This window comes from Spinacia oleracea, chromosome 6 (assembly GCF_020520425.1).
Source record: "Spinacia oleracea cultivar Varoflay chromosome 6, BTI_SOV_V1, whole genome shotgun sequence".
Taxonomy (NCBI): domain Eukaryota; kingdom Viridiplantae; phylum Streptophyta; class Magnoliopsida; order Caryophyllales; family Amaranthaceae; genus Spinacia; species Spinacia oleracea.
Genome location: NC_079492.1, coordinates 132,456,805 through 132,527,948, shown reverse-complemented (window position 1 = coordinate 132,527,948; position 71,144 = coordinate 132,456,805). Strand labels below are relative to the sequence as shown.

Sequence of the window (71,144 nt, the reverse complement as noted above, 5' to 3'; positions counted from 1 at the left end):
AATGCTAATGGGAAATTAGGGAACTTTCTTGGAATTCCATTCATGATCTGCTGGCTTTTTGTTGCAGGATTGTGTTGGTCAGGCAGGTTGTGCTATAACAGTTGAACCTGAGCTATTTGGAGGAGATCCCTGTCCAAATATAATGAAAAAACTAGCAGTTGAGGCAATTTGCAGTTGATATGCCTAGCTGTTATACCTCTTGCAAGTTGAAGATGGATTCTCCAATTCTTTCGATATTTAAGTTCTGGTTTTGGCAAAGTTCCTGGAAATATCGTTCATCAATATCATTTCCATTTCGGCTTTTGACTTTAGTGAAGTTGTACAAACTCTGCAGCACACTTTAGTCCAAAGCTTGTACATAAACTTAGATGTTTCCTCGCATTGCTGTGCTCAAAAGGAGAGCCAAGGTTAAGAAGTTGAATCGACTCGATCCCATAAGTCAGAGGGAGGGGGTTCTAGGCTTCTAGCACATTGAGATGATAATAGGAGTCCATGTGCTATACATGTATGTATGGATTAGAATGTTTGTTTTACCCTATTGTTCCTTTCTCAAGCTGAAATTCCTAATTGAGGCAATTTTTCATTGCTTCCATTTTGTTGCAACAATATTAATGCCTAAATTATGTTAGCCTCTTTTTCTATCAAGTCTCCTTTATGATTGCTTAACTCATTTCTTCTTGTTCTTCCACGTACATTTCTGTTGAACGATGATGATAGGAACTAGGAAGGGTAAACGTATCAAAGAATTGGAAATTTTCTGAAGATTTTAGACTTCATCGTTAAATTTATAGAATTGAGAAGTGTTAAAAAAAATCGTTTAAAATAAAATACGTACGTGTCATGTGGCGGTCAACGCCGGAAAGTAGTCGTTGACTACCGGGAAATTACAGTTGGTCCTGATTCACAACAAAAAAAAATTCCAATTGGCCTTATTTCACAACTTTTTTTAAAAGGTCATTGCTCACAATTTTTGTGTTTTAAAAGGTTCTTTCTAACAAATAGGATAAGTAAATAGTGAAAATAAATAAATAGTGTCGAAAGTCAAAATGATAACAATGAATAAATGTACTCCGTAATAATTATTACTAGTTTAGGGCCCGTGCAACGCACGACTACTACTAAAACAATTTTATTTTATTAGTAACTAAAAGACTTGTGATATTAGGAAAACATGAAAGTAAAAAGGATATATGAAAAAGTATAAATTTAAAGTTGTGTAAAAAAATATTCAAATGAACTAAATTTGCATATTACTATACAAAGTTAAAAATTATAGTCGTTTACTTGTATGTAGAACGATCTAACAACGTTAATCAAACCCGAATGACTCAAGACTAATTTTCGAAAAGACCCGAGCATAACCGAGTTAGTCAAATACAACATATTTTGAATTGAGTAAAATCTTGATAAATAAACTTATATGTTAGTCTACTTACCATGTATTATTATTATTATTTTAATTAACATTCTTACTTACCAGTTACCATGTATTATATTATTAATACTCCGTAGTAGACTAACATTAGAAGTTCATTTATCAATACTTATCAGATTAAAAAGTTATAATAATACATAAATAAAAGACTAACATTAGAAGTTCATTTCTTATTATTAATGCTCCGTAGTAGACTAACATTAGAAGTTCATTTCTTATCAGATTAAAAAGTTATAATAATACATAAATAAAATTATATCATAAAGGAAAAAATAATACTGATTTAGCTTTCCTCCAATAATATATTATGCAGTACATATCCATGGCAATTAAAATATATTTTTATCTTAGTTTCCTAAAAAAAACGTAATGTAATTTATTTATTTTAAAGTAAAAAATAAATAAAAAAAATTTGGCGTGTAAAAATCGCACCAAGAAATGACACGTGTCATTCCTGATGTCTATTTTAGTATATAGTAATAGATAGATAGATGAGTCCGGAGTCCGGAGTACTATCATAAGTTTATAACAAAAAGCATAGGCTGGGTTTTTTTTATTGGGCCGGACTCTTTGTAAGTCGGTTAGGCCCAGTGTAACCTTGATCTGGACCCTATAACCTATTAAGCTGTTTTAGACTTATAGTATTGTAAATGGCACACTTTTTATTGGAAGGTACGAACGTGCTAATTTGTCTAATCTCCAGCCCAATTGATCAAACTTAATTTAGATTAAAGTTTGAAATCAATCGCTCCGTCCGTCGTTTTTACTCGTAATGTTTGGCACTTTCATGTATGTTAATGCACAATTAGCAAAAACTATAAAAAATTGATATTTTTAAAATACACATTGAAATGAATCTAACAAGATCCGATACAATTATGTTTGATCTTACATATAAACCACGAACAATAATCAAAGTAGATTATGTGAATAATGTATACAGTCCAACGTTGCGATTACTAAAAGACCAGAGAAAGTATTTTTTGTGTAGAACTAGAAATTCGGGTTTAAAAGAGTCTAATCGATTTAAGAGTAATGTCCGATTAATTATACACAAGAGATGTAGGGGTAAAAAAAACTAACTTTTACTCAGTAAAAGATTAATGTTCAATACAAAGTACTAAAAGCAAAAATCATGCTCCTTAAAATTATACACAAAAGATGTAGGACCAACGAAAAAAATATAGTAATAAGGTGGATTAAAAACGTTGGTAAAATAATGAGTAGTTATAGAGTTCTACATTGAACGAAAGCGAAGATCAAGATACGCAAGATCGACGGTCAAAACTAATATCTGGATTTTAAAGAAAAATCAATATCTGATTTGGTTTTGTAGGTTATTACTTCGACCTTGCACAACACATTTTAGGTTGCTTAGCTATTGAATAAAATACTCTCTCCCTTCTTGAATGTTATTGGAATCTAAGACAATCCAACAAAAATATAATTGTCACATGAATTTCAATAGAATAACCCATGTGTGTAGGACAGAGAAATAATGGAGGGGTTTAATGGGAATAAAAATTTACTTGAGAGTAAACAAGTGAGACTTTGGGATATTAATAAGGGTATAAAAGGGATAAAAGTTATACAAATAAGGAAAGATTCCAAATGAAACTAGTAAAAAAGAACAACTCAATTAAGAAAGGGGACTGACATTCAAGAATGATGGGAGTAAGTATTCAACAGGTTCCTCTCTACTATAACTGAATACTTTTCTGATTTTAAATTATCTCAAATTGAGCTTGAAATTCAAAGGGAAATTATTTACGTTTATGTATCCTAATAGATGTAACCGGTTCAAATATTGAAAAGGAATTCTCAGCTTCCGGAACCAAAGTTTTTCGTGGGTGTTACCTAAACGAATTTAATATTTTAATCCAGAACATTCTTATAGTGTTAGTTATATATGTGCTGCAAATCGATTGGACGAAGAAGTAAAAAAAGTGAAACACATTATATATTACTTTTTTTAAAAAATATATTGGTATTACAATTTATATTTTTCGTCATGTAAGGATTTGAAGCTATTATATTGTTTCACTATTTATATGTTTGGTTCATGTTGAGATTGTCGATGTCTAATTTTTCTGCCTATTATTTGTACTGATTAATGATAATAACACAATTTTAATTTTTATATATATACTCCAGCACACATGACGTGCATATACAAATAGTCTATATTAGGTAACTTCTATCTAGTACTCCGTATTGAAGTACTCATTTTGAGCCTTCTATTTTTGTTATCTTTGTACACAATTTATTTATTTATTTTTTTGACGGGAATTTTTAATAACTTTAAAATCAACTATAGTAAACACCAATATTAAATCATCCAGTCCCATTTGGAATATTTTCAATCCAAAAGAAGAGAGCCTTTTGTCGAAGTTTAATTATTTCTCCACTATACACATTCTAACATTTTTTTTTTTTTTGATGGGAGACACATTCTAACATTGTATTTTTTAGTTCTTGGTATTTTTGCCTGATATTCACAAAATAAATGAAGATAAGAGAAACAAAACTAACACCCAAAAGAAATCTGATAGATGGATAGCTTGTTACTTCTAGCTCGTCAATTTGGATCTTTTTCTTGCAGCAATACTTACGAAATTGACACAATTTTTAATAATTAATATTTCTCTCATTTCATAAATATCGCACCATCTTGTTATTTATACTATTCACACTAAATCTTTATAGGAAATAATTTTATTTTAATATTTTATTATTTATTAAAACAGTTAGTTAGTTAGACAGTTAGACATTCTGTTATGAATGTGTTGTCCTCAGCCTTGTATATAAGCTACTCTGCCTTCTCTCTTTCGTTTTGTGAGAGATTAATTCTATCAAAAATTCTTTCCTCTCTAAACTTGCTCAAATCAGTTTTAGGTTTCTTCATGGTATCAGAGCTACAATCTCTGATCTGAGATTGAGGTTATCTCATTTTGAGATCGATTTAATCATTTTTCTTGTGATCAATTTCTGAGTATTTTGGTGCGAAATTTCTTGCAAATTGCGATTGCGATTGCGAAATTTCTTGCGTAACTCAGGAATTTTTTATTTGATTAAGTTCATCTACTGATTGCAATGGCGGTTGAAGACACTGAGAGTGATAATTCGCAACACAACTTACACAATGGAGGTAATGGTGATAATTTTGATCCATTTTTCATTGCTAATTCGGATAATCCTACATCTTCATTAGTTGCTGTTGTGTTTACTGGTGTAAACTTTGTTAGATGGAGTAGAAATGTAAGGCGAGCTTTGATTGCTAAAAACAAAAAAGGTTTCATTAATGGAGAGATTACAAAACCAGCAGTTAATCATAAAGATTATCTAAAATGGAAACGAGCTGATTTTATGGTTATAAGCTGGATCTTGAGTTCAATGAATAATGATCTAGCTGATGATTTTGGTTACATTGATAATGCTGCTGAATTGTGGAAAGAATTGACTGAAAGATTTGGTCAGTCTAATGGTCCTTTGATTTATCAACTAAAGAAAGAAATTGAGAATCTCACTCAACAGAATATGACTATTGTCACATATTATGGGAAGCTGAAGAAACTATGGGATGAAATGCAGAATATGAGAGCATTTTCTACTTGCACATGTGGTGCAATGATTCACTGTAGTTGTCAATTCTTGAAAAAGATAGCTGAATTTGAAGAAGAGGATAAAATGATGAAGTTCTTGCTAGGATTAAATGGAGGTTTTGATGGCACTGTAACAAATGTGTTATCTATGGATCCTTTGCTTAGCATTAACAGAGTGTTTTCCATAACTCAACAAATAGAGAAGCAAAAAGAATTGAGCAGTGCTATTGCCGATTGTAATGCAATGACTAGCAGTGCTATGGCCACACAAGCTTACAAGGGTGGACAGATTCAGAAGCATGCTGTTGGTTCTGGTAGGAAAGATTGGAAAGAATTGAAAAAGGAAAAGCTGAATCGAATTTGCACTCATTGCAAAGGCAAAGGACATACAGCTGATCAGTGTTTTAAACTCATTGGTTATCCAGACTGGTATAACACTATTAAGGCTTCAAAGGGAAGTAGTTCTACTAGTGGTAGGCTTGCAGCAAATGTGACATATTCTGATGATATTGGAGATGAACCTTTGGGCAATACAAGTGCTGATGGAAGAATTTTGAATAATGACATGCTTAATGCTATCTGTCAGGAAGTTATGAAAGTCATGAATAGCAAACAATCTCAGAACACTGATGCAACTGGAGCTAGTTGTTCATATGTCAATTATGCAGGTATTCTCTCTCACTCATTCAATTGTGCTATTAATAAATTGCATGATGAATGCCTGTGGATTGTTGATTCTGGTGCATGTGATCACATGACTTATGATGAAACCATCTTAACCAACATAAGGACACTCTTCACCCCAATCAAAGTTGGACTACCTGATGGTTCTCAATTGACTGTTGATACTATTGGTGATACTGTCTTGAGCACTAAATTAGTCCTATATAATGTCCTATTGGTTAAAGGTTTTAAACATAATCTGTTGTCTATTGGTAGACTAATTGAACATTCTGGTATGAAAGTTATATTCACTAGCACTGGATATACTTTCCAGGACCCTGCTAGTGATGAATTGATAGGTGCTGGAAAAAGGACAAATGGTTTATATTACTTTGTCACATCTTCAAACAACAAGTTGTCAAGTGCTGCAGTCAACAAAGGTATCATTCATCAGCAACCAAGTTGTAATACTGTAGGAAGTGTTCCTGATGTAAATAAGATTGATGAGAATGAAGTTGTATTACCAAGCAAGACTGCTACTGGTGTCTCTCAGGCTAAAGAGTTGGATAGAAATAAATTACACATGCTTCATGCTAGATTAGGACATCCATCCCTGTCAAAGATGAAGTGTGTGAATTCTGAGTTTTGTAAAGGATTTTCTGAATATAATTGCATTGTGTGTTACAAAGCCAAGCAACATAAACTGCCTTTTACTATTAGTACTAGTCAAGCTAATGCATGTTTTGATCTGATTCATGTGGATTTATGGGGTCCATATAAAGTCAGAAACATAGATGGAGCTTCTTAATTTCTTACTATTCTTGATGATCACAGTAGGACAACATGGACTTATCTCCTTCACAATAAACTTCAAGTTGAGAAAGTTGTTTCTGGTTTTCTGTCCATGGTTGAAACTCAATTCAATACAAAGGTCAAAAGAATCAGGTCTGATAATGGAACTGAAATTGTGAAAGAATCCTGTAGGAATCTGTTTGCTAGCAAAGGGATATTCCATGAAAGAAGTATCCCCTATGTTCCTCAACAAAATGGGAGAGTTGAGAGAAAACATAGGAGTCTCCTGGAAATAGCTAGATCTACGAGGTTCCATGCAGGGCTTCCTAAGAAATTTTGGGGAGAGTGCATTCTTACTGCTACTCACCTAATCAACAAAATTCCTTCTAAGATTTTGGGATTGAAAACTCCTTTTGAAGTTCTGTTTGATAAACCACCCAAATATGACACTTTAAGGGTGTTTGGTTGCTTATGCTTTGCTTACAATAGTCACATTCAGAGGGATAAATTTGACTCAAGAGCCAAAAGATGTTTGTTCATAGGTTATCCCTCTGGTTTCAAAGGTTTCAAACTCTATGATCTTGACACTCATCATGTCTTTATTTCCAGAGATGTGGTATTCTTTGAAACTGTCTTTCCATATGACATGACACCTGATTCTATTCCAAATATTATTCCTTCTCTTTCTCTAGTTGATTTTGGTACTTCTAATTCATGTTCCAACTCACAAAATTATACCAGTGAATATGATAATTCTTTACAACCTCCACATTCCCCTATTTTTTCTCATTCTTCTCTTACCCCTTCTAATCACTCTATGCATTCTGATTCCCCTACTTCACATAATTCAAACTGTTCTCCAAATACTTCTTTGCCTTCTGGTGATACTCACCCACCTCCTAATTCACTAAACACTACCATACATTCTACTAGACAGTCTACAAGACTAATAAAGCCTTCTTCAGTTCTTACTGATTTTGTGGGAAGTTATGTTCCACACAGAACTCCTTTGATTCAGCCTAATGACAGTGAGTCTTTATCTTTTTCTGCTGATTGCATTCAATCTGAAAATAAAACTTCAGTTGCACCTGATTTTGATTGGCTGCTAGGTTTGGCCTTACAAGACTTTGATATTTGGGACTCTCTTGCTTTCTCTGTATGTTACACTTCATCTGATCCACAACATTACAATCAAGCCAAAGATGATGAGAATTGGATTTTGGCTATGGATAAGGAAATACAGGCTCTTGAGAGCAACAACACTTGGGATCTTACTTTGTTGCCCAAGGACAAGAAAGCTATTGGTTCAAAGTGAGTATATAGGACAAAGCTGAATCCAGATTACACAATAGATAAACACAAAGCAAGGCTGGTTACTATTGGATATCAACAAGTTGAGGGGAGGGATTTCACTCAAACATTTTCACCTGTTGCTAAACTAGCTACAATTAGAATTGTCATAGCACTTGCAGCTATGAAAGGCTGGATTCTTTGTCAACTTGATGTTAACAATGCCTTTCTTCATGGCTTTCTTGATAAGGAGGTATACATGAAACCCCCTGCTGGTTACACCAAAGCTAAGCCAGGTGAGGTATGTAGACTCAGGAAGTCCATTTATGGACTCAAACAGGCTTCTAGACAATGGAACAAAGAGTTGAGTAAGTTTTTGAAAACTCTCAACTTTCAGCAATCCACACAGGATTATTCTCTCTTCACTAGAACCCTTAATGGTGAATTTTTGATCCTGCTTGTCTATGTTGATGATATTCTTCTTACTGGCACTTCATCTACTCAGATTGAAGAAGTAAAAACTGCTCTTGATCAAGCTTTTACAATTAAGGATCTTGGTCATTTGGCTTATTTTTTGGAGATTGAAGTACACAGAAATGAAAAAGGTATCTTTCTTTCTCAAAAGAAATATATTCAGGATATTCTTACTGATACTGGAATGGAGAATTGTGAATCAGTATCTGCACCACTATCTTGTAGACTCAAATTATCCACTGATGTGGGTGATCTACTTGATAAATCTGATGTTTACAGAAGATTGGTTGGTAGATTGCTCTACTTGGGTATCACTAGACCTGATTTGTCTTATTCTGCTCAGCACCTAAGTCAGTTTGTTCACTCTCCTAGAGTTCCACATTTGCGTGCTGCATTACATGTTCTAAAGTATCTCAAAGGCACTTTAACTGAGGGCATTTGGTATTCTGCTAGTACTGATCTTACCTTGTCAGCCTATAGTGATGCTGACTGGAGCTCTTGTCAGTTCAGTAGTAGGTCCCTTAGTGCATATGCAGTCTTCCTTGGACCTAATCTGATCTCATGGAAGACTAAGAAGCAGATAAGTGTTAGTAAATCTTCTACTGAAGCAGAATACAGGAGCATGTCTGCTGCTGCAAGGGAGCTTGTTTGGATTCATGGTCTCCTTGAAGATCTTCAAGTGACTATACCTCTGCCTATCTCTTTGCACTGTGATAACACTTCTGCTGAACACTTGGCTCAAAATCCTATGTTCCATGATAAAACTAAGCATTTGAAACGAGATATGCACTATGTCAGAGAACAGGTTGAAGCTGGATTTATTCAAACTTCTCATGTATCAAGTTCTCATCAACTTGCTGATATTCTTACCAAGCCTTTAGCTTCTACTGCTCACAGGCATCAGTCTGCCAAGCTAGGACTTATTTCTAGGGTCCAGCTTGAAGGGGGAGTATAGGAAATAATTTTATTTTAATATTTTATTATTTGTTAAAACAGTTAGTTAGTTAGACAGTTAGACATTCTGTTATGAATGTGCTGTCCTCAGCTTTGTATATAAGCTACTCTGCCTTCTCTCTTTCGTTTTGTGAGAGATTAATTCTATCAAAATTCTTTCCTCTCTAAACTTGCTCAAATCAGTTTTAGGTTTCTTCAATCTTTGATCACCTATTGTGATTCATCTCTAAGAAAAATTATAATCATGTGGTATATTGCTGGATTTGTATCGTTATAGATTTTCTAAATATCAACTTTTTATAATTTTTTTTATTATATCCAGATATTAAAAGTCAAATTATATATTGAAAAACGTAAAGTCAACCATAGTGCAATATTTAAGGAACTGACAAAGTATATAAAATCAGTGTAACGCAACATGTTTCACGTAATGTCGCCCCCCATTCTTGTGATACAACCTCAAATTTCTTTCCTTTTACCATTCAACTATGAAATGCTTGTGGCATAGAGCGTATCAGTGTATCACAATCCAAAATGCAAGTACACTCGTAATATTTTGGGTGCGAAAGATAAAAGTTAGTGGGCCGGGGTAAATGTAGTTAGTATGACTGTATGAGTACTTCGTATGAGAGTAAAGTGGTAGTTCCAGTGGCGGAGCCAGGAATTTTTTTTTGGGGTGTCGGCAGTGACGTTCCCAGGATTTTTACAGTATTGTGTCGGGTGATCCTCCACAACACACAATATATTACTAAAAAAATGTATCGTCCTTAAATTAATCAATATTCATATTACAATCGGTTTATCTCTATAGTATACTGATCTCTTACGCATGGGGCGGGTGTTTTTAAGTATAACCGAAGAGATCGGTTCTCTATAATAACAGATCTCTTAGCTCTCAGCTATAAGTTTTTTTTGCCATTTTTTTTGGTGGGTCGGTGGACACCCCATGCACCTACCTAGCTCCGCCACTGGGTAGTTCTAGTGTCTCTGATATCGCCCGGATACCCATGTGCTGCATTATGAGATAGTATGTAGTTAAAAACCGAGACAAGCGAATTAAAAAAGAAAGACGGGGCAAATAAAATCGGAAAAAAGAGGGACATAGAGTGAGAGAGTATACGGTGCACACTTACCATTTTACAATGAAAACGTTTTACGCCTTATCAAACGGAGCCTTGATGAATCATGGTTGAAGTGTTTTTTAACTATGGTCTCATACTCTGATTACTGGGATACTCCTTAGTCCTTATATATTATATATCATGCGTGGGAGTGGGACCAAATGTGATGACCACAAGGCACAAGCTAGTGTTTGAGTAGTGTCAATTATTGGCACAACTCGCACAAGCAGCTCGCATTAAAGCAAATAAGTCCTATAAAATGGCCACTTCTTCTGCGCTCACAATTCAAACCTCAGCCGACACAAAAATAAAATCACTTGTTTAGATCCATTACATTGTTATTGGTTTTGTCTATCCTTTTAAACTTGAGAATGGGAACATTCCCATTCTTATGTTCACTTCTTCTCTGTTTCTTGGCAACAATTACATTAGCAACTAAAATAGACACAGGTTGGTTAAGCAGAAAGAGTTTCCCTAAGGGCTTTGTTTTCGGCACCGCCACTTCTGCTTACCAAGTTGAAGGTATGGCTCATAAGGACGGCCGTGGTCCTAGCATTTGGGACGAATTCATCAAAAAACCAGGTACATTCTTTGTCAATTAATTAGTTCGCCTTCTGAATTAATTGTTGAATACTTCAATGATGAGGTTAAGGATTAAATAGCATTCGTGTATGTGGAAATTAACAGGGATTGTGGCTAATAATGCAAATGGTGAGGTTTCAGTCGACCAATATCATCGTTACAAGGTCAGTTCACATTTTAAGATTACCCGTTTATATGCATTTTATGCGTTGTTACCTTGGCTACCTGTCCACTGTCCTTATTAATTAAGACTATAAAAAAGTTAAAGACTTGTAAATAATACTGCCAAAAAACATTTTTTTGAAAAATAATGCCCTGTTTTGATCAATCATATTCATATTCATATTCATGATCTTCGTCACGTGTTGGAGAAAAGGACTTTTTAAAGCATATACTTCTATGAGATATGCCCCAAAAACATGCTAAGTTATAGTAGTACTAACAGTAGCAATTAACTAATTAATTATACTAGGTACTTCGGATGCTTCTCGATTTTCTACCATTAATCCACTATACTTCCTATAATAGAATATAGAGTATTATACAAAAATCACTCTTTATATTTTCAGTTTTTCATTACAAATGGGGGTGGGGGGATTCGAACCTGAGACCTATTGTACACATGCCCTCAGCCTTAACCACTAGGCCAAGACATCATTGGTAAAAGAATCTTTCTTTCATTTTCAATCTGCCCACTTATCAAAGTATGTGAGTGTGGGTGTTCGGGTGGACCATTCTTTTGAGTTTTGATGGATTCACTTGGTTTTCTTTCCGTTTCTCTAAGATTACTCGGAACAATATATTTATCGATTATTTTACCAACATTAATCTCGATTTAATTTACCAAATGGCCTAAGTAATTCGGTTAAAATTCAGATTAAAAGAGAATTATAGCTGATTGAGTTTTTGATGAAAGTATATATATATGGTAGGAACTTGACTAATTAAAAACTTTTACAGGAAGATGTTGATATAATGGCAAACCTTAACATGGATGCATACCGTTTCTCAATCTCGTGGTCACGGATTTTCCCAAGTGAGCTACAATTCTATATGTTCAATTAATGTTGTTTATGTTCAACTAAAAAACTTACATTTCATGATTGTATTTGTAGAGGGTACTGGTGAAGTAAACTGGAAGGGTGTAGCCTACTATAACAGACTAATCGATTATTTGATCAAGCGAGGTAACGTACAAAAATGCCTAAAACTTAAAAGTCTGTACTATGTATAAATATTTACATTTGTCAAGATACTAAACTAGATTTGCATGATTATTTTTGTTGTAGGCATAACCCCATATGCAAATCTCTATCATTACGATCTCCCTCTTGCCCTCGAGAAGAGATACAAGGGTTTGCTTAGCAAGAGAGTTGTGTATGTAGCTACTGTCACGATTCATTTGAGCATAAATTTCTTAACATGTTTAATGTTCCAGTGTGAAAAATAAATTAATATTGTTGTGTTTTTATGTATTTATATGCAGGAAAGATTTTGCTGACTATGCAGAATTCTGTTTCAAGACATTTGGAGACAGAGTGAAGAATTGGATGACTTTCAACGAGCCTAGAGTTGTGGCGGCGCTTGGGTATGATAATGGTTTTTTTGCTCCTGGAAGATGCTCCAAAGAATATGGTAACTGTACTGAGGGGAATTCAGGGACAGAACCCTATATTGCGGCTCACAATTTGATTTTATCCCATGCTGCAGCAGTTCAAAGATACAGACAAAAATATCTTGTAAGTGTATTTTCGATCTCTTGTCGGCTAATAATGCCTGGTGTTTCTGCTACAAATAAAAGGAGATCATGATATAACATACCAATACCATGTATGATGATATAACATGCATAATGGTAGTACGTTCCAATTCTTTTTCGTGGTGCAGGCGAAACAAAAGGGAAGAATTGGTATACTGCTGGATTTTGTGTGGTATGAACCACTTACAAGAGGAAAACAAGACAATTATGCAGCTCAAAGAGCACGCGACTTTCATATAGGATGGTGAAAATCCTTTTCCCTAGCTATATTTCTACTTACCTTTTCTTTGTTTGGGATCATATGTCCCATTTTGTGTACCGTTCCTTGTTGTGTCCCCCTTATGATACTCTCAACTTTGCCATTACATAAACTACCAAGTATATGTTTTACATCCAATAATGCTGACAATACATTTTTGTAGGTTTATCCATCCAATAGTATATGGAGAGTATCCAAGAACAATGCAGAATATAGTGGGAGATAGGCTACCCAAATTCACACCAGAAGAGGTTAAGATGGTTAAGGGGTCGATGGACTTCGTGGGAATAAACCAATATACAGCTTATTACATGTATAATCAACAGAGCAAGCCAAAGACCCCGGGCTACCAGCAGGATTGGCATGCTGGATTTAATTGTATGATGTCCTCTTCCCATTTCTGAAACTCTTTTTTTTTTTTTTTTTTCGTTATTTTCTTTCATTAAGTGTTTCTTGTTGGTGCATGATTACTACAGTCAGTAAAAATGGTGTCCCAATCGGCCCTAAGGTAATTTTCTGCAACCCTGTATGTGTATCAGTGTATGTAATACATGATGCTAAGCGTGATGATATGTAACAGTTGTTTTTATCTTTCTAGGCAAACTCTTACTGGCTTTATGAGGTACCATGGGGTCTATACAAGGCGATAAACTACATTAAGGAGCGTTATGGCAATCCCACAGTCATTCTGTCTGAGAATGGTACCACTCTTAACAACTTTTTCGATACTATTTCATCATCTAAGTCTCACTATGATCCCCGCTAAGAGAGATTAAGAAAGATCAGAAGAAATCAATAATAGACTTATATTTTTGCATGAAATGTAGGTATGGATGACCCAGGTAATGTAACACTTCCACAGGGACTGCATGATACGAAAAGAATTCATTACTATAAAAGCTACTTGGGTGCCCTGAAAAAGAGCATCGATGAGGGAGCAAATGTTGTTGGCTACTTTGCGTGGTCATTGGTGGACAATTTCGAATGGAGATTGGGATATACTTCACGATTTGGTATAGTGTATGTTGATTACAAAGACCTTAAGAGGTATCCGAAGATGTCTGCTTATTGGTTCAAAAACATGCTTCGTAGAGCCTAGAATCCCTTGAGGGTCATATACTCATATATGACCACCTCTGTTTTATGCTTTGTAATGGATTCTATGATGTTAATGCAATCTGTAATGTTTCAAGTTCAATAAAGATGTTCTTTAGTCCATCTATTTGGGTCTTTTTCTCTTAAATCTTAACACTCGAGATGATCAAATTAAGCTCATTCGATATCTCAAAATTGTCTTTGTTTTTCCTTATTACATGTTCTCTCTGCATCACATACTCACAGCACATACTAGTTACCCTAGCTCTCTGCTGGTAAGCTGGACCATTAATTGCACAAAAGAAGGCACGCATGCTTCAGAAGAACGACCTTCTCTATACAGGTCCAAATTATCCACACATCAGTCAACATTCTTTAGTTGTAGATTCACATGTTCGTAAGAGTCACCGTTTCACTGTTTTCAGGACCAGAAATGCATGGTGAACAACGCATCAGCATTCAGCATTCAGCATTCAGCATTCAGCATTCGCATTCAGAATAAGGACATGGAATCAAACTAAACGCATGCTGCAAATAAAGTATCACTATAGTTAGCTAGTGCGGTCCCATAGACTCCAAACCAACATCCGAAAGCCCAGCACAGGCCACAGGTTATGGACACTGAGACCCAGCCAAAAACAGTGTGGCCCAAGCTCTTAAAAGTCCAGTTTGGAGAAAGGCCACGGATGAGGAAATTTCTGGTGAAATTATAATAGAGACTAGAGAGGGGAAATGATATAGCAAAAAATGTACTACTATACATTCAATCCAATCTAATTAATTACTACGTAAGTTACATTAAAAGAACTTTTATAAGCTCCTAACACATACTACTAACTCCATTTCAAAATGAGCTTTACTGATACTATTTGCACAAATGTTAAGACCAAATAGAGAAACCGTGTAAAAAGGTGGGTGAATCCATGATTTGTTGTTGTTTGACTCCATTCCTTAATCTCGTTAACCTTTGATTTCTTAGTTTAGTTTAATTAGTTTTCGTCGAGTCGACTAGTGCTTTTACCTATCCCGTTCCGACCTAGCTTATCGTTTGATTAGCATTATTAGTGCACCTTAGTCCTTGTGGATTTCGACCCTTACTTATCGCTTTAATTGTGTTTAATGATTAGTTTAGGTAATTGGTTTGATTAGGAGAGACTAATAACGACCTAGTTTTACCCTCAATCAAAATGGCGCCGTTGCCGGGGATTACGGTTTGCATTAGTTTGTGTTAGTTAGATGAGTATGTCTAGGTCATTGTTCATAGTCTTTTACTTTGTGTAGTTTTCTTCTTATTTTTGAAAAAATTTGCTAAAATATGGCAACTATCCCTATCTCTGAAAATGATGAATCGTGTACACTTGGTGATTTCACGTCTCTCCACCATGATCTTCTCCATAATGATTTCCTTAATGCTTTGCATTCCGAGTCGGTCATTTCATTGTCCGAGTTTCGTCCTTTTATAGCTCACTTGGATTGCCAAGAAGGCCTTAAACTGGATTCTTTTATTAAGGACTTTGAGGTTGCGTCCCGAACTTTAATTTTCAAAAGGAATGGGATAAGTCTCTAACTTTCTAAATGAATCCATTCGGGATGCTTGATGGAGAAGAATTGAATTTGAGGCTAAATTTCTACCTATGATGCATGACATTGAGGAATTGAGTATTGGGGATTATATTCCTACTCATTCCTCCTTGAGTGAATGCCTCGATGATGGTGATGAAAATCTCTTTGCTCCATTTTGTTCCCAAGTGCTCAAATCGATTCTAATTGTGGATGAATGTGAATTTGCCAACCAAAAACAATCTCTTCAAGGTATTAAGGAAATTGAGGATGTGGAAGTCCCCTCTTTGATTGGAGGATCCTTGGATGAGAGTTCTTGTACTCTTTGTGATGTGAGTGAATTGAAGTTGTTTGTGAAACTTTTGTTCTCACTCCCTTCCCTCATATCCCTTTTCAAATTAAGAAACTCAACATTTATCCTTCATTTCCCATCTCTTTTCCCTATTTACCCCAACTCCCACCGCTTGAGGATTCTTTTTCCTCTATTGATCCTAATGATTCTCCTACCCCAAAGGAGCAAGAAGAAGGGAGTATTTCTTATGTTATTCCTTTAGTTTGTAGTTTTGATTTTAATTCTTCTTATTTTCTCATTTTTTTCTTTTGATTTTTCTTCTTTTTGGCACCCCACCCCCCATAGGCATAGAGTTGCATTTAACTTTGCGCATGCTTCTCACTTGACTCTTGCCTACTTGATGTTCTTGGATATGTTTTCCAATGCATTTGACAAACTATTGTGATCATTTTCTGGGTACTTACTAAAGGTAAAGGTCGTCAAGCTAATGCCGTAAAAGAAGCGCTTCTCGGGAGGTAACCCGTGGTTTTGGCCAAATTGGCCTTTGTATACTAATTTTGTTTTCTCTTTGAGGTTGTTTGCCTCACGCCTCCTTGATTTGGAGGTCATTTCATCTACCATTGCCGTGCCCGATGGTCCTTATGGTGAGTTCGATTGTATTTTCGGTTCTTTGCGGGACTTGCTCCCACGATAGCAACAGCACGCAGGATGTGCTGTTGTGCGACGAGAGGGACGAAGGGAGTGCGCGAGAGGCGAGAGAAAAAGAGAGAGTGAGGGAGAGTGTGCGGGGCTGCGGGGCAGCTGTGTGCACGAAGAGAGCGAGAGGTGGGGTGCGGTACTCGAAGGCACGGGCACACAGCAACAACGATGAGCAAGGCTGCTCGTGTGTGGGTGAGGGGCGAGCAATAGGAGAGCCGGACGAAGGAGAGAGAACAAAGAGGAGAGAGAGGGTTGTGAAATTGTGAGGGGATCATTAATGAGAGGGGTCTTATTTATAGGTTTCTAGTTCCTAGTGGGCTCAGGTTAGGGTTTTGCATTGGGCTTTGCAATTGGGTTTAAGTTAGAATTAAATACTAAAAGCTTTGTTGGGTTCACCAACTGAATTGGATTGAGCTCGGAATTGAATTTAAATATTTTTGAAATACGACCCAATAAATTCCCGACTTAAATAATAAAATATTAAATTCATTTAATTTTATTTCGGAATTAAATAAAAATAATAAATATTTTATTTAATTAAAAACCACACTTAAATGCAATTTAAATTCTAAAATTCGTAAAAATACTTTATAAATACATTAAAATATATTTAAAAATTCAGAAAAATACGAGGTATTACATGATTTGTTTACGTACTATTTGTGTGACGCTACGGGTTCAGTTAAGAGTAAATTGTGGATTAATATTATTAATTCCACTTGAACTGAAGCGGCCTCTAGCCAGACATTCAGATCACTTGATCTCACTGAATTATTAACTTGTTAATAAATACTAAACCGCATTTATTAGATTTAGCATTAAATGCATTTAGTGCAAACTTGGACCAATGTCATTATTTCCTTCAATTATGACGCCATGGATTTGGACACTTGAATTTGGTATATGGACTAGAAAATTCGCCATTATGACGCCACGGATTTGGACACTTGAATTTGGTATATGGACTAGAAAATCCGGCATTATGACGCCATGGATTTGGACTTTTGAATTTGGTATTTGGAATTTGGACTAGAAAATCCGGCATTATGCTTGGAGTTTTGAATTTGGTATTTGGAAATTGGACTAGAAATTCCGGCATTATGACGCCATGGATTTGGACTTTGGTATTTTTGCGTGGGGCATGTTTTTGGGTTTTGGAATAAACGGAGTGGCACTCCTAATTACTATCCTAAATCGGCGATTTTGATGCATGAGGTTGAATGGTGCTCCTAGGAGGTTTAGTTTTCCTAGTTTGGAGGCTATGGTTTTTTTGGCAAAGCTAGAACTCGGGGTTAGCCATTCACGCGTGCAAAGACTCCCACACACAATGCATATAAACACGTTGTCATACTAGCATGAACATGATTGTGACATGCAAAGTTCTCAAACTAGAGTCGGCTATAAGTTTTTGTATGACGCAATTGGTCGGTTTAGGGTGTCAAAGGGTACTTGACTAAGAGGCAGACCTGGTAACAAGGCGCCTCCACCAAGGGAGACGTATGTTAGAGAACGGTCTTCATGCCAAATGCTGGGAGCATTATGACAAATGTCAAGTTTTGGTAGACTCGGAAATGATCAAACACTTTAGCAGGGAGCCGTATGGAGAGTGATCCAGTCTTTGCCCCCATGGTTAACCCGAATGTAGAACACATTCTTGTGGGGCAAGGGTAGAAAAATTGATTTTGATTCTTCGAAAAGCATGCATGCAATGCCTAAAAGACAATTGTATTGAACCAAAATTTGCGAATTTTACCGTTTCGGCACTCGTTCTCAAAGTTTGGGAATGGCTCTTTCAACGCTCAAAATTTGAACCAAACTCCCATTTTGAACATTGAAACGTGATTTGGGAAGGCTGCCACTGCCAGCTACTGCGCCAGACGCAAGGCAGCAGCGCCAGACGCTGCTGACTGCCCCAAGTGCTTCAGCCAGTCAGTGGCAGTTTGCTCGAAACATGTTTACTGCTCAAAACGTAAGTTTAGGACTCCTTAGTGGAGTCTCCAAGTTGTAGGGGTTTTTATTCTTCTAGTGGTATTTTCGTATTTCGTATAGTTTGTACATTGAATTTGGTATGTAAGTTATGAGAGCTTGATGAATCTTGTTTAAGATCTACCAAGGTCTCTAACTTGTCTAATTTGTCAAGTGTGTGATCAACTAGATTTGACTTGATCTTCTCAATCCCACCCCTAAAAGGGGAGCCAAATTCTAGGTTCACGCAAGTGATGTAATTGAATTTTGAACATAGAAAATAAAAGCTCAAAATATAGGAAAGTGCGTAAAATACCCCTACGGCTTTCGGAATTTTGAACATTGATGGAGTGGCCACCAAACAAGTTTAAGGTTCCGGTTTGGAAAGATCGTAGTATGACTCGGGATAAGGCATTTGGAATTTGAAACCGTTTAGAAACTCGGGTAAGGGAGCGAGGCACTTATTTGAGTGGAATTCGCAATTGGTTCATACAATTCAAGCATCATTTTCGGAGTATAATCCTAACATGACACTAAAATTAGGCGGGTGAGCATGCTTGATTAGAACATCGAATTTGCTAAGTTTGTATGGTGATCACTTTGATTTAAGTCAAATTTAAGGAACCTAGACCGAATTTTTCAAAAATTATCTTTGTTAAGCGTGATTAGAACTTGTATTTTGTTGATTTAGCATGTTACGTGATGAAAGCAATAAAAACAAGTAAAGCATCATCACAATAGAAATTTAAAGTGCGAAATTAGTAAATATACATCACCACCTAGAAAAGGGACTAGGTGAAAACCACATTGCCTAGAAGGACTAGGCAAGTAAAGTCGCATAAATAGTAAGTGCGAAATTGAAAGATGCAATAATTAAAGGCGCGGAATTGAAATAAGCAATAAAGCAATAAATAAGCAATAAAGCGTTGAACTTGTATAATAGAAATTGAATGACTTGAATATTGAAAATCCGATTGAGGAGCACTTGCTCAAAAGTGATTTAATTTGGCTCCCCATCAAATCTAATCGGGTAAAAATAATCTCACTTTAAAATGAGTTGCTCATTAAAAAGTTTTATCGATTTTGTATATTGCATATTGAAATAGAACTTGAATATTGAACTTAAACTTGAATATAGAACTTGAATATTGAAATTAGGAGGCTTGGTTCTTAAAGATTAGACCTTTCCATGTTAAAAGGCCTCACCTTTAATATGCTCCATGACTTGAAATTGATTCTAGTTTAAAGAGAAGTTGATCTCATTTAAACATCATTGAATATTGAATGTAGAACTTGTATATTGAACATAGAAATTTATATGTTCATATGTTCTGTTTGGAAAAGGGTTTGCACTTTTCCAAACAACCTTGAACTTGCATAAAGTTAAAGTTTGAAGATTTGAATGATGATTGTTGTAAGGAACACTTTCAAGAATGAAAACCTCAACTTACTATTCATATTTTTTTTGGAAACAAAGTATAAAGATTGAAACTTGAAACTTGTAAAGGGAGTTTAAAACATCATTTGAGGGGGGGGGGGGGGGGGGGGGGGGGAGGTTTCAAGTATGAAATCCCCTCAAAGATTACACCTTTTTAAACAATTCCTACTTCAAGTGAGTATGAACATCACAAGAACATCATAGGATTATTAAACTTGAAATAAGAAAGGTAGAAAATTAGATTTGAAGAGTCCTCGGAAATTTACCTAGATTCTGGTGTTGATTGATTTCCAAGCTTGGACTCCCATATTGCTTAGGACATTAGAACATTGAACTTGTATTTGAAGAGTGTTTGTATGAGAGTAAATTTTAGATATTTTAATTGAATATTGAAAGATTTGAAACTTGAATATTGAAGGATTTGAAGATTGAATTTTAGAGAGTTTCGAAATAGGCAGAGCTTCGTTGCTCGAAATTGAATGATTCTTGCTCCGTTTGTTCGTGAAAAATAGGGGTATTTATAGGAAAACCTGATGGGAATAGAGAAAGTCAGCGGCAGGCGCTGGCCTTGTCGCCAGGCGCCAGTTGCCAGGTGGCACATAACAACTGGTACAGACCAACGCGCTGCTTTTGTCCTTTTGTGCGTTTTGGCGGTTTGCAAAAGATGCTCTTTGTACCTTCTCGGTCCTTTTTCTTGGAGGCGAAGGCATGGATATTTTATTTTTTGAAAGAGATATTTTTGAGGAAGCTTCTTGAGATTGCTGATTTGTACGGGTTTCGCTCGGTTTTACGGGTCGGAGCCCGGAATGCTCGGTTTTGGGACAGGCGCCCGAATTTGACTTTCCTTATATGATTTTGAGTGGAAAAGTGCCATGGAGAATGATGGTGGCATCCATTTCTTGATATTGAACTTGGATTTTTAAATTGTATTTTGGAAATGTGTATGGGCTTGAATTGGAAGCCGAGGTTAGGATTTGGGCCAAAGGTTTGTATCTTTGAATTGGAAGTTCGGAATAGAAATTGAACTTGGGGATTGAATTTGTTTGGATTTGAGTTATGAATTGGAGTTGGATTTTCTGAATTAGAATGTGTTTGTATTGGAATTGTGTTTTCTTTGGGATTTGTACTTGAATTTTGAACGAAGTTTGGAATTGAATTGAATTATGTCATTTGAAATTGGTAGCTTGCACTTAGAAATTTACCACCCAAATATATTGGCGGTATCGTCATTAGACTCTAGGGGAGACACAAATTCGGTGTCTACAGACAGGATCCCTGATCTTGAGGCGAACTTGGGCTAGTCGAGTTTGTTTCACCGCTGGAGATATTAGAAGTGCTCTGAGTAGACTTATGATAATCTAGATTGAATTGACTTTGCTAGTCAGTCTTGTACATGAATCACCTTTTTGTTGGGGATGATGAGGCATTAGAACTGAGTGGGCTAGAATAGGATAGCTCCCAGATTGATTTTGAATTTTGATTTTGTATCCTTTGATCATTTAGTATTCTTCTCGACGACACGAGGAGGAAGATTGCTGAGGGCTCGACCCACAGAGCAGCTGAGGAGGATGCCTCCGACGGGGAGGTTGAGAAGCTAGAGGAAGTTTTTGCTGAGGGGCATGGTTCTCGCTCGAAGACCGAACCGCTTCAATTAAAATAATATAGAGTATTATATTTCTTTTAAATTTTTGATATGTTTAAAGTAAAAATCGAAACAAAACCACTACCTAAAACACAAACACGACACGTGTGCCCGAATCGCAAAAGTCGCGAGTAGAGCAATATTGAAGGCCGTCCCAGTTAGTGAGCAATATTGAGGGCCGTCCCAGTTAGTGAGCAATATTGAGGGCCGTCCCAGTTAGTGCCACATGAACCAAGCGGCTAAGCCCCCAAAACAATCCTAAAAACACGGGCTTCTTAACACAGTAGCACTCTAGCAGGGTGCACTTACTTCTGAACTCACCACCATAAGCAGAGTTGCATTCACAGACGAAGACGACGATATAGGGTGTGCTGAATTAGCGGGAAACCAAAAAGCACAGTAAACCTCGCAGGAGAGAGAAAGAGAGAGAAGATGACGGAGAAAGGTAAAGGAGGAAAGGGTGGGAAGGCAGGCGAGTTAACGGTGGACGAGAAGTACACTCAGTGGAAATCTCTGGTACCCATTCTTTACGATTGGCTTGCTAACCACAATCTTGTTTGGCCTGCTCTTTCTTGTCGGTATACGTCTTTCTATCTCCTTTTTCTGCATTTTCTTCTTCTTTGTTGAATTTCAGTGAAATGTGAGTTGGGGTTTTCTGGGTTTTATTGAATGCTTGGGGGTTTCTATTTTTGGATAGATTTGGAGTGAAATTTGGGTGTAATTTCAAGAAAATGTATGTAATGGTGATTTCTATGCGAATTTGGGGTTTTTCATCTTAAGAGTTTGGGTGTAATTTCAAGAAAATGCATGTTATTGATCATGGCGTGCGTTTAATTTTCCAGGTTACATGTGTTAGTTCATGGCAATTTATGCACTTGTTTTAAGATTTACCATCCATCCTTAATTGTAATGTATTATTTGGAAAAAGGGATTGATTGGATAGTTTGATGTGAGAGTGGCATACAGTGTGGTTGTTTTTGTCTCCCAAATGAACCTTGTGAATTGTGAGGATGGGTTATATTTTTGGCATGCACATTACCAAGATCTACATTGTTATATATCTTGGCATCCTCTGATATTACAATAAGCTCAAGCTAGTTGGAGGTAAGCAAAGTTTCATTGTCACTGTCTAGGGCATGACCGCATGCGTTATACTGGGTTGTTTTCATGGCGGCGGTTGTTTGATATGCAAAATCCCCCAGTGAGTGTTTGATGGGTGTAAAATGTTTTTCCCAATTTCCTTTGTTTGATTTGTAAGTTGTAACTAACTCTTTGGAGGTGAAAAACATTTTCCTTTTGAAAGGATGGGAAATCTGTTTTCTTCCCTCCTTACCTCCCTTTTCTTCTCCCACCATAAATTCTCACCCTTCCACTCCTATTTTCCTTTTCTCTATAACTTTTCTTGTTATGAAACAAACAAAGGAAAAGAAGTTGAAATTGAACCATTTTTCGATGAAATTTATTTCACCAAACCATACGAAGTCTTAAAAGAAAGCTACTTAAGGGCCAGGGGAGTTGATGTTGGGGGTGAGGTAGGAAAACACCAATTACTGAACTATACATCCGAGAGTATTATCCAATTGGTACTCTCGGGGTAAAACGCAGCGAAAACAAAACAAAATGCCCGCGACCAAATAACGTTGGGTAACATATGAAACGACCGAAATGACATAGAAATTAAAGTAAGATACGAAATAAAAAAAAACAACATACGAAATGAAAAAAATAACATAACATAACTGTCAAAATTATAACTTATAAATAGACGGAAAAATGAAGAAAAATCAAGAAAATGCTTCATTTCCCTTTCGACACTTTCTCTCTCCTCTCCACTTTCTCACTCCACAACTATCACAAACCGCCATTTTTGGGAGATTTGTGAGCTTTCTCTCTCCTCCCCATTTACATTTCTTCAATCTCCATCAAAAGGTGAAGCAATTTGAAGATTTTCTCAAGTAACAAGGGAAGCAAATTGTTACATACTTTTAGGTCCATAATGTAAACTTTTTTTTTTTTTTTTTTTTTTTTTTTTTTTTTTTTTTCTTCTTCTGGTGCAAATGAGCCACGAGGGAAATATAATGTAAACTTATGATGTCATATTAATACATTTCTTCGCTAGTATCATTGTGTTATTTGTTTATTTTAACATGTTATTAATTTTCATAAGCATGTTACTTCTTGTCATTAGCATATTTCTTTTAAAAATGTTATATTATGTTGCTTTATCGTATATTTAAGAAACACGTTAATTGATTTATGGTCATTGACATTTAATATGTTAAATCAATTAAAAAAATACCTTTTTTTTATATAATGAAATTGCTTAACAAGTTATTATTTCCATTCAAATAATGTTAGTTTTTATTATATTCATATTTTTTTATTAGTACACGTGTTGTTTTTTACTTATGCAATGTTATTTTATTTAACTCCTATGTTACTTTATTAAAAAAAACATTAATAAACAAAAGAACATGTAACACAAAAACATAGGAAAAGAGTAGTATACAACCACCACTAAAATTATTATTCGCAAAATCACATTTTATTCCATTAATTCATTTTTGCTATAAATTTTATGAAATATATTTATATAAGTTTCTTAAAAGTTAGCGATAAGCACTTTTAAACCTATGTTATTTTCATATAGACTTATGTTATTTTTCTATAAATATATGCTATTTTCTCTTTCATGTTATTTTTTACAAAACTAATGTTACTCCCTCCGTCCCTTAATACTCGCACCGGTTTGACCGGTGCGGAGTTTAAGACATTTGAATTGACTTATTAATTTAATGAGTGTTAGTTGATAGTGGGGTATTTTTTTAATATAGTTAATGGGAAATGTGTAAGAGGTGGGGAGTGGTGAGTGGGTATGTGAATTTTTAAATGATTTTTTGTAGGGAATAGGGGTGTAAGTGGGGTTAGTAAGTAAGTGTAGAAATAATATAATATTGGTATAAATTTCCATTTATAGAAGCGGTGCAAGTATTAAGGGACGGCTCGAAAAGGAAAGCGGTGCGAGTATTAAGGGACGGAGGTAGTATTTTTTTCCACATAAAGCGCAAAGGATATGATTTAGACGCGCGGGAGTACCAGGAAGAAGGTACTCTCGGGTGTATGTAAGAATTTGTGGGAAAACACATGATGCCAATACTCCCTCTGTCCCTTAAAATTGCCTCATACTCGGTTTAATTTTATGTAAAAAATTTGCACATGAGTTGATAAAATTGGGCACATGAGGAGAGAGAAAGTGGGAAAACATGCCAAAAGAAGAGGTATAAGGCAAACTAATGGGACACCCCAAAGTGAAATATGGGGGAATAAAAAAGGGTCGCAGGGAGTATTTGCTGGTGATGGGTTTTTTGTGGAATCGTTTCGAATCTTAGGCCCATATAATTTGTTTCCCAGTGTGTTTGGAATCAAGCTTATATGAGGAAAACTTGTAAAAGTGTATAAACATGAATCTCCAGTTTTTTAATGTTTGGTTGTTGAAAAGGAAAATTATGTATAAGTTAAATCGAGGATGTATGAGTAACCTCTGGGTTTTATTCTACCTTTTTTTATTTCCATAGTTATCCTTATCCCTGACTCCCTGCTAAAGTGCTGGAAAAACATTGGAAAACTAAGAAAGTCAATTTTTAAGCTAAGTAATACCCTATATTCCTTAGATTTCTCTAATTTAACTTTTCTACACATGATTCTAGTTTACTTTTCTTCATACTCCGTACTTCCACATTCAGTTGGTCTCCAAACACAGGGTTCATAGCTATGTTCATGATTTTATTATTTTTTTGTGATTAAAGTTTTTAAAGAGAGTTAATCTACCATTAGTATGATGGTTGTATACTTGTATGCTGTAATGTTGTAGATGGGGTCCACTTATTGAGGAAGCCACTTACAAGCATCGGCAGCGTCTTTATCTCTCTGAACAGGTTATCACATACTCAGTATTTGTCTGTTTGTTTAATATTGTTACATAATTCCAAGTACATGTGATGCATTCTCATAATTCTTACTAAAGAATGTTCCTCATCTTTAACTTTAGACTGATGGGAGTGTTCCAAATACACTTGTTATTGCAAATGTTGAAGTTGTTAAGCCTAGGGTTGCTGCTGCAGAGCATATATCTCAGGTAATATAATCCGTGCATGCTAGCTCATTTGTTAGTATACTATCTTCTACTAATTGTTACAACACGAAGGCTTGCATTTAAACTTCATTTTCTTTTGTGATCTTGTTATTTCAGTTTAATGAAGAGGCTCGCTCTCCATTTGTTAAGAAGTTCAAAACCCTCATACATCCAGGGGAGGTACACTTACTGTTTTCCTTGCCAAGGGGTCAAATTTATCGTGCAGTGGCCTTGCTTTGTTGAGCATTTTCAAGCTAGTTTGGTATAGTGTTGTGTTATCTGGTATTGATGGATACAGAGTGCTCTGATTTTATGATGTATGTAGATTTGAAACTGGAGTCGTCTTTATAAATCATATCTAATTTAGTATTCTGTTTCTGCATTGACTTGACCATGTTCCAGGGACATGCAGACTATTGTTTTATTTCTAGCTCATAGTATGGTTGCTATTGAGTTTGTATTGAAGCTGGTGCAGCTTTGAGAAATAAAATGGAACACCCTTCTAACTACAACATGTAAGAATACATTGTGATAAGTTGCAATCTGTAGAGACTACGAAGAGTGAGAGTAACTCCAGTACAAGCTGATCTACCTCCCCATCAAGAACCAACCCATAATCCTCCACCCCTTTGAGGTTTAATCTTAATCTAGTCTTTGCAGAAAGAGGCGGTCTCGCTAAGTTTAAGCAGTACTTCTGACGATTCTTGGGTTAAGTTTGGTTTAGGTGCTCCTTTCATTCTTATTAATGAGGCATCTGCAGCTCTCCTAGGAGCTAGATAGATTAGGAAACATTACTAATCATACCTTCTTTCCCCTGGGGACAACATGATTATGATTAGCATTATAATAAATGTGGTACTGTAAGTGTTTTGCATTATCTTTGGCTGCTTTGTTGTTGGCCTTGTACAATTTTCTCTATCGTTGCTACATCTATTGCATTTTCTTTTGTTCAGGTGAACAGGATCAGAGAACTCCCGCAGAACAGTAACATAGTGGCAACACACACTGATAGCCCTGACGTGAGTTATCTATTTAAGTAAATATGAATATTCATAACATGGGCATGGAAACTCACATGCTATTTTCAACAACATATTCATGAATCATGATACTATCCCTTGGTAAAGTAAGTTGAAAGTATTACATGCTTTAACTTATTGAATCTCTTCAGGTTTTAATTTGGGATGTGGAAAATCAACCTACTCGTCATGCAGTTCTAGGAGCTCATAGCTCTCGTCCAGATCTGGTATGCTTCATCCAAAGTCTACCTTCTCTTAAACCTTTTTGTTGTCCTGCCACCTGTGTATGAAAACCTCTATTGCTGCCATTCATATGGTTCTGAAACTGTTTGACAATTATAAATAAATTTTTTTTCTTGATAAAGCAATATTAGATTCAAATTTTAAATTGTTTTTTTTAATTTAAAACTTTAAATAGTTAGCTGATCCCTTATCACGCAGATATTGACTGGACACCAGGAAAATGCTGAATTTGCTCTTGCAATGTGCTCTTGTGAACCGCTGGTGCTTTCTGGAGGTGTGACTCGTATTGTGTTAAAGAACTACTTTAGTGATCTCATTAATGTTTTTGTCATTTTTACTACTATTCATTGTTGGTTTAAGTGTTGAACACTTTAACCTAGTGTTTTAAAGAATATCATGCTTTGCCGTTGATAATACATTTACCCTGCAATTATGAGGACATTATACTTATGTTTTCTTTCTTTTGCGTAAATCCCTCACAATGAAGTAATGAACTTGTTGAGTAAATTAATTTCCCTTCTTACGAGGCTTCTTTTTCCATAACTAAAATTTGCCGATATGTTTTTTTGGCCAAAGAGATTATCTTACCATCAGCTTGGGATTTTGAACTACTGCCGGTGAGGCTTAGGCGATCGACAAGGATTTTTGGAAAAGTATAGCTTTATGGAGAGACATAGGCTCTGTTCTGTTCGACTAATTTCGACTTATTTCAGACAAAATAAGTTCAGTTAAGTTCAGATAAGTTCTGATAATATAAGCTCAGAAAAATAAGTTCTTTTTAGATAAAATAAGTTCAGACAAAATAAGTCGAATAAGTGGAGCCATAGTGAAATGATGGTCTACATAAGAGAATGGTTATAAACTGGTCAATATTTTTTATATCTTTGGATCTTTGCATAATTAATTGATATCTACCATGGGAAGTTGCTCAACTAGAAGTTGATTATGTTGTAGAAGTGTCTTATTTTGTAGGCTTTTATTTATAAGAGAGTGGAAAGGGAATGACACACTCCTATTATAGTCGAAATGTTGAATATAACATAAGAAGAGATATATTCTCCACCTACTTCTGTTTAGTTAGAAGGTTAGATTTCCTTTTGATTGGGAGTAAGTCCGTGTTCTCTATTTTAAATTTGTGATCAGGTTTCCAAATTTAAATTTGATATCCCTATATATTCTTGTTAGGTGCTCAAGAAATGTAGAAACAAGGCTATGCTGACCATCTAAATCTAACAAACCAGAGCCACTCAGCGGTCGGGAATGTGGGTTATGCTGACCATCTAAATCTAACAAACCATCTAGCCACTCAGTGGTGGGGAATTTGGGTCATATTTCTCTGAGACATTCCTGTATTAAAAATTAAGTGTTTTCATATCCCGTTTCTTAGAAATTATCTGTGTTTGCATGTATCTTACTCTCCTTTGTAGCCGCAGAAGCAGTTATTTGACTTCGTACTGGTTGTTTGTTGTATTTGCCGTGCTTGATCTGCTAAAACGTGGATCTAGGTACAGTAATTATTTAAGTGATCTGTCCAATGAGGGTCTGTATGGTCTATTGGCTGACCTTAGGGTTCATGTCTCCTCATTTCACAATGACTTTTGGAGAGGCATGTTTCTGAAGCAATTTACGTTAACATTCTGTAGCTAAGGCGGTTTCATTAATTTTTCCTGTTGTATGATTTGCTGTTTGTACCATGTGTTCCTTTTTAGTACAATTTTGTACTCCCTTTGTCCGGAAATATTGTTACCATAATAGTGTAGTTTCAAGTTTTCAACTAGCAATGCAACAACTAAATCCATATTAGATATAGTATTACTTTCTCCCCCTATTCACTAGCAAAGTTTTACCATGCAGGGAAGGATAAATTAGTGGTTTTGTGGAGTATAAATGATCATATCTCAACATTGGCTACAGAACCAGGGGCCGCAAAGTCCACTTCTTCTGGCAGCAATATCAAATCGGCATCTAAGTCTGGTGATGGAAATAATGGAAATACAGCTAGTCCTTCAGTTGAAGCACGTGGCATCTACAAGGGACATGACGATACTGTTGAGGATGTACAATTTTGCCCCACGAGGTAGCTTGCATAATCACTGTTTTGTTTGTCTCAACTTATGATTTCTCTGAAATATTTGGACCAAAGGAAGTTACAGTTATCACATCTATGCTACGGAGTATCTTATGATAATTGGGTTGTATATAACCTCAAGTAATACTAGAGAACCGGACATAGGTATGGTCTATGGACCCTTGACTGTTGAGACTTCATTTTAAAAAACATGCAAAATATTCATTAAAATACCATATTTAAGTGCCTGACATTTGGACTTGCACTTGTGTTGTGTCTGACATTAGTAATTGAGTCAAATAATATAGTTGCCTCTAACAAAACAAAAGGGGCTAGTGATTGTGTAGCACTTTAAGCGTGTTTGTGTGTTTTAAACATTAGGTTAGTTCATTCATTCATTCATATTCACACATTAGGTTATTCTATTCGTTTATATTTACACGTTCTCTATGTGTGTGGAAGTGCGCAGCAGTTTTGCAGCGTGGGTGATGATTCCTGCCTAATACTGTGGGATTCAAGAACTGGATTGACTCCAGTCACTAAGGTAACATCTCTGTGCTTGGTGGCATTTTCGAGATTATGATTCTTTTTTTAGTGAAAAGCTTAGGAACAAGTAGAAATGGTGTTTGTAATATGTTAATGTATGCAACTAGTGCTATTTTCACTGCACAGTTCAATAGTTTATGAACTTTTATTGGGAATGCTTGAAGTTACATTATAAATAGTTTGCAGACTTGCAGTGTTGATGTGTCTCCTTTTTTCTTTCTTCTTAGTAAAAAGGAATTTAATGGAAAACTCTCAAATGGGTGGTCCCCCTCTTCCTTGATACTAATTTGAAAAGTGGAAGACATAAGATGGCATGGAACTATGTTTCCATTAAATTGTACATGGCACTAAAATCTGAAAGGGGAAGGGAGAGAGGGACAGGGTTATGAAAGTTAGTGGTAGAAGTTTTGTCATACAACTATAGAGGCCACCTTAGTTTCTTGAACTCCACTTTTTCTTCTCTCCAAGTTTTATTAGACATTGCCTCTATAGTTGTCTAAATATTTTTACATTGTTTTATTCCCTTCCATAGTTCTGTTCCAGAATGCTTTCTCCCCAATTCTCGATGCAAGAAAAAAGAAAGAATAAAGAAGAAAATGAAGGGGGGAGGAGGAATTTTTCTGAATTTCATCATGTTACTTGTACACTAAGCAAATTCTGCAGAGTTATGCACATTCTAAATCAAACTGAGTTTCTAATTTGTGGTTTTAGTGATGGAAGATCTTCTTACTTGCTTTTTTGTTTAAATGCCATATGAGATATGGCCAATCTTGATAGAAGAAATTTTCTTGTTTTTGCAATCAACTATGGTTTTGGACTCTACCTTTTATATATTTGGTAGATTTGGGAAGCTATTTTGGAACAGAACTCCCTCAAGCCTATGTGTTAGAATCCAACCTTCCTTTACTTGTATTTTGCTTATCTAATGCTTTCTATGATCTTTCTAATAGTTTCCTAGGCTCTAGATAGAATTATTATGTTACTGTCAATCCGGTGTTCAGTGTTCAAAGGTAGTTTGTAGATAATTCAAAATAAATGAATAAATGAATTCCTAGTTCTCACCAATTGTTGCCATTGCTTGTATTTTGTTGTAGGCCTTTATAGATATTGTGCCGCCACTTGCTCTAAAGCATCCCAAATCCCACAAAGTCCCGTAATCAGATAAATTCTTGCCGCCGGTCTCGCTTGTGCCTGTTGTTTGCACACAAGCGCCCCGGTCGACCCTCGCCCCTCACTCTTGACGCCGGTAGGCAAGAGCGCCCATTCAAAATCAGACGCTAACTCGTGCCCTTACGAGTCGCAAGACACTCATTCCGCACAAGGCTTGCATCCTTGCCGCCAATAGGCAAGAGTGCGTCGCACGAATCCGGTGTCAACACATTCGGACCGTGACAATTGTTATCAGAGCCAAGGTCCAAACCTAGGTATCAAGAGACCCGAGGAAGCAAACTAAAAGGGAATCACTAGAAGAAAGACTAGCCTGGCTAGAAGGCTCTAGCCAAGTCAGAGAGCTGGACCCGACTCGAGGAAGTTGTGATTGGCCAAGCCAAAGAAATAGAAAGACTCGAGAATGCGGTCGATGAGCTTATGCAAGAGAAAGAAGCGCTTCACGAACAACTTAGCTTTGCGCTTCAGGCTTCACGAACAACTTAGCTTTGTTCAGAAGCAAGCTGAAGATGCACAAGACAAGTGCGCGATCCTGATGCGCGCTGCAAGGACTGAGCTCGTGCAATGAAGATCAAACTCCAAAGCCTTGAGACTACATCGACGCTAGAGACTTGAAGGAAGTTGATAACTTCCTTTTCGACATGGAGCAGTATTTCAGAATCTGTTAGTTGAGTGACAACCTAAAGGTGGATACTGCGACCATGCACTTGTCAGATGATGCAAAGCTATGGTGGCGCAGAAAACACACTGAAATTGAAGCCGGGAAGATCAAGATAGACACCTGGCAAGAGTTTAAGAAGGAACTAAAAGATCATTTCTATCCCGAGAACACCGAGTTTGTTGCAAGAATGAATCTACAAGAGATCCGCCACAAGGGCTCCATACGCTACTATGTGAAAGAATATTCGGCTTGCATGTTGGACATCCGAGACATGAAAGAAAAGGATCGGTTGATCAACTTTGTTCACGAGCTACAAGAATGAGCGCAACTTAGAAGTATTGAGGGCGAAAGTTGTCACCCTTTCGTCCGCTATGACTGTTGCAGAGCGACTAATGGGCTACTCCGCTGGGAGGGGCCATCGCTCAGAAGAAGAAACTAGGGGGGGACCGCTACAAGTCTGGAGGGCCCGACTCCAAACTCGCCTAAGAGCGCAACAGGTGGCTCGAAGGTGTCGTCCAACTCTATCGGGGGATTCAAGCCAAGAAGTGCGGGAAGCGACTCTCAGAATTCATGGTAGTCGTCATCCCAATGAACAAGAGAATCCAAAGTCGGCACGCCCTCGGGAAATTGCTTGCTATGTCGAGGTCCACACAAATGGTGGGACTGCAAACACAAAGGGAGATTGACAACCTCCAAAGAGGTTGTCGGCCATGACCGTCAAAGAAACCCAAAATAAAGCAGGTGAGTCCGAAGAAGAGGAAGATTTGCAGCCTCAGAGAATGGGTGCCATCTACTACCTTTGTTTCTCAATACTTGTATCATTTCTTTTTTCACGTATTCAAATACGCTTCTTTGAACATTAATATATCTAATTGCGTGTAAGTAAAAATTATAAAAACTTGATATTTGGAATCCTCGTTTTAAAATGAATTTAACAATATCTTACTTGACTACGTTTATTCTTATATAATGTGAAAGAATGATTGACAAGGTTAGTTGATGAATAGTGCCCAAATGAGAAACGATACATCTATTGCAGAACGGAGGTAGTACAAGATGGGCGCCATGAGGATGGTGTCCCCGGGACAGGAAGAAGACCGACCGACACCTGTCGGCAATGTCAGTAATGAAGCCCCAGAAGAAGACAACATCCCAGAAGCACCAACGTGAGTGATGAAGCCACATAAAAAGGTGACATCTTAGATACCCCCTCGCAACAGATACAAGAATCAAGATGCAAGCTCGAGCCAAGCTGCACCGAGCAAGAAGCCAGAATCAAGGAAGACTTGGATTCACAAGAAGCACCAGACCCAAAAAGAAACAATCACCAAGACTCCAACAGAAGCAAACCAAACTACCAAGAGATAGGAAGATTCAAGAAGACATCGGCCACCACCATCAACCAACGGCGCAAAAAAGACCGCATAATTTAAGATATGAGCTTTTTCTTTTATCTATTGTAATTCTTTTAAGTCGACGAGCTCATCGACAACTTAAGTGGGGGAGGATGTTAGAATTCAACCCTCCTTTACTTGTATTTTGCTTATCTATTGCTTTCTAGGATCATTTTAATAGTTTTCTAGACTCTAGATAGAACTAATTTGTTATTGTCAATCCGGCAATCTAGTGTTCACCGGTAGTTTGTAGCTAATTCAAAATAAACCTCTATGAGGGATTGAGGGGTATGCATAAATGAATTCCTAGTTCTCACCATTCTTGCCATCGCTTTATTGCTTGTGTTTTGTTGTAGGCCTTTATAGATATTGTGCCGCCACTTGCTCTAAAGCATCCCAAATCCCACAAAGTCTCGCAATCAGATAAATTCTCGTCGCCGGTCCCGCTTGTGCCTGTTGTGCGCACACAAGCGCCCCGCTCGGACCCTCGCCCCTCGCTCTTGCCAATTGCCGCCAATTGGCAAGAGCACCCATTCAGAATCAGATGTTTGCTCGTGCCCCTACGAGTCACAAGACACTCATTCCGCACAAGGTTTGCATCCTTGCCGTCAATAGGCAAGAGTGCGCCGCACGGATCCGGTGTCAAAATATTCGGACCGTGACACTATGCTTGTCCGTATATTGCAGCAATCCTACTTATGTTGAGTTGAATCATACTGTATACTAACCATCTGTTAACTTGGTAACTTATTGATAACAGATGACATTCCGACATTTGTTTCTGTAGATGGTTGGTTTTGTAACAGTTTCCAACTTTTGCTGTTGTAAATGCCTTTCACATTCAAATATGTGATATTTCAAGTAGTTATATATCAATATTTGAAATTCCATTATGCTTGCTGAGCCGGCTTAGGCATCTTTTTGACGAAATGTTATGTCCCACCAGGTTGAAAAGGCCCATGATACTGATCTGCATTGTGTTGATTGGAACCCTCATGATGAAAACTTCATTTTGACTGGGTACGTGCTTTTTGTTATTTTTCAATTTGGTATTTTAATATTTGGTTCTAATCTACAGAAACTCCGTGTGCATTCAGATCAGCTGATAATTCAGTTCACATGTTTGATCGGAGAAATCTCACTAAGGATGGAGTTGGATCACCTGTCCATAAATTTCAGGGCCACAGCGATCCTGTCCTTTGTGTACAGGTCAGCATATTTTTGTTGATTTAGCTTGCAAAGTTTTGATCATCTTATGAATCCTAGAAGATTTTTGTACTTATAGATTATTAACGATTTTTTGATACAGTGGTCCCCGCATAATAGATCAGTTTTTGGCAGCGCTGCTGAGGATGGCCTGCTGAACATATGGGATTATGAAAAGGTATGGATACACTATCCTTTAGTGCGGTGAAGTTCTTTCCTCTCTTCACAAGGGTTGTACACAAGCTCTGTGAATACAAAGGCGTGTTTTTTTTATTACATATTCTGACATTATGCACTAGAAGATATTCCTTTAATGTGGAGGACTCTGGTGGAGGTTATTTTCAAAAGAAAATTTGTTACAGGTTACCAGAATCATGTACATCTCAAACGTTCTGGACTTCTGTATTCCAACAAATATCTTATAGCAACTATTTAACCTCTTCTGAGAAAATTTGTCAAACTTTATTGAAAATCCCTAAAAAAAATTTATGTTGGATAAAAAATGCCTGAACCGGCTGAAAGTAGTTGATGCAAGAAGCAAACTCCATGTCTACCAATTTGATGAGACTTTCTGGTTTTCACGTTTGTTGTTCTATATTTTTCCTAGAAAACCCCCGTTAATCTTATGTATTTTTAGCATCAAATGACTGTGTAGCGAAATAGCAACTCCTTACCTTTGCCAACAATTTGCTGCCATAGGTCTACTAATGTACTTGCATAGTTGCATGTTCATCCCTTTTATTCGGCTGACTGCTAATCATTTATTCTTTTGATAATACTTAGGTTGGTGAAATGCAACCAGAGAGTGGAAACAAAATGTCGGATTGTCCAGCAGGTTTATTTTTCAAGCATGCAGGACACAGGTATGGTGTGACTTACATACTGACTTCTTTGCATTTGAATACCTTTGTTTGATTTGTCTAGTTTTAGGTTCCTAACCTTTCTATTTTTGGAATAGGGACAAAGTGGTCGACTTCCACTGGAATTCAATTGATCCGTGGACTATTGTCAGTGTTTCAGACGATTGCTCAAGCTCTGCTGGAGGAGGAACGTTGCAGGTATTGATATTTTTATTGCTTGTTCTGATGCCACTCTGGTCTAGAATGGATTTCTTTTACTTAAACTCACTTTTGACTTTTGAGTATTTGCAAGATTGTTGTTTAATTAGCAACCTCATTCTCAGCTTAAATTAGGTTTCCCATGCTTATTATATACTCTAGTGTATCAAGCAGGTGCATCATGCATGTACTGTATGCCTTAATTTTGTCCTTTTCTACACAAACCCATTGTGTGTTTGTTAAAGGAGAGTTTGTTTTGCTAGTTATTTCCACACTCCCGTGCCTTTTGTGTGTGCTTTTGCATGTAGAATATTTTGCAAGCATTCACTGAGTCGTTTACTATGTCTAATTTCACAGAAATTACCACGTCTACCTAATCAGAAATTCAGAAGTGCAATTTGCTTTTTGCAAGACCAAGTTTCTCATTTTTATGATTCTTAGTTGCCATGCAACTTTTACTGACTGATTAGTTTCTGTCCTATATTTTTTTTTTCTTGTATATGTTGCAGATGTGGCGCATTATTGATTTGCTTTACCGACCAGAAGATGATGTCCTGGCGGAGTTGGAGAAGTTCCGATCTCATGTAACCACATGCTCCTCTTAGATCGTACTGTACAAGGATATTAGAACATGTTTAGGCTGTGTTTGAACTTTGAAGGGTGCAAATATCACTCTTTTGAACGTGAAATCTGTGTTTTTGGGATGGGTGAACGTTTGTTTGACCCTTTTGCAAAATGTAACCTTGAATGCTGAATTTACTACGCCGTTTCTAAATCTGATGGTCTGATAAGGGCATCACTCCCTCTGTCCCAAAACAATAGTCCAATATACTAAAGTATGTTCGGAAAAAATTGTCCATTTGCCTTTTCGTGTGTACTCTAACCATTCATCGTTACTAAACTGTGTTTATTCCCTCGTCTGCAGATCTACATCTGGAAATTAAACAAATGTAAGAATAGAATGTTGGTCTAAAACTTGTCTTTTAAATACTTAATTATAAGAACTACGTAGTAGTACGAATACGTAACTGGAAAGTGGAAAGTATGATTATGAGTATGAGGTGAACTCGATTAGAGCAAGAGCCAAGAGCCAAGAGGGCCCCACCTTGCAAAATTTCTTGTTCATATTCTTGGCTTTTGATGAATGGACGGCTTCTTAATGTTTTATGTTACCAAAGTCGGTGCAGAAAGGTTATACCAATTATCATTTCTTTTCAACTTTTTTCTATTTTTCTTTTTCTTTTCTGAAGTTGGATTTTGGAAGCATAACTGGCTTGTCTAACGCTTTTGTCTATTGACATACAATAATACGGAGTAAAAGTTAAGGAAACATACCTTGTGGTGGGGAAGAGACTTCAAAACAACTTTAAAATTGTGTTTAAACATTCAGGGTGTCTACTGCTTTTTCTTTTAGGCAAGGAAGAAGAATTCTTTCTAGCGAAAAATAAAATAAAATAAAAAGAATTGTCTTATTTGGTAAAAAATGTCAGACAGACTCAACTTAGCAGGTTAGTCAAACCATTTGGAATTGGTGGAAAAACTAAGAAATCCTCATCCCTGGTGGATTGAACCCTCCAACCTCAAGGGTAAAAGGTCCTATAAATTAAGTTTAGCTTCGTATTGTATCTTTTACTTCTATTTAATCGAATTATGTGTTATGTATTTTTTTATATATATATAATTATAATAGATAGTTCATATTCTTATGCATAGATTTATTTTTTATTGAATGATTTGATTTTATTCCTATGGTATCATAGGTCAAGCTTTGCTCCGTGCTTCGATTGTACTGGAAGAATTATTGAAAATGGATTAACTTTTTTAGATTTGCATACTACATTAATGACATTTATGATTTCACTAATTCTGCTTTCGCTGCAGACGGGGTCTAACTTTTTTTAATCATTAAATCCTCTATATTTCTTACTATGCTATTATAAATTACAAACTTTTATATAAGACGATCTTAAACAAAAAAATATTATTTTGGTGTCATATAAATTAAGCAATGAAAACAACTAGTTAAGCAATGAAATCAATTAGTTAAGCACTAAACTAATTAGTTAAACAATGGAACCAATTATTTAAGCAATGAAAAAAATTAGTTAAGCAATCAAAACAATATTTTTGGTAAGACGATCTTACACAAAATTGCCGATTATAAATATCGTTATAAACAGCGAACTGGTTTCAACAAATTACTCATCCACTTATATTAAAATTTAAAAGTAAGATATAAGGAATGTCACGTTACATTAAAAATCCAAACATCCAGGTTCTCCACAAATTTATTAATCTCCACAAATTTGGATGAAAAAGTAACAAATTAACAATGTTGCCTTACATAAAAACGTTTTGTAATAATAATCAAATAAATAATTGTTAGAACAATACTAGAAAACTTTAATACCAAGCAAATTTTGTGCTGGTGATGAGATTCGTAGGTCATTTGTTCGAATTGAGTTATATCGAACGGACCATGTGAATGTTTTTTCAGGTGTGAGATCTTTTTTTATCCTTCTCGATTATGCAAATGCTTAACTAAATTAACCTATACAATCCTAAATATCATGTTAAATCGCACTCAATCATTCATACGACCGCATTTTAAATGAAAACATCTTCACACGTTTGTATTTCAAAACAAAATCCATATGTAGTGTTTGAAGATTGAACACCAACCAAAGACTCAAGTAGTTTAGTATATCTCTCTAAAAATGGAAATTACTGAAGTTTTTTTTTTTTTTTTTTTTTTTTTTTTTTTTTTTTAATGTTTATAGTAAAAAAACAAAAAAAAAACAATCATGGTAAAATCATGTACTTCAACATTATAAAAATTTGATGAAAAGTAAAAAAAGTTGAGATTTGATTCCGAGGAAGAAAATACCAATACTCCCATACGACGCCTGACGGACTCTTTTAATTAATCGTTTCTACAGATCTCTCTCACACACACACAGAGACGAGATCGTCGTCATCTTCCCCTTTTTCTCTCTCTTAACTCTCTCTCTTCAAATTCGATCCTTGTTCTTCAAGCTCGTTCGCAATCGGATCACAACCGACTCAATGGGTAATATTCCAAGGAACTTGTCAAATTTATGATTTTTGACATTTGTTTTGTTTGATCTAATTGAATTCACATTCATTATTTTTTCTTCCCTTTTTTACAATTGATGATTACTTCGGTTATGTTCCGTTTCCAGGTTAATTTAATTTAATGTCGGTTTCATGGTTTTGGTTAAATGCGGGACTAATCACGCCCGTTTTTTATGCAATTGCTTTATATAAATACATGCAATTTTGGTGGTGTATGCGATTTTAATTTAGGTTTTAGTTTGAGCAAGTTGGAAACTGTGCTGTGAATTTTGAGTAATTGGGGATCTTGAAATGTTGGTGGAAGTGATAAAGACTTTTATTTTATGAGGTGGGTTCTTTGAATTTCCAATTCTTTGAGGCTTGGGGGTCGAACGATCATATTTTGTAAGGAGCTGATTTTATGAAACTGGGGATCATACTTTTGGGGAATTTTCCTGCTACTGTGCTCTCGTTGTTGAAACTCTAGCTCTTTTTGAGGTCCTGTGGCAGAGAGTATAACAGTGTGTATTAATTTATTGACACTTATACTGCAAATTTAGTAGCTTGGTTTAAACAATTAAACATAATGGTTGGAGAGAAGAAGCAAAAAAAAAAAAGTATCTGTGTGTTGTTTTAGGTGAGATTCCAGCATATGTGTTGGATCACACTAAGTGTCAAAACTGTGTATTCCTCGAGAGATCTTTGGTTGAACGATAGTACTTATTAATATATTTTTTCTTCTCCAAACCACAAACTTGAAGAAGATTGTAAGAATATTCTGTGTATGTTTATGTTGAACAATCTTCGATCATGGCGCCTTTGGAGTCACGAATGTGTTGACTTACTACAGTTATGTCTATCTTTCTCAGATAATGAAGCTGGATGTTGTTCTACCCAGCTGATCGATGGAGATGGTACTTTCAATGTTGCTGGGCTTGCGAGTTTTTTGAAAGGGGTAAAGCTGGCAGAGTGTGGGCTTTCATATGCCGTAGTCTCCATCATGGGCCCACAAAGTAGTGGTATGCACTAATGTTTTGTTCTAATAAGCTTATCCCTTGATGAATGCTGTTTTGTAACTGTGGAACATACACTATGTTTTTGAAAACATAAATTGATATTATCGCAGTTTAAGACGTATGTATTTCGTTTACTTATGACTAGTGTTTCTTCGTTATGTTGTTGGAGTTAGAATTGTGACTAATATTTCGTAGTTATGCTGTCTAAATGTTTGACTCTTGTACTACTTGCTGTCGTTGGACTTTTATTTTAATTATTTTGTTTGCAAACTTCTATACTCTAATTGCACTTCATTTATTTTTGACATAAAGTACCTATCTGCACAGTTGTTGGAAAATGTGACATCATTATGTTTGATTGTTTTCTTTTGCTACTATAGGGAAAAGTACACTATTGAATAATTTATTTGGAACCAACTTCAGGGAGATGGATGCATTTAGAGGAAGGTAATTCGATGTATTCTTGTCCAAATTGTGTTTATTACCAAATCTATACTAGTCATATTGACAAGTGACAATACTATTTTCTCTAGGTCTCAGACAACCAAAGGTATTTGGTTAGCAAATTGTGCCGGCATTGAGCCTTGCACTATAGTAATGGATTTGGAGGGTACTGATGGTAGAGAAAGAGGAGAGGTGATTTCCATTCCTCATATAATCATCTTCAGCTTTAGACTGTTTTATCCACTTTAATTGATAGTTTAACGTAGCTATTTCTCTAACCCTTACTAAACACTTCTATTTGACATGCCTAGGACGATACTGCTTTCGAAAAACAAAGTGCTCTCTTTGCCCTGGCTGTTTCCGATGTAGTGCTTATAAACATGTAAGTGCTCAATCTACTTGTGTTGTTTTCCTGATTTTGTGTTTTTATTTTTGTTTTATTTTAATTTCTTATATGTGAGATTGTTATTTAAATTTGATATTGATGTAGGTGGTGCCATGACATAGGACGTGAGCAGGCAGCAAACAAACCTCTATTGAAGACTGTGTTTCAAGTACATCATCACTCTACTTGATTTATATCTTTTTGTTTTTGCTATCTGAAAGCATACTTGATAAGTCTTGCAACCAGAATGCTTGTGCATTTGTTGATGGTTAAGATTGCATGGCATTTATTTGTATTTCTGGCGTGCTTCCTTATAGGTAATGATGCGATTATTTAGCCCCCGAAAAACAACTCTGATGTTTGTGATTCGTGATAAGACAAGGGTGAGTTAATTTTTTTTTCTTTCGTTAAATTTTTCTGGTAGAGCCAAGAATTAAATTTATTCACTTGAATATCGAATGTAAGAACTTAATCAGTATCTCTATTTGGTTTTTGTACCAGACACCCCTTGAAAATCTCGAACCGGTTCTGCGAGAAGATATTCAAAAGGTGAAAATCGTGCTTTATCATATCATTACCTGCTGTGACATTAATCTTATCTAACCATTTTTTTCCTGTTAGATATGGGATTCGGTTCCTAAGCCACAAGCACATAAAGATACTCCTCTAAGTGAATTTTTCAATGTAAGCTAATCCTTCAACTTCTTTACTGTGCAAGATTCATTTAAGTCTAGGAATGTCTAGCAAATATGACTGAGAAGAGTGCCTTATCACATTTTCTGTCAACTTTACCAGGTTGAAGTTGTTGCTCTTTCTAGTTACGAAGAGAAGGAAGAACTATTTAAAGAACAGGTATGCCACTTGGTTGAATTTGGTACTTCTAACATTTTCAATTTAAAGTTTCCGAGGGATTCCTACCATGTTTAACTGGAGTTTTTGTTTTTAGAAGCTAACAAATAAATCTGGAACTACTGCAATGTTTTCACTTAAGTTTGGTCAATAAACATTAGATGTGGATATGCTTTTACTTTGCCTGACTTACTGTAAATGGATGAAGGTTGCTAATTTGAGGCAGCGATTCTACCATTCTATAGCTCCTGGTGGGCTTGCTGGAGATCGCCGTGGAGTGGTGCCTGCTTCAGGATTTTCTTTCAGTGCACAACAGATATGGCAAGTTATTAAGGAGAACAGAGACCTTGACCTTCCCGCGCACAAAGTAAATGATTTAACTAGTTGTATCTAGATGTATGATGTAACTATTGTAACATTCATGATTACTCATGGCTCAAGTTTTTTTCAGGTCATGGTGGCTACAGTTCGCTGTGAAGAAATTGCCAATGAAAGGTATAGCGACTTTACCCAAAACCAGGTATAGTTTTTCATTCTTAATAACTATTTTGATCCTCTCATCAACATGAGATCTTTTGTTGATGGTCTCTGTTTCCGTGCTGCCCTTCTTAGTTCTTCTGGCTATTTTTTCCTACTATTGCAGGATTGGCTTCAGCTGGAGGAGGCCTCACAATCTGGCCCTGTCGCAGGATTTGGAAAGAAGCTCAGTTCAATTATTGGGAACTGCTTATCTGAGTGAGTATCTCTATATATTTCTTTTCGAATTCTGTTGACCACATTTTGCCCCCTGTGAAAGGGTATCTTCTTGAGCAGCTTATGAGTTCCTGCTGTGTTTATTTGCTTCATATTACTTACATGTATTTCCTTCTCTCCATTCAGATATGACTCAGAGGTTGTATATTTTGATGAGGGTGTCAGAACTTCTAAGAGGAAGCATCTAGAAGATAAATTACTGCAAGTAAAGTTATCTATCCTTTTTTAAACTTGCATGAATTCATCTGGAGCTGTCAGTGCACAAATTTTTTGTACTTCTGTTGAGTAATACATATGTTACGAAATTATGCGAGTGAAATTACACTGATATTGTTTTATATGTTGTACATTTTGAGAATGCACTTGTCAATAAAATTCCAATTGGTCATACCGTTGATAAGGTTTGTTCTGCTTTGTATATGCTTGATGCTTACTGTTCTTTCTCTTTTTTGCTGACCTGTATTAGCTTGTTCAACCGGCTTTCCACTCCATTATGGGACATTTACGGTCTGGAACAGTGGATAAGTTTAAGGAGGCATTTGACAAAGCTTTAAATAGCGGGGAAGGGTTTTCTGCTGCTTCCCACAAATGCAAAGAGACCTTTATGAAACTGTTTGATGAAGGATGTGATGGTAAACTTCTTTTACTATGAACTTTTGCCTGCATTCATGGTTTTATTATTATTATTGACATGGTGTCCGAGGTGAATATGCCTATCTTGCAATATAGTCAATTTAAAAAGTCACTTTCAGGCATCACTGAGGCTGTGTGAGGCTTGTGGGTAATCTGGTGGTATGATTTTCTTTGTTTTGCAAGGGAGACTAAACATAAAATTTTACTGAAGTTGTTTTTCCTACCTTTTTTACTTCCAATTGTAGATATGCTGTTGTATGGAGAAATTTTCTCAAATTTTGACCCTACCTTGAAAACTAAAAGAAGTGAACTTAAGTTTAGTTTAGTTTAGTTTTGTACATATGCTATGACTGAATAAGGTAAATGGGATACATTTTACCCTTTTCCATCTAACTTAAATCCTACTATGAAAATCCCTGTGAAGTGAACTTGGATATTTACCTTTGCTTTGTGCAGATGCTGTGATTGAACAAGCACACTGGGATACTTCTAAAATGAGCTCCAAGCTTGTCCGTGATTTAGATGAATATGTTGCTTCTGTTCGTGCTACCAAGTTGGCTGAACTTACTTCCAATTATGAGGTATGGATCTTTGTGTAGGTTACACTGCTGTCCTTCATATCTGCGGTGTGCTTTTTCAGGAAGAATGTTTTGTCATATTGTCTTTGTTCACTGGACTTGTATGTAGCTTTAAGCTTTTAATACCTCATTTTGTTAACTTTTACAAGTTAATGTAGATATCTTTAGATAAGAAAAGGAAATTTTATAAAGGAAAAACTTCGGAATTACTTCCTCCGTTCTTAATTACATTATACAATTGAGTTTTCGACACTGTTCACACAAGCTCCTTTAACTTCTTTTTATGATTTATACTTAAGGAAAAACATAGTCGTGTGGGGTCTTATTAGATTCGTCTCAATAAATATTTTTTAAATATCAACTTTTTATAATTTTTCTTATCCATAGTTAAAAATATTAATATTTGAAACTGATAAACGTGCCTAAATAATTGTGTCATTTAAAAAGAACAGAGGAAGTATAAATTAAGGACCAGATTCTCTTAGAAAATAGCGCAGAGAACTCTTGAGTTAATCAGACCAAACTTTAACTAGTGCACCAGCCGGTCCTTAATCCCATACTCCTCATTTTCCTGACATTTATTCTTATTTTCTCAACCCAAATTCCTTTTCCTAAAATGAAATTCAAAGCCTTGTCCTGAAGAACTTGAGTACTACCAATGTTCTCTTTCTTTTTTTTCAAGGTGTCAACTAAGCAACCTGCTGAATAGTTTGTGCTGGAGTTGGGTGGAGCCCTTTCCCCTTTTGAGATTCCTCTCGAGTGTTCAGTCTGCTGCTTGTAGTGTCTGCCAGTCTTAGAGCTGATAACCTTGCTAGTGAAGGATAAGCATCTCTGAAATATCCGAATCCTGACCCCTTCATCTTCGATGTTCTTTCTTTGCGCCAGTTCTTTATACCAAAATTCATGCTGCAGTGCAGCCGAGTTATTGTCTCAGGCATCCTTCATTTAATTATTTCAGCAGAAGTGCCAGTCCTCTGTTTGCCAGTGGCCTTAAGTTGAACATGGAAATCTCTTGGATTAAATACAAAAGCATAGTTGCCCACCCAAAATTTTCATGAGCATCCATGCTAGATGTTCTCAAAACCTCTGAAGTCTGAACAGACAAAGAGCCTATAAGGAACTGTTAAAACCTTGTAGCTGCTCACAAAAAAAAAAGAACACGTGAGCAGGTAGCCCACCATCGGTACAACAATGACATAAGTAGTTGTTAAAACCTTGTAGCTATTTTGGGCAGGTAACTAAAAAAAAAGGTAGCACAAATAAACAAATTGTTTAAATTAAATATTATAGGGAGCTACCAGATATTGTAGCCGACAAACGTGAAAATTTGTAGCTTAAAGCAATTGTAGCTAGAAATTTGATGTGGCAAACTTAGCCACAACACCTTATGGCTCACCATTGGAGTTGCTCTTACTGGCTGCTGATTGGAACTTTCTGGTACCTCAAGACATTTATCACATTATTGCGCAACTTGCAAACTGAATCTATGGTGACAATCACAATGATAATATTCGTACACTGCTTGAATGCCATAAGTCAAATTTATTGTGGAACTAAAAGTATCTTGCTTTTGACTGTTGTCTAAACACATCATTAATCACCACCTTTAACATTTGATTAACTATGCCCAATGCAGGCAAAATTAAACGAGGCTCTTGCAGGCCCTGTTGAGGCACTTTTGGATGGTGCAAATGATGAGACCTGGCCATCAATTAGAAAACTTCTTCGACGCGAGACTCAGTCAGCAGTTTCTGGCTTTGCTAATGATCTGTCTAGTTTTGACTTGGATGAGGTAACCAGAGACAAAATGTTAGCAAGGCTAGAGGATTATGCAAGAGGTGTGGTTGAGGGGAAAGCCAAGGAAGAAGCAGGAAAGATCTTGATCCGCATGAAGGATAGGTAAGGGCTGAAGTTTATCTGTATGAAGGATAGGTAGTTATAACTGTTCCAATTTTTCGTTGAGCACTAATTTTTTCCCCTTATTTTTCTTGCTTAGATTCACGATGTTGTTTAGCCATGACTCTGACTCAATGCCTCGTGTTTGGACTGGAAAGGAGGATATAAAATCAATTACAAAACTTGCTCGTTCTGCGGTATGATATTTTGGTGAAATATAACGTTATATGCATTCGTTTTCCTCATTTAGAAACTGTTATACTAATTTTATACTGTGGTACTACTTTTGCAGTCTCTTAAACTGCTCTCTGTTCTGGCTGCAATTCGGTTGGATGTTGAATCTGATGATATAGACAGAACATTAGTTCTTGCTTTAGTTGAGAAAAGTAGTACTAGTGACAGGAGTCTGACCATCTCCGATCCGCTAGCATCAAGCAGCTGGGAGAAGGTGGGTTTTCCTTATTTTTCTTTTCAAAAATACTTTTGAATGGTTTTCTTATCAAATACAGTTAATAAACATTGTTTTAACTTACGAAATCTTATTAGCCTAAATACTGATTAAAGGTGAGGTTGCACGCATATAGACCTTCTTGTTTGTGTTTACTTAACCAGGATAAATTTCTTACTGCACTTAATTGATTTCACACATAGCCAAACACGTGTAATGATTGGAAATTTTGGAATTGAAAATTGGCAGTACCAACATGTTCCACATTACTGCCTTTGTGAACTTCCAGGGACTGTTCACTATGTTCTAAACTTAGATTTTAGTTTAAGAAAAGATAGGAGTTATAGTACAGTGAATATTTACCTTTGGAGCTGCATCTGATGGTCTAAAACTTTCTGATACTTCAGTTCAGACTGTACTTTCGGCGTTGGAAGTCAATTTTGTCTGCATCCAAGTGTTTGGCTGTAATGTACTGAATTTCTCATGCATGTCAAGCCAGCTATGTTAGGCTGCTTCATTGATGCTTTGCTATCCAGAAAAAAGCAATGCTGGACTGGTTTAAGAGAGCATACGAGTCAGCTGACTCAGCACTCATCAGTTTGATCTAGTGTTCTACTGATTAGACTTGTTTTAGAGTAGCTGTATTTATAGGTTTGACACTGCCTTTTTCTGTTGCCATCTCATAAAAATGGAAAAAAAGACACCTTGTGCACTTGTCTATATCTCTATCCGTCTTTCGAAATTATCATCCTGTGGGTCCACGACAGCTCTGTGATTTGAGCGCAGGTTCCATCTTCGAAGACATTAATTACTCCTGTTCAGTGTAAACAATTGTGGAGGCAATTTCAGATGGAGACAGAATATACTGTTACTCAGGCCATTGCTGCTCAGGTATGAATTCATCTCCCTGACCTCTTTCTTGTTCGTTATTTTGTTCAACCAATACCAAGCTGTTACTTCGACGTGATGATTGATATCCAAAGCAAACAGATCTGTGTAAGATGCCCTGTGTTTCTAACTTAAATTGCTATCTTAAATTTCTCAGGAGGCCAGTAGGCGTAGCAACAACTGGTTGCCACCTCCATGGGCAATTGCTGCCATGCTCATTTTAGGTTTTAATGAATTCATGACACTTTTAAGGTACAAAATTTCTCCATTATGCTGTTATATCTCCCCAGTTGTCCGTTTTTCTTTTGCTCACTCGCTTTATTTCGTGTCTCAGAAATCCACTTTATCTTCTCGTCCTCTTTGTTGGCTTTCTAGTAAGCAAAGCATTATGGGTGCAGATGGATGTAACAAATGAATTCCGTCATGGCTTTGTAAGTTTAATTTGACAACCCGTCAAAATTGAATTTCAATCGTTTTTGTTCCATGTTCTGTACTGATACTTTTCCTCTACTTATTGTATATAGATAAGTTATAATTGCCTAAAGCTAAGACATTATTGATGGGAGGTTGGCTATTGTTGCATCTCTGAGTAGTCAGACTGTTACAGTTCCAAATTTAACAGCAACTGTATCTCATGATGTCAAAACCTGAACAGATTAGAAAGATGTGGGAGACATTAATGTAGTACCTAGTGTTTTCCTTGTGTCGAGAAAGTAAAATAACCGTTTAAAGAACTGTAGAATTTGAGCACTGCTTATGAAGTGTTTTCTCCACATTTTGCTATCTTGTCATTATACTCTGTTAGCCTGATTCTGGTTTTTTTTTCTACAGCTTCCTGGATTCCTTTCGTTGTCAACCAGAATTTTACCGACTGTAATGAACATGCTTAGAAACTTAGCTGAGCAAGGAAACAGACCAGCAACTGGTGGTGCTCAGACAAACCCACCCCTAGCAGCTAACAGCTTCAGAGGTGATGTCAATTCTGATGGTGTTTCGTCAACAGGTTCTTCCCATGTGACAACAAATGAAAACGGAACAGAGTGTTCAAGTTCTTCAAAGGAGGATTAGTTTGGAGGAGTTGGTTAAAAGACTGTGATTTACCCCTATAAGTTGTGCTGCTTCTTCAATCTTCATTGAGAGACGCAGATGTGTACTTTGCCATATAAGCCAACTGTTATAGCGAGCGAGCTACATGAAATATGAAACATGGAAGGATGATTGATTTGATTAAAGGCATCGATTTTTGTCTACATGCCACATGCACAGGTCTTCGGTCTCTTATAGAATATAGTTTTCTGTTTCCTTGTTGTTCTGTCTTCCTCCTCTCGTGTGTACGTTGCGGGTCTGTGAGATGATGATCCTGTCTGATTTGTGGCCAAGGGTTTTTGGTTGTTGTCTGAAATGGTTGTCTCAGTTAGCTCGTCATTTTTGTAAAAGTTCCATAGTATCTGCAAATGAAACTTTCTTGCCTAATAGTTGAGAATGTTTTGATCGATTATATGAGTGAACTGATTAATTGGATTTACATTGATATCATCAGAAGTGTGCTCTGCGTCATTCATTACTTTAAATGTCTTAGAAGCTTATTTTAACGCTCAACGCTGAGATATTGACTTTTAATTATTTTTTCACGTCCAAATTTTACAGAAACCACACAACTTATACCATTTCATGAACTCGTAAACTCATATGTTACCTTTCATCATCTCAGGTTTTGATTTACTTCCTCACTTCTTTTAAAATAATGTCACAATTTGGATTTGAGGTTTAAGTATGACAAATTCACCATTATCCTTGAACTTTTTTCATGAACTTGTATACTCGTAACGTCAATTGTTTCCCCGAAGTACTTTTATAATACTCGTACCGCAATGTAAAGAAAGAGTAATAGGCATAAAATGGTTCTATTTACACTAATCGAATATTTTTGGTATCATAAACAAATTCTATGTAAAAGTTGTATGTCGAACGATTAAGTTTTTCAAACAATTTATATAATACTCTCTGTCGACGGATAAAATTGCTAGTGGTTATTTAAACGAGGTCAAGTTAAAGTTGATTCAATTCTACTCCATATTATATTAAACCTGAATATTGCAATAATATTGCAGCATTAGGAATATAACAAAAGTACTTGTTTTATTTATCCAATCAACATCTTATCCTAAGTCGAGACACCCAATTGCACAATGCCATGTAAGCAATAAGTAAGTAGAGTGAATCCAACATCAAGCTAACCACACAACTCCTTTGTGGCTGTGATCAAACATGTAACATCCCTTCACTTTAAGATCTTTTTCAAATAACCAAATTTATTCACCAAAAATCACCCAAACCCAGAAAAAACAGAGGAATTATAGCATCAATCTTCAATGGCATCAGTTATGATGACTTCTCTCCCACAGTTCACTGGGCTTAGATCTCAGCAGGCTTCTTTCCCTGTCAAAAGCTTGGTTTGTCTTTTTAACATCTTTTCCTCATTCTTTATGTGTCGTGCTAATTATAAGGAATTAAAATTAGAAATGTTAAGCATTTGATAACACTGAATCACATAAGGAATCATTTATTGGGACTTGTTTTGGAGTAGTATATAAGCAACATTTTAGATTATGCTGAAACTTATGTAGTAGTGGCCAGTGGGTATATGATTTTGTATATTTCAAAGAAGTTAATTGATTGTTGTACATAATACTACCTCCGTTTCAGAAAGTTCTTTACGCTTTTGAAAATGTGTCCAAAGTATAAAAACTTTGTCGTAAATTCTCACTAATATATACATCAAAACGTTACATGTAAAATCTTGTTAGATTGGTCTCGGGATGTATTTTCAGAATATCAAATTTTTATAATTTTTTCACATACGAAATTGGATATATTATTAGTTAAATATTGCATTAGAGTCCGGGCAAATAGTAACTATAAAGATATTTTTGAAACGGAGGTAGTACGTAATTAAACTATCAAGTGATTGTTTAATTTGCAGTCAGCAGGTCTGCCATTGAGGGGCAAAGGGAAGGGAGCTTTGGGTGCACGATGTGGCGATTTCATTGGCTCATCCACTAACTTGGTAACTATTTCTTATTACCCCATAAATGGGATTGTTATTTATGGTTCTTGTAAATTGTAATTGGTACTCATTGTAGTCAACTAGTCACATTGTTGCAACCTCTCGTGATTAAAGTATGTGACACAATTTTACTCAAATACGCGTACATTACATACTAGTTGGATAGTTTTAGTTTAGTAAGGGTCCGATGAAAAAACCTATCAGATCAACGCGACAATATTTCTTAGACAACCTAAAATTGTACTCGACGTGATAATTAATTTTCCGAATGGAACTAATTAAGGTGATTATTTCAAGTAATATAACATTGATAAAGATAAATGAATATTGTTAATGGGGAATGCAGATAATGGTGACTTCAACAACCCTAATGTTGTTTGCTGGACGATTCGGGCTAGCTCCGTCAGCCAATAGAAAGTCGACAGCGGGTTTGAGATTGGAAGTAAGAGACTCAGGATTACAAACTGGTGACCCAGCTGGTTTTACACTTGCGGACACCCTTGCTTGTGGTTCATTTGGTCACATTATTGGTGTTGGTGTTGTACTTGGCCTCAAGAACATTGGAGCTATTTAAACATATATGCCTTTGTTATTTGTTGGTTTAAGCTTGTAAAATACTCATTTTTAATATATTATTATGCCATGTCTCAATGTTTATAAACTATAGTCGATAGGGAGTGTCACTTACCAACAAAATTGGTGTTATATCGATCTCCTTATTGCAAGCATATGTTTACGGAGGAAACACTAAAACTTTATAACTTCAAGTTTCAAAACTATTAATGGGAACTTTAAATTTTAGGTCATGAATTTTGTGTTTAATTAGGTTTACTGATGACTAGCTCAATCAGCTCATTAAACAGAAATGCAACAAATACTATGACGGCCTAAAATCAAATGGAATAGTCTATATATATAAATCGGGGAACTTCAGTTCGGGTTAATCTCGGGTTCGGTTGGAACTGGTTCAGGTTTAATACGGGTTTTTTTATCGGATTGATTTTGTTTGGATTAAGTCCGTTTCGAGTGTATGTCAGATTCGGGTACAATTTGATCGGTTTACTTCGGGCACGAGTATGTTCGGATCGGCTAAGTCTCGGATTCGAGCCAAGTATGAATCTGTGAGTCAAGGTAAGAAGAAGGGACCCTACTGAACCAACACCTAACACATGTTAACCAGTCCAGCTACGCGGATTTTCGCTTGAGCCACTCCCAAACACTTTTACAGCTGATGGAGCTCGAACCTTTGATCTCCAAGTCAATGGGAGTTCCCTACCAACTCCACCAACTTATGTTAGTTATGGAATAGTCTATATGAGAGGGAATAATAAATGATAGTATGTGTACACATTATCTGTGGCGTACATATACATACTCCATCTGCCCTGAATATTTTTTACGTTTGCCATTTTATGTGGTTATTAAGGATAAGAGAACATTACAAGATTAACTATCATTGTTGTACTTTTATTGGGAATTGTTACTTTTTTATTCCATTTTCACAATAATTCAAAATAATTGTAAGGGCTGTGACTTGTGAGCCAATAGAATTTAAAGAAATTCAGTGGAGATTGGAGCTGAACTTGGTAGGGAGAACTCGTGTTCGATCCCTCGCAACAACAATTGGAGGGGACTGGAACCTAACCACCCAGAACTCAGCTCGCCCCGAATCCGGATTAGCCCCAAGGGTGAACCGGGTGCTAACACCAAAAAAATAGAATTTAAAGAAATAAAAACTCATTAATTCATCCAAACTTAAATCAATCAATGAGATTACAAGGTCTTTTATTGACAAACTAATAAAATTACAAGATTAAGATTACAAAGATGAGATTAAAAAGGAAAGAAAGAAATAAGAAGATCATTTTGAAACAACTTAAAAGAAAACGGGAAAGCATTTAGGAACAAAAGGGAGTAACATCGATCTATCGCGTCTAAACAAACCTATGCCTCATTATATGCGTCATGTAACAAAAACAGTAGGTCTAAGGCAATATTGCAAATTAAAGCTATGATGTTAGAGCAATTCCGATCCACCTTCTGTCCTAATACCCAAGAAGACATTGAGTACATTTTCCTTATCTGCCCAAGAGTAGTTGATTTTTGGTCTAATATTAAGTTTATCCCCAAATTTAATCATTTACATTCTGATTTTGACACCTGGTTTTTGAATAAGCTGAAATGTAAGGAAGAATACACTAATTTGAAACTCTCCTCTAATCTATTTTTGCTTTATGTTTGTGGAGAATGTGGAGAATTTGGAACAAAAGAAACTTGTGGATTTTTCAAAAAGAAAACAAACAACAGCCCTGGTGGGAATTGTTGGAAGTTGTTGTTGAGAAACTTGTAGATTTTTCAATTCGAAAGATATTGACACCTATTCAGTTGTTATGTTTTGTCCAAAATTAATTTCTTTCTTTTTTTTCTTTCTACATCTTCGAACCTGTGGGAATTGTTGGAAGTTCTTGTTGAGAAATACAAAAGAAAAGAGTGTAAAATGTGAATAATATTTATTATCCCACATTGAAAGAATTTCTCATTTCCTCCTTTTTAATATATTGGGTTGTGGGTGTAACTCTTGCTTGAGAAAGTGTGAGAGTAGTATGAGTGAGAAGTTGAGAACATAACACACGCACGCGTGCCGGCCGGCCGAGTCGGGTCAAACTCTGAATCTTGGGGAATACGGTGCACGGACGTACGTGGGGTGGGTTTTGTGGGCCTGGTTTAATTAGCCTTAATAGTGGTATCCCATGGCACATCAATTGTTCATCCGAATATTCACATCTTCTTGATAAGTCCATCCTAATTATCTTATTGTTACAACATCATTTTGTTATTTACTTTATTTGCAACAGCTTTTCCCTATAAAGTACGTGTAATTAACTTCTCACGTGACATATATCAACAAAACAACCACTAATTATGTCGAATTATTAATACACCTTCACATAGCACATTACATGTAGAACGTCCGATGCAAAACCAATCCGGCGCGTAAAAATCATCTAAGCTACTACCCCGTGCGTCCGTATAGTACTCCTACTCCATGAATTTGAAAACACCGAGAATATGAGAAGTTAGCTTAAATTATGTACTCCAAATCTCCAATGTTTTAGAAGACTGATTGATCTTTTTAAGCACCCTTTTACACAAGAAGTTACGTTGGATCGTTCGATTACGATTAGGTCGTTTGGTAGAAATTAGTAATGAGAGTTATAAATTTTCATAATGTGTGATTTGGAGTACAATTTTGCACATGGATGCATGTGTAAATGACAAGTCTAGCTTAATTATATATCATATATCTTGTAAACATGTGCTTCTTCGTAATCTTTAATTCCCCACTTCAATTCCCTTCTATACGGTCATGCACTCATGAGCGAGGGGTCGGGTTAATAGAAAAAGACTTCACAGAGAAATTAAAGTATGTGCTACTTTTTAGTCTGTTTATATGTCAACCAAACAGCCATACTAAAGAAGTATTGCAACGTACGTAAGTACTAGAATTGAAGTTACCTCTGATTTACTACGTACAAGGAAAGTGTGAGACGATGGAGTAGTATTGATATAAGTTGAGAGGTAAGGTAAATTGGCGTTCATTTGAAACCAAAGAACACCAATTTGCTTTTTCCTAGCTAGAAAGTATGAGCAAATAACTTGTCGTGTATTTAACCACTAATCAAGCCGAAGTAATACAGTCCAGCTTAGACCTTCACATAGAACATTTCATTTAGTAGAGCGTGTTATGCAACACAGTAAACTAAAATCATGTATTACGTACTCCGATCCATAGCGTAGCTAGAAAACATCGAGAACGTACTCAAGAAGACAATTTAGCTTACTTATATTTTTATGGGTGATGATAAAGGTCGCAAGTTGCGACAACATTTAGTTGTCGCAATCTTACATGTCGGAGTTTAATTGGTACATATAGGCGCCACGTAGGATATGAGTCATCATAATATTTTTACTATCAATGCAAAAAATTTACTATGAAAATATGTAAATAAGGTAATCGATATAAAAAAAGAAACAAATTAGAATATTAAGATTTTCCTACTTTTATTTTAAACATGTATAATAGGATATATAAGTTAAATATTTTAGATTCTAATTTAAATCATGACACATAAGCATGACATGTCATCATTGTGACACGGCTTAAAGGTCGCATGTTGCGACCTTTATCATTTTCGTATTTTTATTACAATGTGTACTACGTACGTAGCTAGTTTAATGTTTAATGTTTAATGTTTATACCAAACAAAATGTCAGAGCATTGATAAATAAGTCGAGAGGTAAGGTGGTAAGTAGTGAGGCACATTAACATGAACATGTGGGATAAGTACACTTTGCATTCAGTTGCTTCCCTACAAACACCTAACAACACAAGGGAGCTTCTCTGTATAAATAATTACTGCGGTAAACCATACAATTCCCTTATTTATGCGTATCACACGTTCACCATACAATTTTACGAGGAAGTAATTTCGGCATGCTGTGATGTGTTTCAAAATGAAACACATCACAAGGGCAATTCTGTAAATACATTGAATTTCAATGGTACATGTTATACTCGGAATGGTACTCTATTTTTATCGTAATGGTACATGTTTTTATCGTAATGGTACTCCGTTTAACGAAATAGTACTTTCTTTTTAATGAATGGTACATGTTATTCACCAAAATGCCTCTGTGATGTGTTTTGAAATAAATCAAAACATGCCGAAATTTCGCTCCCTTTTTTTTACATACACTTTTTATTATTTTAATTTGACCTTCCTTCATACTATTACTCCGTAGTTCACTAGTTCACAGTTTGTTATTGTTGTGTTATTGTTAGGTGTCTACTTTTAATTTAACTGCCTGCAAGTGGGTGTTTGATCCTACCACTTCTGAATTCTGAACTCCACCTCTCTCTCTTTCTCGTCTCATTCTTTCTGCGTTTCTTCTCTGCATTCCTCTTTAATTTTTTTTCAAGCTGTTACAGCGTCACACGTACTAGACAATCAACCTAGGGTTCTTAACTTTCAGTATTTAGTACCAACTATATATCCAGTACTATTATATACTGCAATATATAGTACGAGTATGCATCACGATCAGATTAAAAACAGGTTGCAGTTAATGAGAAGGAAAATACCTTTTTATCATCCGAAAGGATGAGTTAGGTTGACCTTTTCGAAGGGGTTAACCTGATTTTTTTTTCTTATATATAAAAAAAAAAGGGGCACCTTTAAATCTAAAGATCGACGATTCAATTTCCTCTATGGCAGTTTGGGGGTGGGGATACCCTTACCCTCCCTCCACGTAGTCTCACCTCTAGTACTTATAGTCTTATATGATGAACTTCAATCCAAATATCAAAAAAAAAAAAGTTGGAGTTGGACTTTGGGGAATGCATTACTATTGACTTAATTAAAAAGGTGTTGATAAATACTGAAGGATTATGCTTTGAATCTTAGATTTGTTGTGCACAACAACGCCATAATGGTTGTGGCCTTGTGGGGGTGGGGAGATCTATCGAATTGGGCCTCCTATAGGCTATAGCCGTAGGACATGCCAAACTAATGAAATAAACGTAACCCTCAACATTAAAAATGTTGCAACATTTGCTATACAAATACTTGTCTTCTTGTCTGTCATAAACCCATAATCTTGGGGGCCGAGGTCATGCTCTCTCCGTGTTTTTTTGGTATAATATAACTCATTCGCTGTAAAATTTTGTTTCTAGTACTCCCTCCGTCTTAATACTCGCACCGTTTCGACTGGACACGCTTGCCAATGCAAAACTTTGACCACCAATATCTTTAACTACATATTATAAAAACTTATAAAATATTAATATTTTGAAAATATATATTAAGATGAAGCCAACAATATATTATATAATAACATTTGTTTTCATATACTAGAAATAAAATTGGGTCAAAGTGAATTATGTGAATAGTGCAAAAAGTCAAAACGGTGCGAGTATTAAGGGACAGAGGGAGTAGTAAAGAGAAGAGCGTATACTATAATAAAAGGGGTTCGAATCCTCCGTCCCACTCTTGTGTCCCATTCTATATACCACTTGATTCTATTGGTCTACCTCATTAAATTACAATTTCTTAATTCGAAAATGATAAAGGTCGCAACATGCGACCTTTAAGCCGTGTCACAATGATGACATGACATGCTTATGTGTCACGATTTAAATTGGAAATTAAAATATTTAATTTATATATTCTATTATACATGTTTTAAAAAAAGGTAGGAAAATCTTAATATTTTAATTTGTTTCTTTCTTTATATTGATTACCTTATTTACATATTTTCATAGTAAAAATATTACATTGATAGTAAAAATGTTATGATGACTCATAGCCTACATGACGCCTATATGTACCAATTAAACTCCGACACGTAAGATTGCGACAACTAAATATTGTCGCAACTTGTAACCTTTATCATCACCCTTCTTAATTAAAGTAATAATAAAAAATTGTTATAATTTAATGATGTGGACCAGTAAAATTAAGTGGTACATGAAATGGAACACAAGAGTCGGACGGAGGATTTGAACCCATAGTATGCCAATATCTATATATTATATCTATTTTAAAAAGATATTTACACTTACTATTTGTACAGACTCCGGTGTAATATTTTACTGTTAATATATCCAATTCTCTATGACAAAAAATTATAAAAATTTGATATTTATAAAATACATTTTGAGACGAATCTAACAAGATATTTCAGGATAATTTTTTATAGATATCATAATGAGATTTTATGGTTAAAGTTTTGATTATTGGATACATTTTTCAAAGCGTAAATAACTTAATGAAACGGAGGTAGTATACGATAAGTTTATAATCAAAACTATTTCTGAAAACGATATATATTGCTCCAATAATACCAAAGTAGTACGTTCTCCGTAGTGAGACTAGCATACTTTTTCCATGTTGGATAATAGTCTTCACTTTGTACGTGTAGGAGTATTCTACCACATGGAAGAAATATGATGTTTAGAATGTTTTTAAATATACTCATGTCCTTCATATATTGAATATGAGATGGCTTGAGTTGTTGGGCCAAGCGGAGCTTTGGGCTTGGTGTGCAATTATTGGGTGGTTATATATTATTAATCAAGACTTAGCACTTAGCGCACGCGCATAATTTGTTTAATGACATGATTAAAGTTAATCTTTTTGCGGTTATTAATTCATTATTATTTCGGATTATTAATTAATTGATTATTATAATAGGATAATACCAAAGAGCAGTTATTTAGTATCCTACTTATCTGATGCAAAATATTAATGCTAATTATGTTTTTCATATTTCTCACAAAAGTCAGTTTTTCTTCTAAAAACATGTTCATGAGAATGGATGATCTTGCTGTATTCCATTCATTTGTACGGAATCTTAGAGGTAGATTAGCTTTGAATACCATCAGCAATATAGTGGGGGCTAATATTATCCCACGGACAAAGATTAACTCGTCCTAATCTAATTTATGTATTTACGTTTTCATAATTCAAAGTATAGTTTATAATTAGGATAATAGCACGATAAAGATGTTCGATAATGATACTGTGAAACTAGATCGTTTTAATGGAACTAACTTTCTGCGCGTATTGGAAGGAGAAGATTTCGTTCTTGCTTATTGCTTTGAAGATTTTCTATGTTCTGGATCCAAAGTTGGGGCCGTTACCAGAACCATCAGACTGATAAGTATAGTTTATACTCCAAGAAGAAATGTTTCACAAGCTAGTGAAGTTATATTACATACACACCGTACTAGAGCTGTCAAAATGGTTACTCGAGTCGGATCCGGGTCTGGTCATCTCGGGTCACGGGTCATGATCTGGTCGGGTTGTGTCGGGTCATTTTATCACCGGGTGCAGGTCGGGTTCGGTCAGGTTGAAAATTTGTCGGGTCATGTCGGGTTATTTTTCCCTTTCGGTATAAGTCGGGTTCGATTCGGGTTCGGGTCAGGTCTTTTTCTAGTCGGGTAAAATTATGGGTTCGGTTCTTAACGAGTCGGGTCAAGTTCGGATCGGATAATTACCGGGTCGGTTAAAATTCAGGTCGGGTTTACTATCGGACACGGGTTAAGACCGAGTACGATAGCTATCAAGTCTAGTCAAGTTTTAACCTTATAATTAACTTATTTGGTTAAATTTGGTTTAATGCTTTTCACTTATTCTAGATTAGGTAATTATAAAAAAATAATATTAACTTGATTTAAGTTATTATTTAGTTAGGTCAATGACAAATCGGGTTGTCAACAGGTCGCGTAAATTCAGGTAACGGGTTGTCAGAAATTGAGTCAATAACAGGTTTCATCGGGTTATAATCGGTTTCGGATTGACATCGGGTCGGGTGTTGAATCGGGTTCGGGTCATTTTTCGGTCGGGTAAGCTGACTTAATTTTGTTATCGGTTATATTTCGGTCGGGTGTCAGGTTCGGGTCCGGGTCATGCATTAACGGGTCAAAATCGATCGTCGGTTTTAGCGGGTTGGATACGGTCGTGTTACGGGTTTTTTATTTTAACAAATTTCGGGTTTCGAATCGAGTCCGGATCCTTAAAAAAACAGGTCGGTTCAGATCGGTTTTTCGGATCGGGTCAATTTTTGACAGCTCTACACCGTACCATGAGTATGAAATATCGAGATTTAGGGTACGAATCTTATGAGACTTTTTAGTTTTCTGGTCAATTTTTTTTTTAGCTTTTTGTAGTGTTGAAGTGGCAATGTCCCCCCATCCCACCCCACCCCCCACCAAAAAAAAAAACAATTGTAACAGCTATAGAAGAAATTACATCCTTAATTTTTCTGGTCCCATATGTATCCACCTTAGTTCCATCTATCATATTCATTGGTGTCGTGGTGGTATCATATCCATCTAACAATGACTTACAAGATCATGGTTACTAGAGGCACAAAATTAAACTAATTATATAAAAAATGCAATTGTATTAGACAGATCACAGATAATTAATGTAGCAATTGATCGAGTAATTCCAAAATCACAATATTGTGACGAGACTATAATCGAGGTCGAGAATTCGAAATCGATCTTATCAAAATTTCTCGCTTCTTAGCTTGTAATGTTATTTATTAAAGGCAATCTCATCCAATAAAAAACAGCTAGAGAAGAAATTACATCCTTAATTTTCTGGTCTCATTTTAAAATCATCCAAGAAATTAAATGAAATGGACCGGCCTGCTGTATAACGTACTGTGCTCTGCTGTCTCCCTTACCAAGTTACCAACCCTCCATCCCAACTAAAGTACAGGATAAAAGTACTCTCACTGTCCGTTTTTGTTTACTCCATTTATCATTTTGGTCCATATGTAAAAGATTGTGTATGAATCTTTTGTCCCATAATCCCATTATTTTGTTCTCATTTAATTTAAACGTATCTACCCTTTTTATCTCTAATTTCATCCAACAAAGCAAAAAATAGCTTAGGATTGTGAGCAAACAATTAGGGACGGAGGTGTAAAATTAAAATTAAAGAAAAAGACCTCAACTTTTAGGCTGTCTAGGTGTATAGAGTAATTGAGGTGTGCCGGATGAAACGATTTCATTTAATGGTTGAAGAAATGATAACGCAAAACTTGTAACTAACCTTTTAACCTACTCCGTATAAATTAAAAGAGTGAATGTCAATGTGCGCACCAAACAGTCCTACACTCCTACCCAAGCCTGTGTGCCATATTTAAATTAAAGCTTTTTTTAATTAAGTCAATGACGTGTTCAGGAAACAACATTCCTGCTTTTGAAAGAGATTGGTTTAATTGGGTTTATGTCATTATTATGGAGGTGATGATTAATGAATGAGAATCTAGCCTCCTTACCTTTACATGTATGTGTTCGTCGAGTGAAAGCGTCCATACAAGTGTTCTGATCGACCCGTGTTTATTACTCGTGTCACCAATAGTGCACATGCATATATACTATATACCATTCTGCATTATGGTAGCATACCCTTGGCAAGAGTGTGTTGTACAACTCCATGTCAAAGCACTCGGGCCGTGATAGCATGATATTGTAGGTAAAATACGTATTCGAATCGTGACGAACAATAGTGCATTATACGTTACGTTGTACTAGTATTTACAGTAATTAATTACATAAATGACCAAACTTTTGTTACATTGATTTTGTGAGCCTGTCTACTTAACAAAAGATGTAAAATAAATTTTCTCTTTATAAGGAAGGCTGGTTCAATAATCGGATACTATAGTACGTTCTACATGAACATACATTATGGTAATGCCGTCATAGTAGCTAAAATCAACTAATAATCTAGCTTTATGGTTTTGGGGGGTTGTAAATTGTAATTGGAGTATTACTGTATATTATTGCCTTGATTGCTTTAGCCTTGGGAAAAGTGATGTCGACTCTTACCCGAACTGTACCCAAAACAGGATGACATGAATAGGACTCGACTTGAATTTGACACAAATAATTTATTTACCACCTCTATTGTAGTTAATGTAAGGGCAGATTGCTTAAAAGAGGAGGGAGTTAAATTTCTATGTATGTCTAAAACTTCCAATACAGTAAAACACAATCAAAAACTGAAAATTGCCTAAAGAAATGGAAAAATCACATTTTTGCGTAAGAGAAGAAAAGAGAGCTATAAAGAGTACGTTCTACGTACGTACTGGTAGTAATTAACTACGTTCATGTGGAAGGTGTCATGCACTGTGTCATCTCCAATCCCTCCAATGTTCACACCAAGAGGAAATTTTGTACGTGATACATAGTACAGAGTGAGAGTATTATACGGAGTAACAAATGTAACAAAATTATCTCCCCACACCATATTAATTTTAGTCAGCATGCATATCGACATTTCTTTCAAAGGAGAGTCGATCCTAAACAATCATACTAGTACGCTGCTACCCGCCTACCCCCATTCACACACATACGAAACAAACATTGTATAGTGTCAAATATTACTCAAAAGTCTAATCTGTATTATTGATCAACTCATATATTTTTAGTACAAGAATATAAGAAGCTAATTCCTATTCCAACTCTAACTTGGTTTTACTACTCTAACAGGTACTTAACACTTCTGCAAATATATCATAATAACAATCCTATGCATATTAGAATATTATTAGTATTCTAATTCTATATCGTAACATCCCCTCAATGTGGAATATGAAGATCTCGAATGACTATCTTGTCAAGAAAAAAATCAAATTGTGCCTTTCGAAGAGATTTTGTAAAAATATCTACTAACTGGACCTTTGTAGACACATATGATGGACAAATAATGCCTTCCTTAATTACATCTCGTATAAAACGACAGTCTGCCTCAATATGTTTTGTCCCTTCAAGAAACACTGGGTTATGTGCAATGTGAAGTGCAAATTGACTATAACAAAACACACTCATTGATAGTTCAGTAGGAACACTTGACAAGAGGGGGGGGTGAATTGTTTCTTGGGAACTTGAGTAAGTTTCTTGCGGAATTTAAACAATAAAGAAACTGAGAATAATGAGCGAAGAAAGATATAAAATGGAGGAACCTTCTTGACCCTAATCAAGAAGAACCTCACTACTCTTTTGTATTAATGCAATAACTCTATTACAAATACACTCTTTAACTCGAGTTCCTCTCGAACACGAGTTCCCCACAGCAATCCCCTTCGATTACTGTGCTACTCTTTCTCTCTCTGACTTAACTCTAAGTCGCTCCTTTTCTCTTTGACTTAACTCTAAGTCACTGTTTCTCTCTTTGACTAAACTCTTAGTCGCTCTTTCTCTCTTTGACTTAACTCTAAGTCACTCAAGGATCACTCAATCCTTAAACCCAAAATACAATATGATAGATGGATTCTAGTACGTAATAAAGCTTATAGTAATAAGGAACTCAAGGAACACTCTATTTTGCCAACTGATTCTTTTAAAACGTTTAAGCTCTTTAAGATAGATTTTGTAGAAATCAGTTGTGTTTTGAAAAGCCAAAACTCTTCTCCTTTTATAGGAGAGTTTTACTTAGGGTTGGGTACCCATGTTCTCCTCAACTATCCACTAACAGTTACTGCTCAGTAACATGGGCATAGTTGGAGAGAAACAAGGGAGACCAAATCAAAACACTAAATGTACGTTAAACAGAAATACGTGGGGAGAGTTTCAAGGAACATGGAAAATCTTTTACTTGAGAAACAAGGATAATAAATCAGAATCCTATGTTTCATTTATTAATTAAATTCATTTTATTTATTAAAAAGATTTTCCAAGTTAAAACTCTTTTATAATTACAGTTAACATATTTCATTTAAAACGTACCAAAATACTTAGGTTCCTTTCGTTCCAAATTACGCATAAACAATATTAAATACTTACATAAATCCTAAACATAAACTCATATGTTGTAGTCTTCATGTTGCACCTTTAGAAGCTTCACTCGAAGACTTCCCAATTTGTTCCTTCTCTGGAACATCGAGGATCCACATAATATATGAGGATCTCGCCTTAGGAACTCGCCTAAGGATCTCGCCTTGCTTAATGATTATTTCTTCAATGTAGTGTCTGACATGGATCAATTACTTGCTTATATTCCACGTTGCTTAGTTTATCCAACTCAGGATCTCCTTAACTTAGCATTATCCCTCTAAGGATCTCGGAACCTATTATGCAACATAACTTAACCAATTGTCAGGAGTTTGCTTTGTCATCATCAAAACTTTAGGGTCAACAATATTCCCCCTTTTTGGTGATGACAACATAAGCAAACTTTCACTAAATGCAATAATAATCAATTAGCATAAATATAAAGCAATAAATTAAATAAAGTATTTTTATAAAAATTAATCTAAATTTCCCAAATGAAATTAAGGAAAATTGAAATTAATTTTAATAAACGAAAATAAAATTAAGAACGAGAAATAAAATTTTATAAACTTACATCGAGAAGAGAGTAGTGAGACGGACTCAAGTGATCAATTTAAGTTAAGTTTGCATTCATTTCCCCCTGTTGGCATTAACAAAAAGTAGAAATACACAATACTAATATATACCGATTATAGCGCCCTCCGATCAACAGTTGGCAAACTAAGTTAGCCTCAAAGTTAAGTTCCAACGTACTAAATTCGAATATAAAACATAATAATTAACAAGCCAAGTTTTTAGAGATACGATCTTTTAGGAGTTCCACAGAAATAAAGGAAGAGAAATTGTATGTTTCCCAACAGATGGTTACATACAAAAAAAATAAAAAAATAAAATAAAAAGTTCCAAAAAAATCAAAAGCGTAATGTAACACAAATGGATAGGATCAGGAAAGATGGCTTGGGTATGTAGCAAGTTTAGGTTGTTCCTTTTTCAACTGCATATAGATCCATATCCTTTCTCAATTGCGTCTTTTCATTCTTCCACTTTCTCATCATCATTCTCATTATCATAATATATATCAACAAACAACAGAGAACTGTTCACCTTAGGAACCACCATTTAAACCCTTTCATGCTATTTTTTTTTTCTTTTTTTTTTTCTTTTTTTTTTTTTTTGGGTATAACAACGTCCCCTTAGTATATACATCATAACCCATTCTTGTTCCCCCTGAGAACGTGCTGCCTTTTTTTTTTTTTCATTCGGGTTTTTAAAAGCACCCCCACCACCCGACCTCCGCTGTAATTCGCGGGTCGGTGAAGCTCCCTCTTTTTTCGGGTGGTTCGAACTAGACAGAGAAGAAGGGGGAGTTTCGGGTCTGGGTGGGTTCGGATCTGGGTGGGTTCTGTGGGGGTTGGCGTTAGCGACCGGGTCAGGGCGAGTAGGGAGGGTCGCGAACTGGGTGGGGGGAGTTCGTTCGCGAGCGGTTGCTTGTGGAGGGACGTCGCGAGCGGGTTTGGGTTTGTGGGTTTCGGTGAGGACGGTGGCCATGGAGTCGGACGGCTGGGAGGTGGAGCCGCCGTCGTTGGTTGTTGTGGAGGGTTGGAGGGTTGGAGAAGCTCGGTTGCTGTGGTATCAGTGGTCGGTCGGTCGGCCGGGTTGGGTCCGGTCGCCGAGCCACTGCCGCCGGCGGTTGCTTGAGGCTGGCCGCCGCTCATGGTGGCTAGGGTTTCAGATTGGGAATTTTTAATTTCTAGGGTTTTGTGGTGTTTGAATTTGGGGATTTTTATTTTTGGGTTCCTTGTGTTTGAATTGGCGAGATGTGAATTTGTGGTGGTTTTGGGTATGAGATCCATAGGGGTGATCCATTAGCTTTTAATTTTGGAAAAATAAAATTTAATGGAATAAGAAAAATTATGGATATATAGAAGGAAATAAAAGATAAAAATAATTTGTGGAAAAATAAAAGATATGAAAAAAAATTGTAACAAACAAAATATATCCATGATCCTTTTATTTTAGCGGAACTTTTGATTTACGTATCTCATATTACTGACTAATTAAATACACATTTTAATTCTAAATTTTTGGTTGTTCCTTAACGATGGTAAACTTCAGTTATGCTTTACGCACATGTATTTATAATGGTATACAGTAGTTATGCATAAATCTATAAAAGTCATACCTTGTGAGGAACTGTCCTGCTTACTTTTCTTATCTTGATCATCCCGATATCGAATCTCATTTTCCCGTGCTTCTCTCTGCTTGTTTACTTTGCAAGATTCTTGCAAAAACTTTCATTAGTTGTACGAAACAGTAAATTATCAAAGTAAATTTGTACAACTAGTGAGTCAGATCCTTTTGATTTTAAAAATAGAATTTTATCAATTCTTCCTCGTTTAAAATCATTTTGTAAAAGAAACTTGCATAATCTCTCGTACCACGATATAGGAGCCTGCTTTAACCCATAGAGAGCTTTGTCAGGCTTGTAGATGTGATTCGGAAATTCGTGATTCTCGAAACCTGGGGGTTGTTCCACATAGACGTCTTCTTCAAGAAAATCATTTAAGAAAGCACATTTGACGTCCATCTGATACAACTTAAATCCCATAAAGGCTTCCTGTTGATTGTAGCCTTCGACTACTAACCTTGCCTTGTTCCTGACGATCGTTGTATGTTCATCGAGCTTGTTCCTGAACACCCACATCGATCCTATGACCTTTTGATTCTTTGGTTTGGATTCCAGATGCCATACCTTGTTCCTTTGGAACTCGTTTAACTCATTTTGCTTGGCAGTGATCCAATCAGTATCTTTCAAAGATTCAGTGTGGTTCCTTGGCTCGATTATGGAGAGGAACGCATGAAAAGCACAGAAGTTCCTTAGTTGAGACCTTGTTTGAGTTCCTTTCCTAATATCCCTGATAATCAGATCCATTGGGTGAGAACTTTGATGTTTCCAGGGCTTAGGTTGAAATTGTGCCACTGGAACATCTAAGGTCTCCGCAGTTCCTTCTGTTTCCTGAGATCCTTGTTCCTCTGCATCATAGGTTTCTTGGTCTTCTTTAGGTTCCTCAGAATCATCATTTTCTGGTTCCTCGGGATTAGCATTTTCTGGTTCCTCGGGATCAGCATTTTCTGGTTCCTCAAGATTATCTGGTTCCTCAGGATCAGGGGCTCTTCTTCCAGGAACTTCTTGGTTAGTAGCAGCTTCTTGTGTTTGTGGATCTGCTATTCCATTTTGCTGTCTTCCAGGAGAGATTTCCTCATCATAATCTGTAAAACGAATTAAACCAATTTCGAAATCTTCTTGTTCCTGAATTTCCTCAACATTGTTAGCTTCATCAAGCATAATATATACATTTTTAACTCTTTCGAAAGAGTCTTTAAGAGAGGTATTCCTGACAGGCAACTTAAAGAACCTACCATGTACATCAGATTTAACATTATCGAGGTAGGTTGTGTGTTCTTTGCTAAGTTCCACTGCCTTGTCACTTTGAGCCTTTATTACGATAAGCTTTTTAAAATTGTCTAGAGTTTCTATCAATAATTCCACTAATTTAATTTTAGACAGAGATAGAAGAGTTGAGGACATTACTTCACTTGATGGATCTTGGGTTGATTCATCGATCTTTGCCATAAGACAAAGGTTTGCTGTTTCTTCTGGTTGATCCTCATCTTCTTCCGAGTCAGTGGCTTCTTCCCAAGCTTCGATCATTGCCTTCTTGAAGTTGGGCTTGGCAAAGGTGGATTTGTTGAATCTTTCCTTAGTAAAATCAGACATAGGTTTAGGAACTACCTCATTTTGAGCATTGGTCATTGTTACCTCGAAATCACCGACTTCTATGACTCGCCAGACTTGATAGTTCTCTGCCTTGATGTAGATCTCCATCCTGTTCTTCCAGTAGGTGTAGAATTTTCCGTTGAACATTGGAGGTCTTTGAGTGGAATAACCTTCCTCGAGTTTCTCGTAAGCGTTCATACTTTCCAGGAACTTTTTCTCAACAGGGTTTCCTGTATTTTTGTGAGATCCGGCTCTGATACCAACTGATAGTTCAGTAGGAACACTTGACAAGAGGGGGGGGGTGAATTGTTTCTTGGGAACTTGAGTAAGTTTCTTGCGGAATTTAAACAATAAAGAAACTGAGAATAATGAGCGAAGAAAGATATAAAATGGAGGAACCTTCTTGACCCTAATCAAGAAGAACCTCACTACTCTTTTGTATTAATGCAATAACTCTATTACAAATACACTCTTTAACTCGAGTTCCTCTCGAACACGAGTTCCCCACAGCAATCCCCTTCGATTACTGTGCTACTCTTTCTCTCTCTGACTTAACTCTAAGTCGCTCCTTTTCTCTTTGACTTAACTCTAAGTCACTGTTTCTCTCTTTGACTAAACTCTTAGTCGCTCTTTCTCTCTTTGACTTAACTCTAAGTCACTCAAGGATCACTCAATCCTTAAACCCAAAATACAATATGATAGATGGATTCTAGTACGTAATAAAGCTTATAGTAATAAGGAACTCAAGGAACACTCTATTTTGCCAACTGATTCTTTTAAAACGTTTAAGCTCTTTAAGATAGATTTTGTAGAAATCAGTTGTGTTTTGAAAAGCCAAAACTCTTCTCCTTTTATAGGAGAGTTTTACTTAGGGTTGGGTACCCATGTTCTCCTCAACTACCCACTAACAGTTACTGCTCAGTAACATGGGCATAGTTGGAGAGAAACAAGGGAGACCAAATCAAAACACTAAATGTACGTTAAACAGAAATACGTGGGGAGAGTTTCAAGGAACAAGGAAAATCTTTTACTTGAGAAACAAGGATAATAAATCAGAATCCTATGTTTCATTTATTAATTAAATTCATTTTATTTATTAAAAAGATTTTCCAAGTTAAAACTCTTTTATAATTACAGTTAACATATTTCATTTAAAACGTACCAAAATACTTAGGTTCCTTTCGTTCCAAATTACGCATAAACAATATTAAATACTTACATAAATCCTAAACATAAACTCATATGTTGTAGTCTTCATGTTGCACCTTTAGAAGCTTCACTCGAAGACTTCCCAATTTGTTCCTTCTCTGGAACATCGAGGATCCACATAATATATGAGGATCTCGCCTTAGGAACTCGCCTAAGGATCTCGCCTTGCTTAATGATTATTTCTTCAATGTAGTGTCTGACATGGATCAATTACTTGCTTATATTCCACGTTGCTTAGTTTATCCAACTCAGGATCTCCTTAACTTAGCATTATCCCTCTAAGGATCTCGGAACCTATTATGCAACATAACTTAACCAATTGTCAGGAGTTTGCTTTGTCATCATCAAAACTTTAGGGTCAACAATATTCCCCCTTTTTGGTGATGACAACATAAGCAAACTTTCACTAAATGCAATAATAATCAATTAGCATAAATATAAAGCAATAAATTAAATAAAGTATTTTTATAAAAATTAATCTAAATTTCCCAAATGAAATTAAGGAAAATTGAAATTAATTTTAATAAACGAAAATAAAATTAAGAACGAGAAATAAAATTTTATAAACTTACATCGAGAAGAGAGTAGTGAGACGGACTCAAGTGATCAATTTAAGTTAAGTTTGCATTCATTTCCCCCTGTTGGCATTAACAAAAAGTAGAAATACACAATACTAATATATACCGATTATAGCGCCCTCCGATCAACAGTTGGCAAACTAAGTTAGCCTCAAAGTTAAGTTCCAACGTACTAAATTCGAATATAAAACATAATAATTAACAAGCCAAGTTTTTAGAGATACGATCTTTTAGGAGTTCCACAGAAATAAAGGAAGAGAAATTGTATGTTTCCCAACAGATGGTTACATACAAAAAAAATAAAAAAATAAAATAAAAAGTTCCAAAAAAATCAAAAGCGTAATGTAACACAAATGGATAGGATCAGGAAAGATGGCTTGGGTATGTAGCAAGTTTAGGTTGTTCCTTTTTCAACTGCATATAGATCCATATCCTTTCTCAATTGCGTCTTTTCATTCTTCCACTTTCTCATCATCATTCTCATTATCATAATATATATCAACAAACAACAGAGAACTGTTCACCTTAGGAACCACCATTTAAACCCTTTCATGCTATTTTTTTTTTCTTTTTTTTTTTCTTTTTTTTTTTTTTTGGGTATAACAACGTCCCCTTAGTATATACATCATAACCCATTCTTGTTCCCCCTGAGAACGTGCTGCCTTTTTTTTTTTTTCATTCGGGTTTTTAAAAGCACCCCCACCACCCGACCTCCGCTGTAATTCGCGGGTCGGTGAAGCTCCCTCTTTTTTCGGGTGGTTCGAACTAGACAGAGAAGAAGGGGGAGTTTCGGGTCTGGGTGGGTTCGGATCTGGGTGGGTTCTGTGGGGGTTGGCGTTAGCGACCGGGTCAGGGCGAGTAGGGAGGGTCGCGAACTGGGTGGGGGGAGTTCGTTCGCGAGCGGTTGCTTGTGGAGGGACGTCGCGAGCGGGTTTGGGTTTGTGGGTTTCGGTGAGGACGGTGGCCATGGAGTCGGACGGCTGGGAGGTGGAGCCGCCGTCGTTGGTTGTTGTGGAGGGTTGGAGGGTTGGAGAAGCTCGGTTGCTGTGGTATCAGTGGTCGGTCGGTCGGCCGGGTTGGGTCCGGTCGCCGAGCCACTGCCGCCGGCGGTTGCTTGAGGCTGGCCGCCGCTCATGGTGGCTAGGGTTTCAGATTGGGAATTTTTAATTTCTAGGGTTTTGTGGTGTTTGAATTTGGGGATTTTTATTTTTGGGTTCCTTGTGTTTGAATTGGCGAGATGTGAATTTGTGGTGGTTTTGGGTATGAGATCCATAGGGGTGATCCATTAGCTTTTAATTTTGGAAAAATAAAATTTAATGGAATAAGAAAAATTATGGATATATAGAAGGAAATAAAAGATAAAAATAATTTGTGGAAAAATAAAAGATATGAAAAAAAATTGTAACAAACAAAATATATCCATGATCCTTTTATTTTAGCGGAACTTTTGATTTACGTATCTCATATTACTGACTAATTAAATACACATTTTAATTCTAAATTTTTGGTTGTTCCTTAACGATGGTAAACTTCAGTTATGCTTTACGCACATGTATTTATAATGGTATACAGTAGTTATGCATAAATCTATAAAAGTCATACCTTGTGAGGAACTGTCCTGCTTACTTTTCTTATCTTGATCATCCCGATATCGAATCTCATTTTCCCGTGCTTCTCTCTGCTTGTTTACTTTGCAAGATTCTTGCAAAAACTTTCATTAGTTGTACGAAACAGTAAATTATCAAAGTAAATTTGTACAACTAGTGAGTCAGATCCTTTTGATTTTAAAAATAGAATTTTATCAATTCTTCCTCGTTTAAAATCATTTTGTAAAAGAAACTTGCATAATCTCTCGTACCACGATATAGGAGCCTGCTTTAACCCATAGAGAGCTTTGTCAGGCTTGTAGATGTGATTCGGAAATTCGTGATTCTCGAAACCTGGGGGTTGTTCCACATAGACGTCTTCTTCAAGAAAATCATTTAAGAAAGCACATTTGACGTCCATCTGATACAACTTAAATCCCATAAAGGCTTCCTGTTGATTGTAGCCTTCGACTACTAACCTTGCCTTGTTCCTGACGATCGTTGTATGTTCATCGAGCTTGTTCCTGAACACCCACATCGATCCTATGACCTTTTGATTCTTTGGTTTGGATTCCAGATGCCATACCTTGTTCCTTTGGAACTCGTTTAACTCATTTTGCTTGGCAGTGATCCAATCAGTATCTTTCAAAGATTCAGTGTGGTTCCTTGGCTCGATTATGGAGAGGAACGCATGAAAAGCACAGAAGTTCCTTAGTTGAGACCTTGTTTGAGTTCCTTTCCTAATATCCCTGATAATCAGATCCATTGGGTGAGAACTTTGATGTTTCCAGGGCTTAGGTTGAAATTGTGCCACTGGAACATCTAAGGTCTCCGCAGTTCCTTCTGTTTCCTGAGATCCTTGTTCCTCTGCATCATAGGTTTCTTGGTCTTCTTTAGGTTCCTCAGAATCATCATTTTCTGGTTCCTCGGGATTAGCATTTTCTGGTTCCTCGGGATCAGCATTTTCTGGTTCCTCAAGATTATCTGGTTCCTCAGGATCAGGGGCTCTTCTTCCAGGAACTTCTTGGTTAGTAGCAGCTTCTTGTGTTTGTGGATCTGCTATTCCATTTTGCTGTCTTCCAGGAGAGATTTCCTCATCATAATCTGTAAAACGAATTAAACCAATTTCGAAATCTTCTTGTTCCTGAATTTCCTCAACATTGTTAGCTTCATCAAGCATAATATATACATTTTTAACTCTTTCGAAAGAGTCTTTAAGAGAGGTATTCCTGACAGGCAACTTAAAGAACCTACCATGTACATCAGATTTAACATTATCGAGGTAGGTTGTGTGTTCTTTGCTAAGTTCCACTGCCTTGTCACTTTGAGCCTTTATTACGATAAGCTTTTTAAAATTGTCTAGAGTTTCTATCAATAATTCCACTAATTTAATTTTAGACAGAGATAGAAGAGTTGAGGACATTACTTCACTTGATGGATCTTGGGTTGATTCATCGATCTTTGCCATAAGACAAAGGTTTGCTGTTTCTTCTGGTTGATCCTCATCTTCTTCCGAGTCAGTGGCTTCTTCCCAAGCTTCGATCATTGCCTTCTTGAAGTTGGGCTTGGCAAAGGTGGATTTGTTGAATCTTTCCTTAGTAAAATCAGACATAGGTTTAGGAACTACCTCATTTTGAGCATTGGTCATTGTTACCTCGAAATCACCGACTTCTATGACTCGCCAGACTTGATAGTTCTCTGCCTTGATGTAGATCTCCATCCTGTTCTTCCAGTAGGTGTAGAATTTTCCGTTGAACATTGGAGGTCTTTGAGTGGAATAACCTTCCTCGAGTTTCTCGTAAGCGTTCATACTTTCCAGGAACTTTTTCTCAACAGGGTTTCCTGTATTTTTGTGAGATCCGGCTCTGATACCAACTGATAGTTCAGTAGGAACACTTGACAAGAGGGGGGGGGTGAATTGTTTCTTGGGAACTTGAGTAAGTTTCTTGCGGAATTTAAACAATAAAGAAACTGAGAATAATGAGCGAAGAAAGATATAAAATGGAGGAACCTTCTTGACCCTAATCAAGAAGAACCTCACTACTCTTTTGTATTAATGCAATAACTCTATTACAAATACACTCTTTAACTCGAGTTCCTCTCGAACACGAGTTCCCCACAGCAATCCCCTTCGATTACTGTGCTACTCTTTCTCTCTCTGACTTAACTCTAAGTCGCTCCTTTTCTCTTTGACTTAACTCTAAGTCACTGTTTCTCTCTTTGACTAAACTCTTAGTCGCTCTTTCTCTCTTTGACTTAACTCTAAGTCACTCAAGGATCACTCAATCCTTAAACCCAAAATACAATATGATAGATGGATTCTAGTACGTAATAAAGCTTATAGTAATAAGGAACTCAAGGAACACTCTATTTTGCCAACTGATTCTTTTAAAACGTTTAAGCTCTTTAAGATAGATTTTGTAGAAATCAGTTGTGTTTTGAAAAGCCAAAACTCTTCTCCTTTTATAGGAGAGTTTTACTTAGGGTTGGGTA

General features: G+C 36.2%; 6 protein-coding genes across 6 annotated transcripts in view; all 6 read left to right on the top strand.

Annotated features, from left to right (window-relative positions):
- Nucleotides 1-645, top strand: part of LOC110785859 (beta-galactosidase 1) — a 6,518-nt gene extending 5,873 nt beyond the window's left edge. The window contains exon 19 of the mRNA XM_021990373.2: nt 68-645. Within this exon, the coding sequence (XP_021846065.2) occupies nt 68-178 (111 nt within the window). The 3' untranslated portion in view covers nt 179-645. The remainder of the gene's footprint in view (nt 1-67) is intronic.
- A 3,883-nt stretch (nt 646-4,528) lies between these two features.
- On the top strand, nt 4,529-6,508 carry LOC130463616 (uncharacterized). Its single transcript, XM_056832802.1, has one exon. It carries the CDS (start codon nt 4,529-4,531, stop codon nt 6,506-6,508), a length of 1,980 nt encoding a protein of 659 aa, XP_056688780.1.
- A 4,045-nt stretch (nt 6,509-10,553) lies between these two features.
- On the top strand, nt 10,554-14,149 carry LOC110785858 (beta-glucosidase 44). The gene is made up of 11 exons (XM_021990372.2): nt 10,554-10,913; nt 11,019-11,077; nt 11,874-11,949; nt 12,029-12,100; nt 12,203-12,290; nt 12,400-12,652; nt 12,801-12,916; nt 13,095-13,309; nt 13,408-13,439; nt 13,530-13,632; nt 13,759-14,149. Exons 1-11 carry the CDS (start codon nt 10,703-10,705, stop codon nt 14,028-14,030), a joined length of 1,497 nt encoding a protein of 498 aa, XP_021846064.1. The 5' UTR covers nt 10,554-10,702; the 3' UTR covers nt 14,031-14,149.
- A 7,654-nt stretch (nt 14,150-21,803) lies between these two features.
- Nucleotides 21,804-35,985, top strand: LOC110785856 (WD-40 repeat-containing protein MSI4). Its single transcript, XM_021990371.2, has 15 exons — nt 21,804-22,200; nt 25,494-25,557; nt 25,671-25,757; nt 25,872-25,934; nt 26,708-26,773; nt 26,926-27,000; nt 27,215-27,290; nt 28,871-29,093; nt 29,547-29,628; nt 33,799-33,872; nt 33,950-34,061; nt 34,162-34,236; nt 34,842-34,921; nt 35,017-35,116; nt 35,626-35,985. Exons 1-15 carry the CDS (start codon nt 22,055-22,057, stop codon nt 35,719-35,721), a joined length of 1,419 nt encoding a protein of 472 aa, XP_021846063.1. The 5' UTR covers nt 21,804-22,054; the 3' UTR covers nt 35,722-35,985.
- Nucleotides 35,986-37,981: 1,996 nt separating this feature from the next.
- Nucleotides 37,982-47,617, top strand: LOC110785855 (protein ROOT HAIR DEFECTIVE 3). Its single transcript, XM_021990370.2, has 23 exons — nt 37,982-38,186; nt 39,061-39,210; nt 39,588-39,654; nt 39,741-39,843; nt 39,963-40,033; nt 40,142-40,205; nt 40,354-40,419; nt 40,538-40,585; nt 40,658-40,720; nt 40,832-40,888; nt 41,094-41,252; nt 41,337-41,405; nt 41,529-41,620; nt 41,765-41,843; nt 42,105-42,270; nt 42,728-42,852; nt 44,486-44,748; nt 44,846-44,942; nt 45,038-45,193; nt 45,980-46,084; nt 46,239-46,333; nt 46,416-46,512; nt 46,913-47,617. Exons 1-23 carry the CDS (start codon nt 38,183-38,185, stop codon nt 47,147-47,149), a joined length of 2,433 nt encoding a protein of 810 aa, XP_021846062.1. The 5' UTR covers nt 37,982-38,182; the 3' UTR covers nt 47,150-47,617.
- A 725-nt stretch (nt 47,618-48,342) lies between these two features.
- LOC110785854 (photosystem I reaction center subunit psaK, chloroplastic) lies at nt 48,343-49,809 on the top strand. The gene is made up of 3 exons (XM_021990369.2): nt 48,343-48,534; nt 49,065-49,148; nt 49,495-49,809. The coding sequence occupies exons 1-3, from the start codon at nt 48,454-48,456 to the stop codon at nt 49,720-49,722; spliced, it is 393 nt and encodes a 130-aa protein (XP_021846061.1). The 5' UTR covers nt 48,343-48,453; the 3' UTR covers nt 49,723-49,809.
- The last annotated feature ends 21,335 nt before the right edge of the window (nt 49,810-71,144 follow it).

What these genes read in the sequence shown, in the direction of transcription:
- LOC110785856 (XM_021990371.2), top strand. Translation starts at nt 22,055, where the DNA reads ATGACGGAGAAAGGTAAAGGAGGAAAGGGTGGGAAGGCAGGCGAGTTA. An exon ending in CTGCAGAGCATATATCTCAG is followed by an intron (nt 25,758 to 25,871) that starts GTAATATAATCC and finishes TTGTTATTTCAG; the next exon opens with TTTAATGAAGAGGCTCGCTC. An exon ending in ACATATGGGATTATGAAAAG is followed by an intron (nt 34,237 to 34,841) that starts GTATGGATACAC and finishes GATAATACTTAG; the next exon opens with GTTGGTGAAATGCAACCAGA.
- LOC110785854 (XM_021990369.2), top strand. Translation starts at nt 48,454, where the DNA reads ATGGCATCAGTTATGATGACTTCTCTCCCACAGTTCACTGGGCTTAGA. An exon ending in CTTTCCCTGTCAAAAGCTTG is followed by an intron (nt 48,535 to 49,064) that starts GTTTGTCTTTTT and finishes TTTAATTTGCAG; the next exon opens with TCAGCAGGTCTGCCATTGAG. An exon ending in TTGGCTCATCCACTAACTTG is followed by an intron (nt 49,149 to 49,494) that starts GTAACTATTTCT and finishes TGGGGAATGCAG; the next exon opens with ATAATGGTGACTTCAACAAC.
- LOC110785858 (XM_021990372.2), top strand. Translation starts at nt 10,703, where the DNA reads ATGGGAACATTCCCATTCTTATGTTCACTTCTTCTCTGTTTCTTGGCA. An exon ending in TTGGCATGCTGGATTTAATT is followed by an intron (nt 13,310 to 13,407) that starts GTATGATGTCCT and finishes TGATTACTACAG; the next exon opens with TCAGTAAAAATGGTGTCCCA. An exon ending in AGTCATTCTGTCTGAGAATG is followed by an intron (nt 13,633 to 13,758) that starts GTACCACTCTTA and finishes CATGAAATGTAG; the next exon opens with GTATGGATGACCCAGGTAAT.
- LOC110785855 (XM_021990370.2), top strand. An exon ending in TTGACCTTCCCGCGCACAAA is followed by an intron (nt 41,253 to 41,336) that starts GTAAATGATTTA and finishes AGTTTTTTTCAG; the next exon opens with GTCATGGTGGCTACAGTTCG. An exon ending in ATGAATTCCGTCATGGCTTT is followed by an intron (nt 46,513 to 46,912) that starts GTAAGTTTAATT and finishes TTTTTTCTACAG; the next exon opens with CTTCCTGGATTCCTTTCGTT.
- LOC130463616 (XM_056832802.1), top strand. Translation starts at nt 4,529, where the DNA reads ATGGCGGTTGAAGACACTGAGAGTGATAATTCGCAACACAACTTACAC.